Below are 69,059 nucleotides of genomic sequence, written 5' to 3'. Positions count from 1 at the left end.
GCCAGGCTGTTTGTGTTTTTGGTTTAGCAGAAGTCTCGGAGAATCTTTAGAAAGGAGACTTCCTTGAAGTGCATCGTGGTAGTCTCCTGGTATGTCCCCCAGAGAACACCTTGTTCAGCAAATAACAATCTCTTGTTGGTCCCCGGCCCAAAGAGTGTCCGGCTGGCCTTGGCCAGGCCCTTCTCCGCCATGGCCCCTGTCTGGTGGAATAGCCTCTGTAAATGAGACCAGGACCCTGCAGGACCTTAGGGAATTCAGCGGGGCCTGCAAGACTGAGCTGTTCCACCAGACCTCTGGTTGAGGTCAGCAATAAGTGCACCAAATGTTTTGGGATTGATGTTTTGATATTTTGTGGGGCTGGTTTTATTTATGAAAGCTTTTAATATGGTATGACGTTTTAAACATGCTGTGAGCCACCCTGAGCTTGGCTTTTTGCTGGGGAGGGCAGGATAGAAGTTTAATAAATAAACAAATAGCCTGGATATTGTTGGGGTGGAACCGGAGGAGGGTGGGGTTTGGGGAGGGGAGGGGCTTCAGTTCCATAGAGTCCAATTGCCAAAGTGGCCATTTTCTCCAGGGGAACTGATCTCTATCGGCTGGAGATCAGTTGTAATTGCAGGAGATCTCCAGCTTGTACCTGGAGGCTGGCAACCCTATATTACCTGGAGGTTGGCAACCCTAGGTCACTCGCCAGGGCTGATTTCTCCAGGAAGGGTCCTCATTGCTAGAGCAGAAAGCTCCGGGTCGCCTTCAGCAAGGTCAGATCCAGGGCGAACGCCCAAGGTCACCCAGCGAGTTTCCGTGGCAGAGCAGGGATTCGAAACCGGGTCTCCCACATCCTAGCCCTACTCTCTACCCACTGCCCCACGCTGCCTCTCCTCCTCAGATCCTCTCCATCTCTTTGGCTCGTGTGCATCTGGCGCATCGGCGCATGCTGCCGGTGAGGGCTCCCGGCTTACAGGCGTCTCAGAGAAGCAAGCGACGGGACAGGCTCTCTCCCCGCCTGGTTTGCGGGCAGGTTTCGTAACCGGGCCTTATGAACAGGGTGTGTGTGTGTGTCATCCAGGAAGCCAGCCTGAATGAGTGTTTGAACAGCAGAGGAAACTTGGCTGAGGGAGAGTGGCGGGGAGTGGCCTTGCTTGCAGATCTTTGCACAGTCGCTCAGGGAAGGGCTGCCCAGAATTACTCGGAGACGTTGTCAGAACCGCACGAGAGGAGGATGCTGCCTTTTTAGGTATGGAAAAGTCTTCTGGGTCTCTTTTAGGAACGGGAAAGTCTCCTGGATCTCTGGAGAGCCAGTGTGGTGTAGTGCTTAAGAGTGGTGGGTTCTAATCTGGAGAACTAGGTTCCCTGGCTGGTCAGGGGACATGAAGATAAAGAAGAAGAAGAAGAGTTAGTTTTTATACCCCGATTTTCTCTACCTTTTCAAGGAGTCTCAGACTGGCTTAAAATTGCCTTCTCTTCCCCTTCTCGCAACAGGCACCTTGTGAGGTAGGTGGGGTTGAGAGAGTTTGGAGAGAACTGTGACTAGCCCAAGGCCACTCAGCAGGCTGCATGTGTCGGAGTGGGGAAACCAACCCAGTTCTCCAGATTAGAGTCCACATTACATCATGCTGGCTGTCTTGTACCAGAAAGCTTGTAAGACGGTTCACAGGATGGAATTTGCAGCGTTAGGGGGAGCTGAAAGGAATTTCCCACTGGATGGACTGAAGAGAGATTAAATGTATGCACATGTGTGTCTTGGTGACTTTCGTCTGGTAGCTCTTCTAGCCTCTTGTTCCCATAGGCTCATGCTCTGGTCTCATAAGGGTTGACTTCCAGGACTTGCATTTCCAACATGGGTTGTGTCTAATGGTGAGGGGCTGTAGTTGAGTGGCAGAGCATCTGCTTGGCGTGCAGAAGGACCCAGGTTCAATCCCCAGCATCTCCAGTTAAAGGGACTAGGCAAGTTGGTGATGTGAAAGACCCTTGCCTGAGACCCTGGAGAGCCGCTGCCGGTCTGAGTAGACAATACTGATTTTGTTGGACCGGGGGTCTGATTCAGTATAAGGCAGCTTCATGCGTTCATGTGGTCCATTACCCTTGGGTGTAGGGTGACCACTTAAGTATAGAGCACACCAGGCGATTTCTAAGACATGATAGCCCCAGAATGCATGCAAAACAGTTGAGATGTTTGGATCTGAAGTTCACCATGATGTGGTAGGACTACCTGCCATTGCTGGTGCCCGCCATAAACTGGGTGGTGTGAAGGCACTGCTGTACATGATTGATGCCATGTCTGTGCCAGCGGCTCCCAAAATCTGGGTCAGGACTCATGCGTGGATTGCAGCTTTGGCAGGTGTGTTGTAAGTAGGGTTGCCAACTGTAGGTTGGGAAATACCTGGAAATTTTGGGGGTGGAGCCTGAGGAGGGTGGGGTTTGGGGAGAAGAGGGACCTCTGTGGGGTATAACCCCATACAGTCCACCTTCCAAAGCAGCCATTTTCTCCAGGGGAACTGATCTCTGTTGCCTGGAGGCCAGTTGTAATAGCGGGAGATCTCCAGCCACCCCCTGGAGGTTGGCAACCCTGGTTATAAGATTGAGAGGGAAGAGGTGAAACTGGGGGACCTGGGGAAGAAGAAGAAGAAGAGTTGGTTTTATTACCCTGCTTTTCTCTACCGAAAGGAGTCTCAAAGCGGCTTTCAATCACTTTCCCTCCCTACAACAGACACCTTGTGAGGAAGGTAGGGCAGAGAGAACTGTGACTAGCCCAAGGTCCCCCAGTAGGCTTCATGTGTAGGCATGGGGAATTTAACTCCGTTCTCCAGATCAGAGTCTGCTGCTCATTCGGAGGAGTGGGGAATCAAACCCATTTCTCCAGATTGGAGTCCGCCGTGCTTAACCGCTTTGCCCCGCTGGCTCTCCAGGAGGTCTTGATAGCAAGGTTGCTTTTGCTTGTGCATAATGTGCATGTTGGTGATCGAAGAAAGCTTGTTGCTCAATAATATATTTCTGTTAATACCGCTGACCTGACCTGGGTGGGGCAGGCTAGCCCGATCTCCTCAGATCTTGGCAGCGAAGTAGGGTTGGCTGTGGTTAGGACTTGGATGGGAGACCACCAAGAAAGTCCAGAGCTGCTCCATAGAGGCAGGCAATGGCAAACCACCCCTATTCTTCTCTTGGCTTGGAAGCCCTCTGGGGTCGCCATAAGCCGGCTGTGACTTGACAGCACTTCCCATCATTATGACTGCTATTGACAAATAAAATGGAGACTTTGTCGAAGGCTTTCACGGTCAGAGTTCATCGCTGGCGAAACGTCAGGAAAGAAAATACCATGACCACGGTCACACAGCCCGGATAACCTACAAGAACCGAAAATAGAGACTTGCTCATTGTGAACTGATGTAAGAGATTTATGCTTTATGTTGGAGAGGACGTGAAATGCATAGTGTGTCTTTGAAGAAGAAGAAGAGGAGTTGGTTTTTATACGCTGACTTTCTGTACCTTTTAAGGCAGGGTTGGGGAACCTTTTTTCCGCCAAGGGCCATTTGGCTATTTGTAACATTATTCGAGGGCCATTCGCCACTTCCGCCCCCAGCCCTCTTGTAGTACAGAGGGAATACGTTTCTCCATGGCCTGGGTGGGAAAGGGTTAACACAGTTTCTTGGGCAGTCCTAGCAGCTACATAGCTAACAACTCTTCTGCAAGTGGGGAAAAGGTTCCTTTTCTTGGCAAAACAAACTCACATCTGCTTTGAATAGAGGCTATTCCTGTCCGCGGAAGGGGGCGGATCGCCAGTCTTAAATCCTTCTGAGCTAGAGATCTGCCAGGACCCACAAAAGGCCAGACCAAATGACTTCGAGGGCCTTATACGGCCCCCGGGCCTGATGTTCCCCACCCGTTTTAAGGAGAATCAAACCGGCTTACAATCTCCTTCCCTTCCTCTACCCACAACAGACACCTTGTGAGTTGGTGGGGCTGAGAGAGTTTGGAGAGAATTGTGACTACCCCAAGGTTACCCAACAGTAGGGTTGCCAGCTCTGGGTTGGGAAATACCTGGAGCTTTTGGGGGCAGAGCCTGAGGAAGGTGGTGTTTGGAGAGGGGAGGGACTTCAATGCCATAGAGTCCAATTGCCAAAGTGGCCATTTTCTCCAGGTGAAGTGATCTCTGATGTGGAGATCAGTTGTAATAGCAGGAAATCTCCAGCTACCCCCTGGAGATTGGCAACCCTACCCAGCAGGCTTCAGGTGGAGGAGTGGAGAAACCAACCGGGTTCTCCAGGTTAGAGTCTGCCGCTCTTAACCCTACACCACGCTGGCTTGCAGGTGGATCCCCAACAGGAGAGCACATTTAGAGGCAGCCCCCACTTTGCAAAGCAGGAAAGTCTGTCTGGTTTCAGCCTTATAGGCTAAGGAATGACACAGCCTCTCCTGGGTATGATGAAACCTGCTGTATGTCGGGCTGGAATGAAACCTCCAGCCACTGGTTCCTCATGGGACTGTAAGCGCAAGGCAGCTGGAGGGATCCTTGCAGCATGTAAACAGATGCCAGGGGAGTTAGTCATTCCCTGAAAAAGTGGGATTGGCATTTCTTGAATATCTGCAGGTTGGGAAGTTGGAGCTGGGAAGCGGACAGGCTGTTTGCTTAACCAGTTGAGGCGCGGGGACAGTTTCAGGGTAATAACACAGGCTGTGGAGTGAGACAGTAGGACCTTGTAATGGTAGGGTGGGTTGCATCACTGGAGGTGGGGGTAATATTTAAAATACAATCACCAATGTGAGAGGGGAAAAAACCCTTAAGCATTGAGGAGAAGAGCCTATGTTTAACTGTTAATTTTGTTGATTTATTTGGCCAGGGATCCTGGAGGGCATCTTAGCCATCTTATGGGCATGGAGTAGGGGTTGCTGTGTGTGTGTGTCAATTTCCTGCATTGTGCAGGGGGTTGGACTAGATGGCCCTGGTGGTCCCTTCCAACTCTGTGAGTCTGTGAAGTGAAAGATGCCGTTGACTCTTTTTTTAAATCCAATTTTAAAAGCAATTTCCCCCCTTTGTTCCCCCATTGATTCAATTGGCAGAACCTGTGCACCAGTAAGCTGAGCTTATCCTCCCCTACTCCCCTTTGTAATTATCGGCACAGCCTAATTTCCCACCCACTAGGCCATACAACCCTGCTATTTACAGGATCCCTTATCCCTAGATGAAGAGGTGAATTGAGGGCTCTTGGCCTGGACTGTAATTTCCCCCTGTTTCCTGCATCGGGGCTTACGTGGCTTTAACTGCTGAATAACGGGCAGAAATCCAACAGGTAGAGCTGCATCGGCGGCTGCATCTCTGCTCATCTTTGGGCTGGCCGTTGTGTCATGCAGGTTGTAAATGCCTTCTGAGCATGCAATTTGTACTTCTGAGGGACTCGCTTTTCTGCAGAGACCCTGGTGGATACTGTTATATGCACCCCCCATTGGCATCCTGAGTTTCCTCCCTCATCTCAATTGTAGGAGTTGGTGCATTCTGGATGGGTAGTCTGTGACATCACATGGGGGAAGGCATCAGGTAACACCCCTCCCCCTTTGTCCCCCCCCCAACAGGTAACATGTGCATCTCTGAACCTGTGTGGTGACAGGTGGTGCTCGGTTCCTTTCATTTGTGGGTGATAGGTGATAGCTGGCTGTTGTTGTGCGTGGGCAAGCGTATCTCGCATGCGGGCAACGTGAGGGAGACTCCTGAAAGTCAACAGCAGAGTAAAAAAAAACCTGTAGGGAAGCCCGAAGTAGTTACGATTTATGTTGTGCGCCTTTGCATAGAAAAAATATTAAATGGAGCAGAGAAGAAGCAGAAGAAGAGTTGGTTTTTATATGCCGATTTTCTCTACCCTTAAGGAGTCTCAAACTGGCTTACAATCACCTTCCCTTCCCCTCCCCACAACAGACACCTGGTGAGGTAGGTGGGGCTGAGAGAGTGAGGAGAGCACTGTGACTAGCCCTAGGTCACCCAGCTGGCTTCATGTGGAGGAGCGGGGAATCCAACCTGGTTCTCCAGATTAGAGTCCACCGCTCTTAACCACTACACCATGCTGGCTCTCAATTGAAGGGAAAGCGGTTGGTATTTAGAAATTAACAGCACCTCATGGGGTTATTGCAAAGGCAAAACAGAGGGAGGCAGACTGTTGTATGATGGTTAAGCTTTTTGCCAGAAAGGTGAGATTTAAAAAAATGTATTAAATGAATAAAGTATGGTGTCGTGGTTAGAGACAGCGTGGTAGTTAAGAGCGGTGGTTTGGAGCGGTGGAGGCTAATCTGGTTAACTGGATTTGTTTCCCCTCTCCTGCCCTACACACGAAGCCAGCTGGGTGACCTTGGGCAAGTCACTCTCTCAGCCCCACCTACCTCAAAGGGTGCCTGTTGTGGGGAGGGGAAGGGAAGGTGATTGTAAGCCGGTTTGAGTCTCTCTTAAGTGGTAGAGAAAGTCGGCATATAAAAACCAACTCTTCTTCTTCTTCTAGAGTGTGGGGCTAGGGTGGAGGAGATCTGGGATCGAATGTCTGCTTTCCGTGAGCATGGGCTACCCATTCTCTCTTGGCCTAACCTACATCGAAGGGTTGTTGTGAGGTGACAGCAGAGGATGAGAAAACTGTACCCAGCCCTGAGCTCCTTTCAGGAAGGGTATGATAAAAATATACCAATAAATAAGAATCTTTCACATGGGCTGGGCCTTGAATTTGCGTAGAGCCAAAGGTCTTGTCTTCCCGTTGACTTATTCCCAGGTAGGGTTGCCAGCCTCCAGGCTGAACTTGGAATTACAAGTGATCTTCAGGCAACAGAGATCAGTTCCCCTGAAGAAAGTGGCTGCTTTGGAAAGTGGAATCAGTGGAGATATAGCCCGCTGAGATCCCTTACCAAACCCTGCCCTCCCCAGTCTCCACCCTAAAATCTCCAGGTATTTCACAGTCTGGAGTTGGCAATCCTATGAGTCCCATACAAGCTGAGGTATGGGCAAAGGACTCTTTCCATCCCACAAATAGCAACCAGCTTTGGTCAAGTCTTCACCTTTCTCTCTCTTGCATTCATCTGAAGTGATGGGATTGTATTCCCGGTAAAATAGAAGCAAGAAAAACGTTCTGACTCAATACCAGCTAAAATCCAAATTCTGTCTGTCCGTCGCCTGCCTTTCTCATTTGGACTCGAGCAGGATTACCCAGAATGAGTCAATATAATCGGCAGGATGGGGACATTAAGTGAACAGTGCAATAGGAATTCGGGTTGTAGACCCAGCCCGAAGTCTAAAAACAGAACTGAAGCAAAGCAGAAGGATTAACATGACACGTTAAATGGTGCAGAAATTACACAGAAGAATCCTAGTTTCAGCAATCTAAACACAAGAGTGTGGACGACAGTCCCTAGTAATTTATCCAAGTAACATTTGTGAATCATTTAGAACAGTGCGACTCTATTGCCTGCAGAGAAAAGCCCTCAGTGTGAACTTGGGCAGATCACGTGAGGGAGGGCAGGAATGGATGATGATGAAGAAGAGTTGGTTTTTCTATGCCGACTTTCTCTACCACTTAAGGCAGAATCAAACTGGCTCACAATCACCTTCTCTCCCCCTCCCCACAACAGACACCCTGTGAAGTAGGTGCGGCTGAGAGAGCTCTAAGAGAGCTGTGACTAGCCCAAGGTCACCCAGCTGGCTTCATGGGGAGGAGTGGGGAAACCAACCTGGTTCACCAGATTAGCATACACCACTCGTGTAGGAGTGGGGAATCAAACCTGGTTCTCCAGAATAGAGTCCACCACTCCAAACCACTGCTGTTCACCACTATACCACGCTGGCCAGTGCTGGGTTTTTGTGGTCCTTTCTTATATGTCCAGGGTAATGGCAATTGCAACTTCGGGGTCAGGAAGGAATTTTCCTCCAGGCCAGGTTGGCCCAGGCATCCCTGAGGTTTTTTGCCTTCCTCCGGGCCCAGAGCAGGGATCACTGGGGGATTGCAAAAATATATTCACTGGTGTGAATTCCCTGTGTTGTGCAGGGGGTTAGACTAGATGACCGTCAATATCCCTTCCAGCTCAATGTATCAGACTGTGGTGCTTGAAGAAGTTTGGAGATCGTGCAGTAAAAACCACACTGGGATCCTCAGCACCATTTTACCCACCCCCCCTTGCCACCTGCCCCCTCCGGTCCTATGTAGGTTGCAAAATCGGCTCAAACGCCACTCGTTCTGTTTCTTTTTTAAAAATTCCCAAATTGAGAAAGCGTCAATGAGATCAGCTGGGCAGTCTCCAGAGATGCTGCTTTTTCGTAATGCCCCGTTCGGGGACCTGGGGAAGCTGAGCGGGGAAAAGCGGGTTCTATTAAAGGCCTCTGGTGACAAGAATCCGGCCGCGTCATTTCCCCATTTTGTGGACAGCCTCTTCTTCGCGACAAAATCAGCTTTTCTCTTGCATCACACCTGGCTGGGTTTTAACTTCCTGTTGCTGAAGTCATGGCTATTGTTTTTTTTATTCTATTTTTTATTGTATAATAGATATTAAAAGATACAGAAAAAATAGAAAATATGACAAGAAAACAAAAAGGTCTACAAATTAAAAAGAACAGATACTTCAAATTGATATCAGACTGAGGTTGCTACAGTACGTTCAAACAATTCAGCTAATCTAGCATGATAAAAATAGACTGAACTATTTAACTTAAAATACTTCTGTACCATCATCTATATAATCATTAAAAATCCATGTTGCAGCTTTATGTATTATCTTTCTAAAGAGACAGCACATTAAACATAATCCTCCTTTTTCTCCTATATTTAACTCTTACAATTCTGCTATATTAATAAATTCTAACTAATATATTTACCCTGGTTTATAACATCTTATTCATAATACTCTAAACATATAAATATAGATCATGGTTACTATTAAATCCTCTTCCTCACTCTCTGGGATTTCTCTTTTTTGGAAGAGACTTATTCATAATACTCTAAACATATAAATATAGATCATGGTTATCATTAAATCCTCTTCCTCACTCTCTGGGATTTCTCTTTTTTGGAAGAGACTTATTCATAATACTCTAAACATATAAATATAGATCATGGTTATCATTAAATCCTCTTCCTCACTCTCTGGGATTTCTCTTTTTTGGAAGAGACTCTTGATAGCGTGGTGTAGTGGTTAAGAGCGGTGGTTTGGAGCAGTGGTCTCTGATCTGGAGAACCGGGTTTGATTCCCCTCTCCTCCACATGAGCTGCAGAGGCTAATCTGGTGAACTGGACTTGTTTCCCCACTCCTGCTGGGTGACCTTGGGCTAGTCACGCTCTCTCAGCCCCACCTACCTCATAAGGTGTCTGTTGTGGGGACGGGAAGGAAAGGTGATTGTAAGCCACTTTGATTCTTCCTTAAGTGGTAGAGAAAGTCGGCATATAAAAACCAACCTTCTTCTTCTTGTATCCTTTTTAAAACAGCTGCCCAAAAGTGAAAAAAGAAAAAGGAAAAAAAAAAGAAACAAAAAAAGCAAGGAAATTTTTTTCCAGGAGGGAGGGGGAAATCTATCCCATAATGGATTTGTGGTGAGCTAGCACCCTTCTGTTTAATGCAGTCGTTGCACAAACTGGCACAGTGAAAGTCAAGTTTGATGTTCCAGACCAAGAGGGATCTTGACTTCCTAAAAAGCTTGCTGGCGATGAGGGAAGAAGGGTTGGCTTGTCAGCAGTACGTGAGAAGCTGCAGCTTTCTAGCTGGTCATCTTTCTGGTGGAAGAACTTCTGTCTTGGAGGGGGGGAACCTGTTATTTATAGGGTCGCCAACCTCCAGGTACAACCTGGAGATCTCCTGCTACTGCAGTTGATCTCCAGATGACAGAGATTAGTTCCCTGGAGAAAATGGCTGCTTTGGAAGGTGGACTCCCATGTCATTGAACCCTGCTGAGGTCCCTCCCCTCCCTAAACCCTGCCCTCCCCAATCTCCACCCCCAAAATCTCCAGGAATTTCCCAACCCGGATCTGGCAACCCTAGTTATTTAACCCTCCCCATTTCTTGGGGATATGGTTATTTACAGTGCTCATCCCATGCAAATGTTAGAGATTTCAGGCTGGATTTTCAATTTTCGATTTTAATAAAATCCCTGTTGTAATTTAAAAATAAATAAATCATAAAACCGCATCATAATGTCCCATTTAGGCAAAGCTATGTGTGTGTGTGGTGGGGGGGTCAGAACTGCTCAGAGAACAGCTGAGACACTGTGCCCCCCCCCCAAAAAAAAACCCCTAGTTAGGTGAGCCATAGTGGATCCAGATGGAATTTAACTAGGATTACCAACCTCCAGGTGGGGCTGAGTGATCTTCCAGTATTACAACTGATCTCCAAATGATATAATAACATCCACAGCGAAACTATTGGACCATTGCTGGAAAGGTTCCCTGAGAGATCTAATAAAATTAAACTTGAATGTCTTCTCTCAGACAAGAATCATGATCAAACATCACGGCTGGCCACTCGATTTTTGTACCCAGGTTTGTAATTTTAGAAAAAGTAAAAAGGGCTTTTTAACATAAAGAGTGATAGAGTTTTAAAGTTCCTGGAGATGATTTATTTTTTAGTGTTGGTCAGGGAGAATTTCAAATTGTAAATTTGTTTGTAGGTTTATAGGTTATGTTTATCCTGCAGTTTGTGTTTGGTATATACCATGTTTATTGGCAGTTGCTACATGAAGTTGGTTGTATAATGATCTTATTCCTTTTGTTTATTCCCTGTACCTGTTTTTGTGCTGGTCGTGGACTGTAATAAAGGTTTAAAGTTAAAGATCTCCAAATGATAGAGATCGGTTCCCCTGGAGAAAAGGGCTGCTTTGGAGGGCGGACTCTATAGCATTTTACCCTGCTGAGGACCCTCCCCGAACCCCAAGGTCCACTTCCAAATCTCCAGGAATACCCCAACCCTGGGTTGGCAACCTTACCTCCAGTCAGTATCCCTTCTGATGAGTTGTGTGTTACCCCACCCCTGTTTTCGGCTGTTGTACCGCAAGCAACTCTCTTCGGTATTCACACTTTGGAAGCTGCTTTCTGTTAGCATTGTTCATAAATTATGGTGAACGCGCATACAATCCGTGCACAGCCTACGCTTGATTTTTCTTTATACCTGTGTGGAGCAATTCTCAGGTCGCATTCCACGGATGTGGAGCTGACCGTGCCATTGAAAGGGGTTCTTGTCTAATTCTGAGTCTCTGCTCTTTCCCATGCCTGTGACGTCGTAGGACATGAGCATCGTGGAAGTGGCGAGCCTGTTGCTAAGGACCGAGGAAACGTTCTCTGCATACCTGGCACGGATCAACAGCGTCATCCTTGCGCCCCTGTTGCAGTCAGGTGAGGATGGGGGTGATAGGAATCTTGGGATGGACTCAATGGGAGCAAGCGTGGTGTCGTGGTTTGGAGCGGGGGACTCTGATCTGGAGAACCGGGTTTGATTCCCCACTCCTTCACATGAGCGGCGGAGGCTAATCTGGGGAACTGGATTGGTTTCCCCACTCCTACACAGGAAGCCAGCTGGGTGACCTTGGGCTAGTCACAGCTCTCTCAGAGCTCTCTCGGCCCCACCTACCTCACAGGGTGTCCTTTGTGGGGAGGGGAAGGGAAGGGGATTGTAAGCTGGTTTGATTCTTCCTTGTGGTAGAGAAAGTCAGCATATAAAAACCAACTCCTCTTCTTCTCTTCCTCCTCCTCCTCCTCCTCCTCCTCCTCCTCCTCCTCCTCCTCCTCCTCCTCCTCCTCTTAGTCATCGCTTTTGAGCAGAACAAATCCCAATTTTCTGGTCCCTAGAAAATTATTTTTATTTATTTATGGTTTTGGAAAGATTTATTGGGACAGAAACTCTCTTAGTCCAGCCTCTGCTCTGATACCTTCCATGAGCGGAAAGCTTGCCTGGTCCCTCAGCGGTTGGTTCCACTGTCAAACTTTTCCATCCACTGATAAATTTATCATGACAGTCTACCAAAAATCTGCCCTCCTGTAGCTGAAGCAGTGGAACTACCGGGGACTTGATAGCGTGTTCTCTTTCTGCCCCCCCCCCCCAGGCTCCTTTGAGAATTTGGATGTCTTCTTGCGACTGAATGACCATTTCCACGTTCTCTGGGACTTGACAGAAGAGGGCTGCAGATCCCTGAAACAAACCTTCAGCGCTTCAGAATGCATCAGTGCCCAAGATTTCTACCTCATCTGGAAAGCAGACTTGTTCCTTGATCAATATGTCCAGTGAGTAAAACACCTATTGGCTTCTTTGTTTATTTAAAGCATTTATTAGCTGCCTTTCTGCTTGCAGGAACTCAAGAGCAACTGCCCTATGAGGAGTGGCTGAAACACTTAGGGCTGTTTAGCTTAGAAAGGAGACGGTTAAGGGGAAATATGAAAGAGGTCTATAAAATGATGCGTGATATGTTGAGAGTGGACAGGGAGAAGCTTTTCTCTGTCATAATACCAGAATGTGGGGTCATCTGCTGTAGCTGAATGGTGAATGATGAGAGATTCAAAACAGATAAAAGGAAGTATAGTTAAATGGTGGAACTCCCTGCCCCAGGATGTGGGGATGGCTGCCAACTTGGAAGGCTTTAAGAGGGAGGTGGACATGTTCAGTGAGGAGAGGGCTATTCATGGCTACTAGTCAAAATGGATACTAGTCATGATTCATCCCTATTCTCTCTGATATCAGAGGACCATGGCTATGATATTAGCTGCCGTGGAACATGGGCAGGATGTTGCTGCTGTAGTTGTCTTGTTTGGGGCCGTGGCTCAGTGTTAGAGCCTCTGCTTGGCATGCAGAAGGTCCCAGGTTCAATCCCCGGCATCTCCAGTTAAAGGGACTAGGCAAGAAGGTGATGTGAAAGACCTCAGCTTGAGACTCTGGAGAGCCGCTGCAGTAGACAGTACTGACTCTGATGGACCAAAGGTCTGATTCAGTATGAGGCAGCTTCATGGGGGCTTCCTAGAGGCGCCTGGTTGGCCCCTGTGTGAACAGACTGCTGGACTTGATGGGCCTTGGTCTGATCCAGCATGACTTTTCTTATGTTCTTAAGAGGACCTCTCCATGTGATCTTAACATCCAGACAACTATGTTGTTATTTTGTAGAGGTTTTTGTTTGGGGAGGGGGCAGAAGTTAAACTACTACTTGATTGGGGAGTGGGTAGAAGTAAAACATTAAAAACGAACCTCAACATTAAATGAGACCAGAATAGTTTTCATCTGTCCCAAAGTCACTGCGTGGCTTACAAAAATATATTAAATTTCTCATAGAAAAGGACCATTCCCTCCTTTAAAAAAAGACAATTTTCTCTGTTTTGGGGAGAGGTGATTGCCTTTCTCAGCTGCTGTTTTCCCTTCTGGCCTGGGCCCGGGTTTGTCCTTGCCCTGATCTCTGAAACCATGGGAGAGATGTCTTCCTACCGTCAGAGAGCATGTAGTTATGTGCATGGGTGGACCTCCTGGTCTGGACCCTGGACATTAGCCAATCTGCTTTGGGGTGGAATGGTGGCATAGAAATGTTTGAAAGAGATAAACTGGCAAAGCCTTTCTTGGCAGAATTCTGGCCGTGGGAAAGTCTTGCTTTTATTTTACATGAATACCCACGTTCCATCCATCTCAGATCCCATGGTGGTGTATGGCAAAGGGGATCCCCAGAGGATTCTGGTCCAGGCCCTGATCCAAACCCCCTTGCCTTCAGCACAGTTAGAAACATTAAGCTGGGAGGAACCTCAAGGGTCATCTAGTCCAACCCCCTGCACAATGCAGGAAATTCACAACTACCTTCCTCCCAACTCCCCAGTGACTCCTGCTCTGTGCCCAGAGGAAGGCAAATAACCTCCAAGATCCCTGGCCAATCTGGCGCAGAGGAAAATTGGTTCCTGACCCCAAAGTGGTGATCGATCGGCATTTCCCTGGGCTTGCAAGAAAGGGCCACAAGAACCAAACATTGACGCAACCCTTCCTGCCCTCCCTCTCACGATCTGCCTAAGTTCGCAGAATCAGCCTTGCTGTCAGGTGGCCATCCAGCCTCTGCTTAAAAACCTCCCAAGTTGGTAGAGTGTATGCCTTCCAGCCCACGCTTTGCTTTCCCACCTTCCTCCCACTTCGGTGTCTTCAAGATGTGCTATGGTCTCCCCGGACGGTCCCACACACAAGTTCTCCGGCCTCTTTTGTATCTGATCTAACGGGTGACATAACATTGGTCTTAATATATTTTTTCAACAGGTATTTTTCCACTTTTGCCAGCTATGCTGCAGTCCAGGGGTTTGAGCATGCTGCCACGAATAAAAGGTGAGCGACGGTTCTTAGAGGATCAGCTGCCTCAGTCATATTTCTTCTCTATAAGAAAATGGGATGGTTGGAACTGGTAGAAGGGCTATGGTGCTGCTGAAGAACAGGTTCATCTTGCTGCATCTCCCCACAGTGAGGAAGAGTGAGATTGGGGAGGGACTGTGGCTCAGTGGTAGAGCCTCTGCTTGGCATTTAGAAGGTCCCAGTGTCTCAATCCACAGCGTCTCCAGTTAAAGGGACTAGGCAAGTAGGTGATGTGAAAGACCTCTGCCTGAGATCCTGAAGAGCCGCTGCCGGTCTGAGTAGACAGTACTGACTTTGATGGACCAAGGGTCTGATTCAGTAGAAGACAGCTTCATGAGTTCATTTGGGGAGGGGCTGTGGCTCAGTAGTAGGGCATCTGCTCAGCATGCAGAAGGTCCCAGGTTCAAACCCTGGCATCTCCAGTTAAAGGGACTAGGCAGGTAAGTGATGTGAAGGACCTCTGCCTGAGACCCTGGAGAGCCGCTGCCGGTCTGAGTAGACAATACTGACTTTGATGGACCAAGGGTCTGATTCAGTATAAGGCAACGTCATGTCTTCATGTATGTTAGAGTCCAGTAGCACCTTAGAGACCAAAAAGATTTTTCCAGATATGAGCTTTCAAGAGTCAAAGCTCCCTTCGACAGAGGCAAGTAGGAATGGAGGTCTCCTGAGTCCTTATATCCCAGTTTGAAGGTGGGAGGGGTGTTGCAGAGAAAGGAAACAGGATGCAGACATGACAAGGCACATTATAATCTTCTTAATCTTGTTGGATCTTGGAAGCTAAGCAGGGTTGGTCTCGGTTAGTACTTGGATGGAAAGTCTAGGGTTGCTACTCAGAGGCAGGTAATGGCAAACCACCTCTGTCCGGCCATTTACGCATGGCTGTTTCCTTGTGGTCACCCCGCTGACTGCTTTGATTATGCTTGCATTTTCTGACCACCAGAGGCCACCTCGTTCTCCCTGTGCGTTTCGCCTGTGTTTTCTGGATGCTGGCTAAACACAGATTCAGAAAATGCGGGCAAAATGCGTGGAAATGCGCAGGGAGAGCGAGGTGACCTCTGACGGTCGGAAAATGCAAGCATAATCAGGGCGAACACCTGAAATAGTCGGCAGGAGGAAACAGCCATTCATAAATGGCCTCCGTCTCTTGCCCTGGTCCGGATGGCCCAGGCTAGACTGATCTCGCGAGATCTCGGAAGCTAAGGAGGGTCAAGTCTGGTTAGTATTTGGGCTTGGATTACAACTCGAGGGCACGTTCTGCCACCCTGTTGGAGCCCTTCCCTTGGCGTGGTGGCCATGACCTGCCTTCCGGCTTCCAGCTTGCCATAAGTGGCTATCAAGTAAACAGGAGAGTCTGGAATCTCGGCTTGTGCAGTGGATTTCGCTGAAAGAAGGGAAGTGTTGGAGGACGAGTTTCCTAAGGTGGTCTTGTGGACAAGTCCCATGGGAATTAAATCAAAAGAGTTTCCGTCTAGACATTAGGAAGAACTTTCTAACAGTTAGAGCGGTTCCTCAGTGGAACAGGCTTCCTCGGGAGGCAGTGAGCGCTCCTTCCGTGGAGGGTTTTTAAGCAGAGGCTGGATGTCCATCTGTCAGCAATGCTGGTTCTGTGACCTTGGGCAGATCATGAGAGGGAGGGCATCTTGGCCATCTTCTGGGCATGGAGTAGGGGTCACTAAGGGTGTGTGGGGGGTAGGTAGTTGTGAATGTCCTGTCTTGTGCAGGGGATTGGACTAGATGGCCCTGATGGTCCCTTCCAAGTCTATGATTCTTTGACTGGCCCACCTGTTGTGGCCACCACAAGCCCTTCCTGACCCAAGGGTGCTGGCGGTGGCTGAACACCTGTCAAGCCTGCTCTTAAGTAGAGCATGCACGTGAATCTCAGCCACAAGGCTTCTTTGGCACAGAAGCAGGGTGCGTGCAGATGGGGTACTGGGATAAGACAGCAAGTCTCTGCTTGATGTTTTGGCATGTTTCAAAAGCACTTGTGTAATGAGGCGTGGATCTTGGAAGCGGCCCTGCATAAGCTTGCAATCGAGAAGAAGAAGAGTTGGTTTTTATATGCCGACTTTCTCCGCCACTTAAGGAAGAATCAAAACCCCTTGACGATCCCTGGCTGTTCTGGCCTGGAGGAAAATTGCTTCCTGATCCCAAAGGGGCGATTGGCACTACCCTGGGCATGTAAGAAAGGGCCACGAGAGCCAAACACTGTCACAACCCTTTCTGCCCTCTCATAATCTGATCTCTGCCAGAGACCCTGGAGAGCAGCTGCCAGTCAGAGTAGACAATACTGACCTTGATGGACTGATTCAGTATAAGGCCGATTCATGTTTTCATGTGTATTGTGGATGTTGGCAGTGAGGTCTGGAAGTCACACAAGCCAGCCCTGCAGCAGTTCCTAGCCGACTTCTCCTTGGACGCCTCGGTAGCCGTGGCTCTCCACACGGTGCTCCACAAGCCCTTCCGGGATCAGCTCCAGCAATACAGCCTCATCCTCTCCAAGCTCAAGGGATCTGCTGGCCAGGTACCGGACCTCCTAACTAGGGTTGCTAAGTCTGGGTTGGGAAATTACTGGAGATTTTGGGGTGAAGCCTGGGGAGGGCGGGGTTTGGGGAGGGGAGGGACCTCAGCAGGGTGTAATGCCACGGAGTCCACCTTCCTAAGCAGCCATTTCCTCCAGGGGAACTATCTCTTTAGTCTGGAGATGAGTCGTAATGCTGGGAGATCTCCAGCCACCATCTGGAGGTTGGTAATCCTAGTAAAGTGGGTTCCATCTGGTTCCACTATGGCTCACCTAACTAGGTTTTTTAGGGGGGGGGGCACACAGTGTCTCAGCTGTTCTCTGAGCTGTTCCGATCTCCCCCCACACACACACATTGTAAGGACTCACACATAGCAGATGCATGGAAGACTGCTGGGTAGCGTCTCCACTTAAACGATTTAGGCATAAAGTGCCAAAGAAGCAATCGTACAGGATTGCAACGAAGGATCATTAAGCACCAATTGGTCAATTTCACTCAGGCGTGTATCTGTTTGCAACTGAAGAAAGTGTCTTGAAAAGGGTCAGAAACCGGACTTCCCTTTTTGCGTCTTGGAAATGTGCTGGAATTGACCATGACTGATGGTGTCTTGCAACTTTAGTGCTGTAAGGTTGGCAACCCTGTTTCCTAACCCACTGCACTTGGCTGTCCCGTTTGCCCCAAGACCAAATGCTTCTTAATCTTCATTCTATAAGCAGGGCCTGCAGGGGAAGGGAAATCCTGTCCTCTCTTGTAGTTTATTTTTGTATTGTAGAGCTGCCATCCTTAGGGTTGCCAAGTCTGGGCTGGGAAATTCTAGGAGATTTGGGGTGGGGGCTGGGAAGGCAAGATTTGAGGAGGGGAGGGACTTCAGAATGGTATAATGGTATGGGGTCCGCCCTCCAAAGCAGCCGTTTTCTCCAGGAGAACTGATCTCTGTCGTCTGGAGATCAGTTGTAATTCCAGGAGATCTCCAGGTTCCATCTGGAGGGTGGCAACCCTAGCCCACCTGGTCATCCCTCCCCCGAGCTTTTCCCTCGCCCTGACACATCTCCTTTGTTAGTGTCATGTTTCTCTCTCAACCCAAAATACCACCTGAAGGTTCCCCCCACCACCACCTCCCATAATACTAGAACTCGTGGGCACCCAATGAAATTGTTGGGAAATAGATTCAGGACAGTCACAAGGAAACACTTCTTTACTCAGTGAGTAACTCAACACTGGAATTGAGTGCCAGAGGATGCAGTGATGGCCAGAGGCATAGGGCGAAAATACATGCTCGTTCAGCCAAGATTCAGCCAGGATTGAACGCATGCATTTCACCCAACGTGCCTTCGATCCTGGCTGAAACGGAATAAAGGATGCTAAAGCAACCATGCATTTTCGCCCATGGGTAGCTTTAAAAGGAGGTTAGACAGATTCATGGAGGAGAGGTCTATCAGGGCCTACTAGTCGATTCTCCACTCCACCACATGAAGCCAGCTGGGCGACCTTGGGCTAGTCACAGTTCTCTCTAAACTGTCTCAGCCTCACCTATCCCACAAGGTGTCTGTTGCGGGGAGAGGAAGGGAAGGCGATTGTAAGCCAGTTTGAGTCTTTAAAAGGTAGAGAAAGTCAGCAACTCTTCCTCTTCCTCCACCTCTTCCTCCTCCTCTTCCGCCGCTGCTGTGGGAGGGGAGAAACCGAGGCTTGTAGGATCTCCCCTTGGATGCCTGGCAAGTACTGAAGGGCTGTACCTTTTTCCTCCTGACAGTGCCCTGAGAATGAAGCAATCGCTGATGCGACCAACAAGTTTGCAAAGCTGCAGTCCTTCGTGAGGCAAGTCTTGGATGAAGCTTGTCTGACCAAAAGCCTTTGGAAATCCCTGGGACACAAATTCACGGTGTGTGAGAGAGAGAATGCTTAGCAGCTTGTGGGTTCTGCAATTCAAGCGTTCCCCACTGTTCGGAGCATCCGAAGCGTATCACGAAGCGGTGAAAACAACTTCGTCTTCATTTTTTTCAGGACGTGCTGTGTACTCCTGAGCGGAGGTTGCTAGAAGACAGCCGAAATCTTGCCGTCTTTTCCAGCACGGGCCGGTCTGACCGCGTTCTGCTCTTCAACGACATCCTGGTGCTGATCCAGGTGAGACGTAGCAAGTGGGAAAGCAGGAACCCTGACTGTTTGGCCAATGAGTAGAAAGGTAGCCTTTCCTGACTAGCTTGGAGTAGAGTATCTCTGAGGGGGCTAGAAATCTTTTTAACAGGGCTTTAGTGCTTTTCTTCACCACATAGTGGGATCCTCTGGGTGTGTGAGGGGTGGGGAAAGAACCATGATAACAATATCAACGTATGGTTGGTAGCATAGTTGGAAGTATGTATCAGGGGTCCCCAGTCTTTCTGAGTCTGTGGACATCTTTGAAATTCTGACCTTTTATTTGAACGTGTGTCTTCCCAGGGGAGCAGTATCCAAAGTTTTGATCTGAAGCTTGTGTGGGTAGACGCCGCCGAGAGAGAAACGGGGAAGTAAGTGGACATTCTTCGTTCCCCTTGTCTGGTATTCTTCCTGCTCTCTTCTGCCGAGTGTGAAGCCTTCCTCAGTAATTCTCGTGTCCTGCGGGCAATACAGGCTTAGAGCCATCTAGCTAACGGAGTGGGAGGCAGGCTTCCTGGCTTAAGTTCTTAGCTGCGCTAACTTCCTGTTATGAAGAGACCTGCACGTCCTTATATAAGTGTTAAGGAAGCATCCAACTAATGATTGCCTTTATATTCTCCAGGGAAGTGTAGCCATTTTTTGCTTCTCTATCCCTGCAACCTTTAGTACGTAGAATCATAGAGTTGGAAGGGGCCACCGAGGTCATCTAGTCCAACACCCTGCACAATGCTGGAAATTCACAACTACCTCCACCACACCCCCAGTGACCCCTACTCCATGCCCAGAAGATGGCCAGGATGCCCTCCCTCTCATGATCTGCCTGAGGACATAGAATCAGCTTTGCTGACAGATGGCCATCTAGCCCCTGCTTAAAAACCTCCAGGGAAGGAGAGCTTACCACCTCCCGAGGAAGCCTGTTCCATTGAGGAACTGCTCTAACTGTTAGAAAATTCTTCCTAATGTCTAGACGGAAACTCTTTTGATTTAATTTCAACCCACTGGTTCTGGTCCAACCTTCTGGGGCAACAGAAAACAACTCGGCACCATCCTCTCTATGACAGCCCTTCAAGTACTTAAAGATGGTCATCATGTCCCCTCTCAGTCTTCTCCTCTTCAGGCTAAACATACCCAGCTCCTTCAACCATTCCTCTTAGGGCTTGGTCTCCAGACCCCTCACCATTTTTTGTTGTCCTCGTCTGGACACGTTCCAGCTTGTCTACATCCTTAAATTGTAGTCCCCCAAACTGAACACAATACTCTAGGTGAGGTCTTGAAACCCCATTTTACACCCAGCACCATCTTGTCCAATCAAATCTCCAACACATCCTATATTTCCTTTCAAGACTTTTCAGGCTGTAGAGTAGATTGAGGGCTTCTCTGTCTTGTGTCTGTTTCGGGGCATGACAGAGAAGCCCTGAAAAGTCTTAAAAGGAAATATAGGATGTGTTGGAGATTTAACAACTCCTTCTCCTTCTTCTCTTCTTTCTCCCTCTCCCTTTTGGGCAACTTCAAAGCTTGCCATTTGGGATTATTTGACAGTGTTGGAAGTCTTGTCGTAGACCTTTGTTGCGACTGTGCCTCGATTCATTTCCACCTGGGAACTTTTGCTCCACTGAATATTTGCACTGAACGTTGACATTTTTGCGTGTGTTGGTTTTCTGTTCCTGTGAGCTGCTTTGGAATCAAGTTTTGGCGGAAGAGGGAGATGCGGCTGTAAGTTCTGCTGTGGAAAATGCCTCCCCTCTCTCTTGTGACCTCCTTCCAAGTATTTTAGAGCATGCCAGAGACATATCTCTGGCCCCCGTGCATACTATTCAGACTTTTCTTTAATTTTTGGCAAGGGGGTTGGGTGTGGTGTTACGGGGTTCACTTGGCATCTTCAAACAGAAGATGGATTCGGTGAGCCCTTCTTTTCTGGTTTGTAAAACGGCATCATTGCATTTGCCAAGTAGATATATGCAAATAAGATTTTTTTCAGAAATAAAGTCAGTTTTTAAAATTGGAAAAATTTAAAAGCCAACACAAAACATTAAATGTCTTCAAAGGCCTGTCAGATGTTCTTGCTATTTGGTGGTGGAAAGTGCCATCAAGTTGCAGTGGACTTATGGCGACCCGTTATGGGGTTTTCAAGGCAAGAGACTTTGGAGGTGGCTGCCTCTACGTAACGACCCTGGACTTCCTTGATGGTCCCCCATCCAAGTCCTAATCATGGGCATCCTTGCTTAGCTTCCGAGATCTGATGAGAGCTGGCTAGCCTTGGATATCCAGGTCAGGACTAACTAACTGGCCATCTGTCGGGAGCACTTTGATTGTGGGTTCCTGCATGGCAGGGGGTTGGACTCGATGGCCCTTATGGTCTCTTCTAACCTTGTGTGATTTTGTGATTTTTTTGTAATTAACTTATGCAAATCCATAAGTATACATTTTAGAAACATAGAACCTTAGAGTTGGAAGGGACCACCAGGGTCATCTAGTCCACCCCCTGCACAATGCAGGAAATTAACAACTACCTCCCACCCCGACTCCCCCAGTGACCCCTGCTCCATGCCCAGAAGATGGCCAAGATGCCCTCCCTCTCATCATCTGCCTAAGGTCATAGAATCAGCACTGCTGACCATCTAGCCTCTTCTTAAAAACCTCCCGGGAAGGAGAGCTCACCACCTCCCAAGGAAGCCTGTTCCACTGACGAACCGCTCTAACTGTTAGAAAATTCTTCCTAAATGGAAACTCTTTTGATTTAATTTCAACCCGTTGGTTCTGGTCCGACCTTCTGGGGCAAGAGAAAACAACTCGGCACCATCCTCAATATGACAGCCCCTCAAGTACTTGAAGATGGTTATCATATCCCCTCTCAGTCTTCTCCTCTTCAGCCTAAACATACCCAGCTCCTTCAACCTTTCCTCATAGGACTTGGTCTCCAGACCCCTCACCATCTTTGTTGCCCTCCTCTGGACAAGGGATTCCTCTGGGCAAGGAATTTTGCGCAAGGAATGCAAGTCAAAAGAAATCCCTGCCCCCAGGGGTTTACAGCTTAAATCTAGATTGAGGGTGGTGATGATGAAGGCAAAGATAATAAAGGGGGGAAAAGCAGCAGTTAGATGCATTTCAAAGCTTTTCTAAAGATGGGTGAGCGCCTCTTCCCTTCACCCCTATGTTAGGCGGAAGCAGACTGAAGCATTTGCTCATTAATTAGCACATGGCTCAGGTTAGTTGTGGTTTGTAGTGGAAATGGCACGCATAGCTTGCGCTTGATTTGAGCATCCGTAATTAGGGTGCGGCATTCGTGTTGTGTGATAGCAGTCCTCTTCTGTTTTCAGTTTGGAAGTGGCGGGGGACTTTTGTCTAGTTGGTGGCCAACGGATCCCACGTTTGCCCTTCGCTAAAGTACATTTGCTGCTTTTGCCCGCAGGTATGCTGTCCGCATCGCTGCCCCGGAGGACGAGTTTTTCCTCCTGGCCAAAGACCCCAAAGCACGGGTAAGTGGCTGTCGGCTAGAGAGATAAAGAAATGGATATTGAAATCTTGAGTTATTCTCATTCTTTTTGTCTTTGGTCTTTTATGCACGGCTGTTTCACACGCCGTCACCCCTCCGAAGGCTTCGTGTCTTTGTTTTGATTGTGCATGCTGTTTCTGGCCAGCAGAGGTTGCCTTGTTCCCCCCCTGCAATTCCCCGCCTTTTGCCCATGTTTTTGGAGACCGGTTTTATCTCGAATTTGAAAACGCAGGCATAATGCGGGGAATTGAAGGGGGAGAGGGAGGCGACCTCTGACGGTCAGGAACGGCATGCATACTCAACAGAAAGACCCTAGGTCGTTGGAAGGGTGACTGCAAGAGAAACAGCCATGCATAAAAGACCTTTCTCTCTCGGATTGGATCTAGGATAGGAAGTCCTTGGGGATGGGCTGTGGCTCAGTGGTAGAGCATCTGCTTGGCATGCAGAAGGTCCTAGGCACAACCCTACAGTTTGACCTTCCTTTTTGGACTGTTTTCATGGCTTTCCCTTGCTCCTGCAGGCTGTTTGGCAGTGGAAGGTGAACCAGGCGGTGCGCCAGGCCCTGAACGGGAAGAGGGACTTCCCTTTGTGGAGCAGAGACAGTGAAGGGAGCGACCCTTCAAGCTGCCGCCACTTCTCGTTCACTTTCAGGGCTGAGGGGAGGCTGAAGAATGCCGTTTACGACGGAGAATGGTGTCTGGGTAGGCCCCATGGCAAGTAAGTCCGGTGCTTTCCTGGTCTTAGAATCATAGAGTTGGAAGGGACCACCAGGGTCATCTAGTCCAACCCCCTGAACAATGCAGGAAATTCACAGCTGCCTCCTCCCCACGCCCGCAGTGACCCCTACTCCATGCCCATGTCTTCTCTTTCTTTCCTGACCTGAAAATCCTTCCCAAACTCTCAGGATGGTTCGGACAGCGTTTCCAGTTTCCTATTGCCAGGGCAACCAGAAATAGAAGGCGAACTCGCGGGAGAGGAATCCATTTGTGCAAGAGTTTAGCAACCACTGTAGACACTTTTTTTGGACCTAATGGTGCAAGGAACTTACAATAATAGTTAAAAACATTTTCAGTATAAAACCAAAAATAGAACAGCAAACCCCAGTTCTCTCCCCCACTGGAAAGGTTCCCGCCATTCAAATCCCCTCAAAATCCCTGGCAAACAGGCAGGCTTTTCGGCTTCTCCTGAAGATCTGCAGGGAGGGGGCTCCTCTCTCCTCAGGTTGCCCTTTCCAGATAGCTGGAGCCACATTGCTTAGCTGGGGATGTGATGCCATAGAGTCCACCCTCCGAAGCTGTCATTTTCTCCCGGGGCACTGATCTCCGTCGCCTGGAGATGAGCTGCAAGTTAGGGTTGCCAGCACTGGGTTGGGAAATACCTGGAGATTTTGGGGGTGGAGGCTGAGGAGGGCAGGGTTTGGGGAGGGGAGGAACTTTAAATGGGCACGATGCCGTAGAGTCCACCTTCCAAAGCGGCCAGTTTCTCCAGGGGAACTGACCCCTGTATCCCGGAGAAACGTTGTAATCCCAGGAGATCTTCAGCCACCACCCAGAGGCTGGCGACCCTCGTTGTAACTCTTGGAGAATTCCAGGCCCTACCTTTGAGGTTGGCAACCCTAAGCTCAGCACAGAGAACTTCCTTGCTCTCTCTTACATTGTGGTTAGCTGCTGAATCCTGCCTGAGGAGGGGGTTCACTCAACTCCAGTGGGTCTTGCAATTGTGCCCTCTCTCCCTCCTTTTGCTGCTAACACTGCATTAAAAAAATTTCTGTCATCTTCCATGCAGCTGTTCCTTGACATGTGTTCTCACAAGCCTTTGTGAATTGCAGGGGGACCCTGACTTGGCCAGACGGCCGGAACTATGTTGGCGACTTCAAGGACGGCTTGGAACATGGGTAAGGAGGAGCTGTACTGTGGAACCATCTTCTCTTGTCCTCCTCCTCCCATCCATTGGAAATGTTCTTCCAAACAATCAATGAGTATAGCACGTAACTCGACTTGAAGTTAATGCATGGTAGCTCTTCGAAGTGCAAACGGTGCACCAAACTCCTGGTTTGGGGGGGAGGTTGGGGGGCAGCGTCCCAGGAGAAAAACTGAATAGAAAAATAAGGCCTCATCTACTTATGGAAAGTTCTGACCATGGAGTTCCTGGCAATTCCTAGAAGTACCAGCGTTGCAATTTCTTAGCACTCCCTTTTGCTACTTCCGGGGAGTTCTAGGACTTGTCAGGAACTCTATGTTTAGAATTTGCTGTAAGTAGATAAGACCTTACTTTTCTCTTTAATGTGTCTCCCCAGGATGATTGCATGCCTTCCTCCACTTCGGCCCCAGTTTCCACCCACCAATCAGTTGAGCATTTGTGGGCATAGGCTGCAATTACCTGGAGGTCTCATGGCGTAAGCAGGCAAATGGGAACCCTGAAAATTAGATCTAATGAGCTGAAGCAATAGGAAAGAGGATCTTGGTTGAAGCTGGGAAGACCATCTGAACAGTAAGAGCCGTGGACAAGATGTTTAATTCCCTAGGTGGAGGGAACAGTCCATTCTTGGACAGCCCTATGGGGACTGGCGCTATTGCTTTTGAGGTTTTTTGCATTGGACTACATGGTTTCCAACATTGCTTCCAACTCAAAATGATCAGGGGACTAGAGCAACCTCCCTATGAAGAGCAGTTAAAAAGCTTAGGGCTGTTTAGCTTGGAAAGAAGGCGCTTAAGGGGAGATATGATCGAGGTCTAGAAAATTATGCTTGGTTTGGAGAGAGTGGACAGGGAGAAGCTTTTCTCCCTCTCATAATACTAGAACACAGGGTCATCTGCTGGAGCTGGAGGGTGAGAGATTCAAAACTGATAAAAGGAAGCATTTCTTCACACCATACATAGTTAAATGGCGGAACTCCCTGCCCCAGGATGTGGTGATGGTTGCCAACTTGGAAGGCTTTAAGAGGGGAGTGGACATATTCATGGAGGAAAGGGGTATTCATGGCTACTAGTCAAAATGTATACTGGTCATGATGCATCCCTATTCTCTCCAGGATCAGAGAAGCCTGCCTATTATCTTGGGTGCTATGGACAGGATGCTGCTGCTGCAGCTGTCTTGTTTTGGGGCTTCCTGGAGACACCTGGCTGGCCACTTTGTGAACAGACAGCTGGACATGATGGACCTTGGTCTGATCCAGCAGGGCCTTTCTTATGGTTTTTTTGGCAGCCATCCTCATTTCTTGGCACGTGGCTTCAGCTGATGTCTCTCCTTTCCCTCCGCAGGTTCGGCATCTGCCTCGTCCCCCGTGTGTCTGAGGACCGTTACGACTGTTACAAGTGCCACTGGCAGGAAGGCAAGATGAGCGGTTATGGGATCTGCGAGTAAGTAATCCTGCAGAATAGCTGCTTTTGGCAAAAGTCCTCTCTCTCTCCCCTTTCCCACCCTGGGTCCACAGGTGCGTCAGCAAATCGTCGTGGGCCTGGAAGAAACCTGTTCCTCCCTCCCCCATCCATGCACTGTGTGTTGAACTGCTTAAAAGACTCATTTTGGGTCCATGGCTCAGTTTGTGGAGCACCTGCTTGGCATGCAGAAGGTCCCAGGTTCAATCCTCAGCATCTCTATTTATAAAGGACCATGAAGGAGGTGATGTGAGAGACCTCGGCATGGAGAGCTGCTGCCAGTCAGAGTAGACAGTACTGACCTTAATGGACCAAAGGTCTGATTCAGTAGAAGGCAGCTTCATGTGCTCATGTCTTATGCTGTTTGGGAGGACCTGTGGCTCAGTGGTAGAGCATCTACTTGGCATATATATATAAGGTCCCAGGGTCAATCCCTGGCATCTCCATTTAATGGGGAGGGGTTGCAGCTCAGTAATAGAGCGTCTGCTTGGCTTGCAGAAGGGCTCTGTTTCAATCCCTGGCACCTCCAATTTAAAAGGACCAAGCAGTAGGTGATAAGAAAGACCCCTGCCTGAGACCCTGGAGAGCTGCTGCTGGTCTGAGTAGACAATACTGACTTTGATGGACTGAGGGTCTGATTCCATATAAGGCAGCTTCGTGTGTTCATGTGCTTTAAGTCCATTAACTGTCATGTGGGGGAGAACTGTCATTGATGGGGTGATGTCACTTCCATGGAAAATTCAGAAGTGATGTCACACCTCTCTAGGAATTGTCGGAAACTCTATGGAAGCCCTCCTAGAGAGGGCTGAGCTCAGTGGAGATGTGCTGTCTGTGCTAGAATATATAATCTACCTTTTGAAGCTGCCATTTCCTCCATGGGAACTAATCTCTGCAGTCTGGAGATTAGCTGTAATGCCAGGAGAACTGTTTAAAACCCCCCGAAGAAGGAGACAAATATAAAGCAGAAACGAAATGGGGAACATCTCAGTGTGGCATAGTGGTTAAGAGCAGTGGATTTTAATCTGGAGAACCGGGTTCGATTCCCCACTCATCCCCATGAAGCTTGCTGGGTGACCTTGGGCCAGTCACAGCTCTCTCCTCACTCTCTCAGCCCCATCTGCCTCACAAGGTGTCTGTTGTGGGGAGGGGAAGGGAAGGTGATTGTAAGCTGGTTTGAAACTCCTATATAAGCCAACTCTTCCTCTTCTTCTTTCCCAGGTATGGCAATGAGATGGTCTACAAAGGGTACTTCAAGGACAACCTGCGCCATGGGTTTGGCATCTTGGAGAGCCCTTCTTGTACCGAGCGCCCATTTAAATACACGGGGCACTGGGAAAATGACAAAAGAAGTGGTTATGGCATTTGGGACGACGAGGAGAGGTAAGTCCAGCAGATCTGGAGGGTGCTGTGTTCAGATCGTTCTCTGGTGACGAGAGCAGTTAGAGTCCAGGGGCACCTGTGAAAACAAGTGCTGTTGAATACAGGCAGGATGCTGCTGCTGTCGTCTTGTTTGTGGGCTTCCTAGAGGCACCTGCTTGGCCACTGTGTGAACAGATTGCTGGACTTGATGGACCTTGGTCAGATCCGGCAGGGCTTTTCTTATGTTCTTATGGAGGAGAGGGCTATCCATGGCTACTAGTCAAAATGGATGCTAGTCATGATGCATACCTATTCTCTCCAGGATCAGAGGAGCAGGCCTATTATATCAGGTGCTGTGGAACACAGGCAGGAGAATGCTGCTGCAGTTGTCTTGTTTGTGGGCTTCCTAGGGGCCCCTGGTTGGCCACTGTGTGAATGGACTGCTGCACTTGATGGGCCTTGGTCTGATCCAGCAGGGCTTTTCTTATGTTATGTCCGCCTTAGAGACCAACATGGTTTTGAGGAATGGGTGGGTATGAGCTGTGGAGAGTCAGAGCTCCCTCCAGGAGATCTCTGAGTCTTTATATCCCAGTGGGAGGGGTGTTTTAAAAGGTACAAACCATATTGTAATCAGCTTGATTAGAGCAGAAGGGAAATGCTCAGGGACAGCAAATTAGCATCTGGAGTGAGATAAGAATCCTGTGTCCCCATTCAGCCCGGGGGGGGGGGGGTCCATTGTTCTGAAAATGTGAATGAACTTGTGAAATGTCTGAGTAGACAACACTGACCTTGATGGACCAATGGTCAGATTCAGAAGAAAGCAGCTTCATGTGAAGGGTCATGGCTCAATGAAAGAGCATCTGTTTGGCATGCAGAAGGTCCCAGGTTCAAACCCTGACATCTCCAGTTTAAAGGATGAGGTTGCAGGTGATGTGAAAGACCTCGACTTGAGACCCTGGAGAGTCGCTGCCAGTCTGAGTAGACAATATGTGCCTTGATAGACCAGCTCAGTAGAAGGCTTCCCATATTCGATACCCATTACGAACATCTTCAGCTGTGGTTTCGTGTAAGGATGGTTGTCGCTGCAGGTGCGGAATCATCTTCTTGTGTTTCAGGGCAGAGAGGTACATCGGGATGTGGCACGAAGACCAGAGACATGGGCCAGGCATTGTGGTCATGCAGTCTGGGGTGTGCTATCAAAGGATGTTCCACATGGATAAAATGGTGGTAAGTGTTGTGAACGAATCACTCATAATGAATTACACAGAACTGCTGGGTTTGCATTGCTCATCTACTCACTTAAATTTGGTCTATGTGCACAATTTCAATTTTTCTCCCTGTGCATGTGTGACCAAGCCCCTAATATAACAGCGTTATGTTGTCGGGTTTCAAAGTAGAAAAGTTCTGAGCTTTTGCTGTGTTCCTTTTGCGATCTGCAGGGATCTGGGATTCTTCTCCTGGAAGATGACTCTGTCTACGAGGGGAACTTCACACCAGAGTTAACTTTTGTTGGAAAGGTGAGGTTGGGGAGGGTGTCGGCCTGCATGGAAAACTTGGGTTGGACGGAGTAAATCTGGGCCGGAATGATTCTTAGAGGTCCATGTGCCCTTTGTCATACACAGCAATTCAGCAATGGCTAAATCCAAGTTAAACCAAAATTTCAAAAAAGACCAGTAAAGTTTAAAACAGAAAACAGCAATGATTGTGGGGGAAGGAGAATAACTGGGGGAAACAAGATTGCCACCTGGCCCCTGAAATTCAAAGCACTGATAAGTGAGCTGGTACAGGGAGAAGTACCACAACTAACAAGGCCACGTCTGAGAAGGAATTATTTTTTCCGCCCACCTGTGGTAACAGCTGGGCTTTGAGAAAAACAGAGTTTGGGAGATAGAAGAGGGCGCGGGCTCTGCTCCTCTCACCTGTATGTCCCTTTTGAGTAGAAGCCCCCTCTCCTGCTTTATACGTGCATACAAATGAACTCAATTAAATTTATCTTAGCACCATTTAAAGGTCTGATCAGGATGGCTAGACTTGAGTCCAGAAGCAGACACCTGCTGAAGAATAAAAAGAAGAGTTGGTTTTTATATGCCAACTTTTTCTCCCACTTAAGGGAGAATCCAACCGGCCTACAATCACCTCTCCCCCCCCCAACAACAGACACCCTGTGAGGTAGGTGGGGCTGAGAGAGCTCTGTGACTAGCCCAAGGTCACCCAGCTGGCTTCATATGTAGGAGGGGGGAATCAAATCCGGTTCTCCAGATCAGAGAACCGCTCCAAACCACTTTGACCCTTGAAAGCTCATACCCCCAGGATCTTGTTAGTCTCTAATGTGCTCCTGGACTTGAATCTAGCTCTTCTGCTGCAGAGCAGTGTGGGCTATTCTCTGAAACTCTGATCTGGATGCCGTCTCAACTGTGACTCTGGGGCTTGTTTCAGGGAAAGCTGGCCTTCCCCAATGGCTTCACCCTGGAAGGAACCTTCAGCAACAAATCCAGCCAAGGCCTGCAGACCCAAGGGATCCTGAACACCTCTGGAGAACAGCCGCATGAGCAAATGACCAAGCTGTGAGTAGAAGGGAGGGCCGAGATCCCCGGCTTTGTGTTTGCTTGGCTGCAGTTGACCTCTAGATGAGATTGGGGAGGGGGCCTGTGTTAATCTAGTTCTAGCTCAAGGTTGGAAGCCTCCAGCTTCCAGCTGTGTTCTGCACTGACCTTGGCCTCCTGGTGGTAGGACAGATATCCCAACCATTTATCCAGAGGTAGCAGCTTGCCATTGGATGACTTATTGCTGTATGGCTAAGCTTGGAGATTAGAGGGCTTTTAAAATGGCTCAGACAGATTCATGGAGGAGAGGTCAATCAGTGGCTACTAGCCCTGGTGACTAAAGGGAACCTCCACATTTCAGACCCTCCCTAGTCTGATCCAGCAGGGCTCTCCTGAGGTTCTTATCAGGGGAAGGCCTCGGCCTCTGTGCCCTGTTGTTGGACCTCCAGAGGGTCTGGTTGGCCACTGTGCGAGATGGGATGCTGGACTAGATGGACCCTCACTAGTCTGATCCAGCAGGGTTCTTATGTTCTTTTTAGGGGAAGGCATCAGCCTCTATGCCGTGTTGTTGGCCCTCCAGAGGGACTGGTTGGCCACTATGTGAGATGGGATGCTGGACTACATGGTCCCTCTCTGGTCTGATCCAGCAGGGCTCTTCTTATCTAGAGATGGTCTCAGCCTCTATGCCCTGTTGCTGGACTTCCAGAGGAACTGGTTGGCCACTGCATGATACTGGATGCTAGACTAGATGGATCTTCACTGGTCTGATCCAGCAGGGCTCTTCTGAGGTTCTTAGTGGAGGTGGGTGATAGACCAGGGAGTGTGGGAGTTTCTCATTGTTGCTTGATCTCAAATGCCGCCATCAATAACTAACTGTGCCAACCTTGCATCTGCCACTAACTCCATATATGAATGGGATCCTTGAAGTAGTATAATTCTTATATGTAGTGTCTGTCTGATATGTATGGCTTGTTCACATATCCAAGTTGCCCATTGGTTCTGCAGTCCTCAAGGGACAGACCGGACATGTGTGATCCAAGAGGGCCAACCGAAACAGTCTATTCTTTCCTTGTCCAGCCAGCTGGGTCAGAAGGAATTCCCCGTGGAGGTGAGATGGGAAGGAGTGTTCAGCCAGTTCCTGGAGTTCATCCATTTGGGATGCCGCGGAGACATGGAGGAGGCCTTCATGGGATTTCACGTCCAGACCAGCAAAGAGCTGAGGAAGTCTCAAGAGTACCTGTTTTGCCAAAGGTGAAGAGGGGATTATGGCCCCAAGCATGGGCATGAGAGGGTTTACCCAATTGTAGGGCTAGTAGATTCATGAGCAAATAGCTAATGAGGCCAGTGGTCCAGAGTAGGGCCTGTTAGTAACTAGTTCACACTTGTAGAAATGTATGTCATGCATCAGCGTGTGTGCGCGTGTGTTAAGTGTTGTCAATTCGCTTCTGACTCATGGCGACCCCATCAATTAACACCCTCCAGAATGTCCTATCATTGGCAGGCTTGCTCATGTCTTGCAAACTGAGGGCTGTGGCTTTCTTGGTTTGAGTCGATCAATTTCTTGTTGGGTCTCCCTCGTTTCCTACTGCCTCCCTCTTTTCCTAGCATTACTGTCTTTTCCAGTGACTCTGGTCTTATGATGTGACCAAAGTATGACAGCCCCAATTTAGTCATTTTAGCTTCTAGGGTCAGTTGAGGCTTGATTTGATCTAGAACCCAAGGAATTGTTTTTTTGGTGGTCCAGGGTATCCTTAACACTCTCCTCCAACACCACATTAAAAGGAATCTACTTTCTTTCTATCAGCTTTCCTATCATCTCATTGCCAGATTATTTTATTCCAACTCTTCTCTGAACTGCATCCATTCACTGAGACTGCTGCTACTGGGTCGTGATACATTAAGCATATCCACTCCCTAAATTGACTGATAAAATCAGAGTGTTTCAGTGTTTGTGTGTGTTTGTGTTAAGTGCCATCAAGCTGCTTCTGACTTATGGTGACTCTATGAATTAATGACCTCCAAAACTTCCTATGGTTAATGGCATTGTTCAGGTCTTGCAAATTGAGGGTTGTGGCTTCCTTTACAGAGTCAGTCCATCTCTTGTTGGGTCTTCCTCCTTTCCTGCTGCCCTCAACTTTTCCTAGCATGATTGTCTTTTCCAGTGACTCTGGTCTTCTCATAATGTGACCAAAGTACAACAGCCTCAGTTTGGTCATTTCAGCTTCTAGGGAGAGTTCAGGCTGCTGAAGCAGTAGGTGCCTCCATACCTAAAACACCTTCAGAGGATGACAAGGAGGAATCTGTATCTTATCAGGAGAGGCCACAAATGACAGCAATCCTCATGAATCGAAAGGGGCAATCAGACAGCCATACAAACGCACACATGTAAACCCAGAAACCCCCAGCCTGTTCTCAGTCTTTCTGTCTCTGACCTTTAGAGAGAACGAAGAGGTTCCAGCGAAGGTGGACATCCTTGGAGAACTAATTGTTCATCAGGAGCAGGGGACCCTGCAATGCTACTTGGAGCAGGTAAGTCACCCATGGGTGCTGATTCTCTGGGAGGACTCGGCGGAACCCTGGAGGTCCCTTCCAACTCTATGAATCATAGAATTGGAAGGGGTCCTACAGGCCATCCAGTCCAACTCCCTGCTCAATGTAGGATCGGCCTAGAACATCCCTGACAAGTGCTTGTCCAGCCTCTGCTTAAAGACGGCCAGTGAGGGGGAGCTCACCACCTCCCTAGGCAGTTGATCCTATGAAGCAAAGCTTGTTAGCTTTGGGCTGCTATATTATCTAGTAAAACTCCAAGCTTCTCTACCACTTCACCCGAATGTGTTCTCCAAGTACTCCAGGCTGTCTACACACTGGGAGGTGTTATGGATGTTTGTAAAAAAACAAGATAAATGTGAACTAGAAATTGGATCTCACCAGTTAAGCTCCTCTTCAGGATTTTTTACGTATGGACAATGGGAATCTTTTAGAGTGTGCTATGGTGGGCTTATTTTTTTACGCTGTGATTTTGTGAATTTGTAGAAGGGTGAAGCTGAGATCGGCTTCTCCAAGATGTTCCTGCTAAGACCACGGCTGGGCAGCCATTTAAATGAAGAGTTAGGGCCGTGCTATTCATGAGTGCAGAACTGAAATGTGTGTTTAGGGTGTGTGTGCAAAAAAATCATAACCTCTTCTGCACCAGAGATTTGTGGGGAAAGGGATTGCAAAATGGTTATGGATTGTTCAATTCTTAGTGGTCCCTGATTGGCTAGGATCGCCCTTGTAACCCACACAGGGACTGTTAACCCTGGCTCTGAAGGACCTCTTTTGCTATTGATGATGGCATGTAACGAAATCTGGCACTAGGGCGTTGTGACATCACACCCAGCATGTGATTCCTGATTGGCTGGGATCCCTTGAGTAAGAATGAAGATGTTTGCCAGCGCAACAGCAGGGGATTTGGGCTTTTTTGCCCCCCTCCCTGGCAAAAAAATAATAATAACCTGGAGAAAATTCTGTTCAACGCTGATCCTTAATATTGGATAGACCAGGTCATTGTAGGCATGAAGTGACTCCTGACCTGTAAATTGTTTAGTTAGGAGGCAGCTGAAGCTTGACAGAAGCTTGAAAGACTTTTCCCTAAGAGAAACAGGATCTTTCCCTGCTTTTAACATGCCTATAAAAACATGAAGCTCCGGGGGAGCGCTGCGGTGTGACTGTCTCTGTCATAAATAGGGTGGCCAACCTCCAAGAGGGGCCTGGAGATCGCCTTGAATAACAACTGATCTCCAGACTATTGAGATCATTTCCCTGGAGAAAATGGACGCTATGGCATTATACCCTATTGAGTTCCCTGCCCTCCCTAAAACACACCATCCCCAGGCTCCACCCCCCAAATCTCCAGGAATTTCCCAACCCAGAGTTGGCAACCCTAAAGGAATGTCCTTGTTTGCACATTCTTTTCAGAGGTTACATATTTTCACCAGATTTGGTGTTGGCTTTTTCACTGAGCGTTTATTTTTCTGTACCTCTCAGGCTTTCCAGAATTCTCTGCATCCATTAGGAAAGCTGCTGAAGATGCTGACGTTGGCATTCCAGGCCACCTACTCAACGACGGGTGCCAGCAAGCATCTTCTGACCATGGCGCAAGAGGAGGTCAAGCATTATGCCAAGAAGATATGGGAATTCTACCTGTACGTAATTGTGTATGGCTGTGCTGTCTGGGCCTTTCTTTTTGCTAGGTGCAAGGGATCTGGTTGACTTGCATCTGACCTCTTGCAAAGCTTACCTCATGCCAAACTGCTAGTAACACTTGTTGTGGTATGTTGAAGGAAACTGATAATCCCATATACTGTATGCAGCTGACACATGCTCGCGCTGTTTCTTATAGGGTCATGAATATGCACATACTCATATTGGGGTATATAGGTGGTTGGCTATATCGAGATACAAAGTAATTATGCTAACCACGTCCTATGAGGAAAGGCTGAAGGAGCTGGGTATGTTTAGCCTGGAGAGGAGAAGACTGAGAGGTGATTTGATAACCATCTTCAAGTACTTGAAGGGCTGTCATAGAGAGGAGGGTGCCGAGTTGTTTTCTGTTGCCCCAGAAGGTCGAACCAGAACCAGTGGGTTGAAATTAAAAGAGTTTCCGTCTAGACATTAGGAAGAACCTTCTGACAGTTAGAGCGGTTCCTCAGTGGAACAGGCTTCCAGGCTTCCTCAGGAGGTAGTGGGCTCTCCTTCTTTGGAGGTTTTTAAGCAGAGGCTAGATGGCCATCTGTCAGCAAGGCTGATTCTGTGAATGTAGGCAGATCATGGGAAGGAGAGCAGGAAGGGTTGTGTCAGTGTTTGGTTTTCCTGGCCTTTTCTTACATGCCCAGGGTAAGGCCAATCAATTGCCACTTTGGGGCCAGGAAGGAATTTTCCTCCAGGCCAGATTGGCCAGGGATCCTGGAGGGTTTTTTTTGTTGTCATCTTCTGGGCATGGAGTAGGGGGTCACTGTGTGTGTGTGTGTGTGTGTGTGTGGTGGGGGGAGGCAGTTGTGAATTTCCTGCATTGTGCAGGGGGTTGGACTAGATGACCCTGGTGGTCCCTGCCAACTCTACGATTCTAAGGGGGAAGCGATGGACATTCAGTGAGTTTTCAGTGTTCTTCAGACAGAGACTTGTGTTTGCTTTTTACACTCCTCAGCGGCTTGCTGCATCTTGCCTCGGAGCGCAAAGGACGGCCATACGCTGAAGACCTGGAGAACAGGTAGAACTTTGGACTTGTTGCTTGATTCTCACTGAGCTCTTTGGTCTGCCTCTCTACCATTCCTCCTGCCACCCAAAGAACTGCCAGTCCTCCGTTTACAAGACTTGCCACGTTCTTGATGTTTCTCCCTGGGAAACAGGGCTTTTCTAAACACCTGCTACAAGATATCTTAATTGTAGATCCTTTCTTCTTAGCCCTGACCTAGATGGCTCAGGCTAGTCAGATCTTGGAAGCTAAGCAAGGTCGGCCCTGGTTAGTACTTGGATGGGAGACCACCAAGGAAGTCCAGATTTCCTACGTAGAGGCCGGCAATGGCAAACCCCCCCCCAAGCGTCTCTTGCCTTGAAACCTTTATGGGATCATTAATTGCCTTGACCTGGATGGCCCAGGCTAGCCCAGTCTCATCAGATCTGGGAAGCTAAGCAGGGTCAGCCGTGGTTAGTACTTGGATGGGAGACCACCAAGGAAGTCCAGGATTGCTGTGCAAGAGGCAGGTAGTGGCAGTCCACCTCTGTATGTCTTTTGCCTAGACCTGGATGGCCCAGGCTAGCCCAATCTCGTCAGATCTCAGGAGCTAAGCAGGGTCAAGCCTGGTTAGTACTTGGACGAGAGACCACCAAGGAAGTCCCCGGTCATGACACAATGGCAGGCAATGGCAAACCACCTCTGAGCATCTCTTGCCTTGAAAACCCCAAGGGGTCACCTTAAGGTGGTTGTGACTTGCCGGTGCTTTCCTCCACCACCCACCCTCTGTGGGTCCTTTGTTTAACTTAATGATAACTCTGTAGCAGGGTGGTGTCTGGCAGTTAACGCTATCCAAGCTAGTGACTTTGGGCTAGTCACAGTTCTCTCCGAACTCTCTCAGCCCCACCCTCCTCACAAGGTGTCTGTTGTGGGGAGAGGAAGAAGAGGTGATTGTAAGCCAGTTTGATTCTCCTTAAAAGGTAGAGAAAGTCAGCATATAAAAACCAAATCTTCTTCTTCTACACCATGAGAGCCAGCGTAGTGTAGTGGTTAGGAGCAGTGGTTTTGAGCGGTGGACTCTGACTTGGAGAACCGGGTTTGATTCGCCACTCCTCCATATAAGTGGCGGAGGCTAATCTGGTGAACTGGGTTGGTTTCCCCACTCCTACACATGAAGCCTGATGGGTATCCTTGGGCTAGTCACAGTTCTTTCCGAACTCTCTCAGCCCCACCTACCTTGCAAGGTTTTTGTTGCGGGGAGGGGAAGGGAAGGCAATTGTAAGCTGCTTTGATACTAAAGGTAGAGAAAAGCGGATTATAAAAACCAACTCTTCTTCTCCTCCTCCTTCTCTTCCTCTTTAAAAGTGGGAGGGGAACCATGTCTCCTTCATCTGTTGGCTAGCAAAGGCAGCGACTGTTGGTGCCCGGCTTTTTCTATTAACAGATGTCATTTCTTTGGTTCAGCAGCCTGAATGGACCCAACGCCATCCTGCCCCTCATCCTCCCATGTTTCTACCCGGATCTTTTCATGTTGTACATGCTCTACCACGAAAAGGAGGATGACCTCTACTGCCAGGGGGTGGTCGATCTGAGTCAGGAATCGGATGTGAAGCTTCTGGAGTTCCTGGATGTCCGGAAGTGAGTGTTCCTGACAACGGAGATATTTCGTTGCATGAGTCTCTCATTCTCTCTTCTCAGGAGTATGTGCCAAGTTGTGACAGTTTTTTTGGGGAAAGCACAGGCATGCCACTGAAATGAAATGCACATGTGTCTTAAATCTAAATTTAGAAAAAAGGTAGTTACTTTATTAAAACGATGCATTGGACTTGTACCACTAGTTCTGCTAAGAATGAAGTTTTTATATTCCCCTGATAACTGGTAAATTGTGTTCAGCGTGGTGTAGTGGTTAAGAGTGGCAGACTCTAATCTGGAAAACCAGGTTTGATTCCCCACTCCTCCACATGAGCGGTGGACTCTGATCTGGAGAACTGGATTTGTTTTTCCCTGCTCCTCCACATGAATCCTGCTGGGTGACCTTGGGCCAGTCACAGTTCTCTCCAAACTCTCTCAGTTCCACCTACCTCACAAGGTATCTGTTGTGGGGAGAGGAAGGGGAGGCGATTGGAAGCCGCTTTGAGACTCCTTAAAGGTATAAAAGGTATAAAAACCAACTCTTCTTTAAACACAGGGCAAACACGTTGAGGGATTTGTGCGTATTTCCCTTCCAGAAGAGCTGGTTGGGTAGTATTGTAAAGGAACAAGTTTGCTAGCACTGGGCATTGTATCAAACAGATGTATGGGCTGGCTGTAACTACTTCACTGGCAAGATTGTACATCTGTTCAGGGGCTTCTTTGACTACTTAGAGGACCTTCCCTTCTCTTTAGGATGAAAATCAGTGTTTTGGATAATCACGTGAGTTTAGAATGTTTTTTTTTTTTTTAAAAAACAACAACACACACACGCTAAACTTTTGCTGTTTTTTCCTCTCTCTCATTGACAGACATTTTTGGCCCCTCAAAGATCTAACACTAACAAAACACCAGGTAAGAAGTTCTCCCACCTTTGACTGTTTAGGATTGGTGTGTGCATTTAGTGGAATGAGAGTCCTGGTAGAATAGCCTGTATCATTTTAGATTGCAAGTAGAGGGTGCCATTCTTTGGATGCTTCCTTATGTGTAAAAACCCTGTAAGTGTTAAAAAAAACCTAGCTGTTAAGACGTAGGGCTACAATATCTCTCTCTGATCAAAATGACCCTTCTGAGCTGGGCTAATCCCCCAAAAGGGCAAAAATACCTAACATCCTAGTTTTCTTTCCATACTGGGGATTAGAGCTGTTCAGAGGGACCCTTTTGAACAGGAAAATGGCAGAAGAGAGAACTGCCTGGTTCTGGTTCAGCCGTTCTGCTGCAGCTGCTGGTCGAGCCGCGTGGTCTATCTGAAATTCCCTAACTAGAATTCCAGGGAGTTGCATGTAATGGGGACTTTCATATCTCCCCACAAGAAAGTTAACAGTGTTTTGTTTTTTCCTGTTTGTAGAGACGATCTCTCGTCAAAGACCGTTGCTTCCTTTCTGCGACTGACTGTCTACGGAATCTAATGTAAGTTTCCGTCGGGAGCCGTTTCAGATGCTTACTTCTTGGTTTTCCCCCTTGAAGGTTGAGCATGTGCTGAAAGGGTTAGATTCCCGGCATACCCCTAAACCAAATGGGCTCGATGTTTGTGTTTTTTCTCCAGAGGATGCTGGGATGCAGCAGCATGTGATCTGAGAATGGTACCCATCGTTCCACTATTAATGAGAGCCAGCATGGTATAGTGGTTAAGAGTGGTGGACTCTAATCTGGAGAACCGGGCTTGATTCCCCACTCCTCCACATGAGTGGCGGACACTAATCTGGAGAACCGGGTTGGTTTCCCCACTCCTCCACCTGAAGCTAGCTGGGTAACCTTGGCCTAGTCACAGCTCTCTAAGCCCCATCTACCTCACAAGGTGTCTGTTGTGGGGAGAGGAAGGGAAGGAGATTGTAAGCCATTTGAGACTCGTTAAAGGTAGAGAAAGTTGGCATAGAAAAACCAACTCTTTTTCTTCTGTTATACCTCTTCCCCCCCCACCCCCAAGCACGTTCACTTGTATCAGGGGATATATTTTTTTGACCAGCTCTTCAGTTTCACTAGAAAAGTGAACATCCCCATAACTTATATTTTCTTCCTTCTAAACAGACCCTGTAAGTCTAGATACTGAATCTTTTCTTCCTTCTGTAACACTGATGCCCATCAGGACGGATTTTGCTGAATTTATTTTACAACCAGAAACTGTACTCAAGTTTTTAAATGTTCTCAATAAAGAGACGATCGATTTATTAGGATTCTTTTTTTTTTTTTACAGTGAAGGTCATGTCATCATCATATGTCTGTCTCTGCCCATAACCCCCATCTTATGGACTAATACTTCAATGCAAATATCAAACATAATGGGAATAACGAATAACCTTGCCTCAGTCTGCAAAATAACGAAATTGAGATCAGATATAACTTATAAAGGAGACTTGTGTCTTTGGTTTGGTGGTAGGTTTGCCAGCTCCAGCTTGGGAAATTCCTGGAAATTCCTCAGTGGGGTATAATGCCATAGAGGCCGCCTTTCAAAGCTGCCAGTTTGTACAGGGGAATTGATCTCTGGCTCCTGGAGAGCAGGCAAAATCCCAGGAGATCACTTGGAGATCGGCAACCCTAGCTGGAAGGTGGGGGGAAAATCCTATTTTCCTCAAAATTTGCATTGCTTCCTAGCTTGGGCGTGTAGCTCCAATTCTGACCTCTCCTTTGCAGCACGACTGTTGACCCCCGGGAAAAACTGGACATCCTTCAAAAGACCTATGATGAGATTGCACAAACGATTTCTCGGCTGCTGGGGGAGGAATTTAACCCTTCGATGGATGATCTGTTGCCACTCCTGATGTATGTCGTGACTCGAGCAAGGTAGGCGGCTCTCTTCCCTCACCTTTGAGAAGTATGGTGCAATGGTTAGGAGCAGCGGACTCTAATCTGGAGAACCGGGTTCGATTCCCCGCTCCTCCACATGAAGCCTGCTGGGTGACCTTGGGCCAGTCACAGTTCTCTCTGAACTCTCTCAGCCCCACCTACCTCATAAGGGAAGAGGAAGGAAAGGCAATTGTAAGCTGCTTACAGTGCAGTGGGGATTAAGAAACCCTCAAAATCCTAGAAGCGACGTCTGCTTCTTTCACAGTAGAATGTCACCTACATTTCCCAAGACCGTCACCTGTTTCACGAGACTTTGCGGGGGCTATTTTGGGGTTGCTAGGCAACCTCAGCCAAGGCTGCTGGCTAATATCAGCCTAGGAAAGGAGGGAGGGCGACGGGCCAAATGAAAAGGTAAACTCGGAGGAGAGGAACAAAAAAAGAGAAGGAAGATATCAAGACAGGGGAGGGAAATGGAAAACCACGAGGGGAAAGAAGGACCCGATTCTGCCAGGGGAGGGAAACAGAAAAGGATATGGAAGTGGATGGGAGAGGAGATGCCGGGGAGGAATAGCTGAAGATAAAGGCGGAGAGAAAAGGTAGGTAGTTGGTAGGGGAGGCTGTGGGTGCTGACAGGGGAACGGTGAAAAGCAAGAAGAAAGGGAGATCCTCCCCACAGGGAATCCTTGTGAATCTCTCGTTTGTGCTGTAGAAGCTGCTATCTGCAAAATTTGTGCTTCCCGTTTTTGATGGGGTCCAGCTGACCCTCGCTGACTCAGTTAAGAGACTAGGGCTGTTACAGCACTAGGTATTCCCAGCGATGTATCAAGAGTTTGGAAATGTTATAAAAAATATCGCTTTAAAAGGGTTTTTGGATGCCACAGCTAAAAAATGGTTGGAAGACGTCTTCACAGCTAAAGGGGCCAAACAAAGCGCGAACAGTATTTTTTTTATAACAGTTTCAAACTCTTAATACATCGCTGGGAATACCTATTGCGGTAACAGCCTAGGGGTTTATACTGGATCCAGCGTTACTGGTGGAGAAGCAAGTTGACGTGGCTTCAAAGCAAGGCACGCCTCCAGTTTCATTGAACCCAGAAGATGGTTCCTGACTTCAGTTCGGCTGATCTGGCCATGTGGACCTCTAGGCCAGGCCTTCTGGGTAGGTCTGCCCTGGAAGTTGACTTGGAAACTCTGGCTGGTAAAGAAGGCTGCAGCTCAGTTATTGTCGGGCGCTAGGCAGAACATGCATGCCACATCCATTCTATAGACACTTCACTGGCTACCAGTCAGTTACAGGGGTTCATCCAGGGTTCTAGCTATCACCTGCAAAGCTCTTAATGGCCTTGGACCAACATTCCCCACTCCACCACATGAGCGGGGGACTCTGATCTGGAGAACCAGGTTTGATTCCCCACTCCTCCACGTGAAGCCTGCTGGGTGATCTGGGACCAGACACAGTTCTCTCCGAACTCTTATCAGCTCCACTTGCCTCACAAGGTGTCTGTTGTGGGGAGGGGAAGGTGATTGTAAGCTGCTTTGAGACGCCATATAGGTAGAGACAAGGCTCCTCCTGCTGCTGCTGCTTGCATTGTTTTCCAGTTTCTGTAATCCTGGTCCTACTGCATTGCTTATTGGATGTGTTTGCTGTCTGATGGAATTCTTTTTTGTACTTTATAATTTGCCTCGAGTCTCAGCAAGAATAATATAAACAAACAAAAAAACCCCCACAAAAATTAATCAGTGGCAGCCATTCTATGACAAATATACCTTTTCTTAACAAAGGTTTTGTTTCACAATAAGCAGAGAAAAGGCAGAATCTATAATTAGTATGTGCATTTGGAAGCTTCAGTTCAATTAACATAAAACCTATAGCTATTGCTTTATGTATCCTACTATTACACGTAGTGTTAGACCATTTAATTGCCGTAATAGTGATATTTACAGTTATAGTGTTAGAATCTAATCATCTTTTACGCTAACAATGCATTTTAGTAAAGAGGTGGAGAGCAGTCATGTTTAGATATCTTTAATGTTAAAGTTGAATTTAGAGATGGGGGCAAGTATGTATAGTTAGACAGGCACTTGGACGCAGACCTGCTGATATTTCTGTAATTTCCCCTTTTTTCCTTTCCCCCTTTTTCTTTTCTGTATCTCTTTATATAAAAATAAAATATAATTAAAAAAACATTAATCAGTACATCAGAAGTTCCTCTTACAGTCATTTCTGACATGTGAGTTTTTAATCTTTATAGGATACAACGTTTAGGAGCAGAGCTACATCTGATCAGAGATCTGATGGATCCAGCAACCTCAGGAGGAATGTATGACTTCCTGCTCACAGCACTGGAGGTAAGGATGGTGGGGGGCGGGGCAGAGGAGACACTTTAAGGCTGTTACAAGAACCTTGCTGAATCAGACCAAGAGTCCACCCCAATCTAGCACCCAACATAGACCAGCCTGGTACTTCTTGTTAATCCCATCATAAGATCATTAGAAGAGCCCTGGTGGATCATAGTGGTCCATCTAGTCCAGCATCCCGACTCACACAGTGGCCAGAGACTGAGGAACTTGTCCCATATCTTAGAGGGCTAAAAGCAGATCACAAGACGTTTTGTCCATATGCTTTAAGTGGTGTGCACGCTCTTCCAACTTTTAGGGCCTGATTTGTAGCATCCTGGCGAGGAAGTTTTGCTTCCACGTGGCTAGGGGATCTATCCCAAGCAGAAGTCCTTCTTCCATCACTGACACTCTTTCTTTTCCCCCTCTTCTCCAGTCCTGCTATGCACTGATTCAGAAAGAAATCCAGTACCACCAGAGCTGGCATGCGTCACAGGATTCTTGAAAGGGGCACACCGGAGTCGTCCTTGCGCGTTTGGACTGGCCACTGGGTTGCAGATTCCGTTCAGATGGACGGAGCGAAAAGGAACTCATGAGAATTGCTGCTATGTTGTATTGTTGTTTCCTATGGGAATGGGAGTTCGGGTGTGTGTCTGTGTTGTTTTTTGTGGGGGACAACACTTTTTTGAGTGTCAGTGAAGATATGAGTGTACAAGGAGGGGGTCTTGATTTCTTTATGGGACTAACTCCAAGTTCTGAGCCTCAGATATGTGCAAAAGAGGGCATTCCTTTATGCCCAGAGCTTAACATGGGGGGTGGTGGCTAATCCTACATTCTATGGGAACTAACAGTAAATCTCCTTTAAATGCTCCCCAAACCAGAAGTTTGTCATCTTCCACTTTGTTACAGTCAATGGAATTTTAAACCCAATTTGAGTCGGCTTGACCGCTGTTTCCCACCTTGCTCCTGGAAGCGGCCATTTTCTCCCTTAGAGGTTCCCTCCTTTCCCTCATGTTACATAAGGGAAATATTGTCTTCTGACTCCTAAACAGCATGGTAGAGTGTATGTCGGAAGTCGTTTGAACAGTCGCCGTGCTTATAGTCGAACTGGTTGCTGAGACTTTCTGCCAGACTTGCGCAGAAGGAAAGTTATGGTCTTGCTGGCAATCTAAGTTTGTGGCACGCTCACAGTGCGATGCTCGTGCTACCATTAATGCCATCCCAATCCAGTTGGCTTTCTGTTGGGCTGCTTGGGTTGACGTTGGCACCAAATGGATGAGCCTACCCCACCATCCTTGTCAGGAAGAAACCCATCTACCAGCAGGACAGTTGTTGATTTTAAATGTCCTTTCTTCGACCACGACACATTCCGTTTTATGTCTAATGTTACTTGCAAGTTTTGACCTTCATCCCGTCCACTTTAAATATAAGGAGCAGACCATGTCATCAGTTGATCTCCCTCGGGAGGTGGTGACCTATGAATCCAAAGTGAAGCAGAATTGGAAAGCGTTACTATAGTGGAGAGGGGACATGCCACGCGCATGGGCTGCGTTTCAGGCAGGATGGTTTGGGATTGTGTTTTTGTTCTGTTTGCTCGTGGTGTGTCAACACCACCCCGTTGTGGTTTTTGCTGAGATGCGGACCGCAACAGGAGTCAAACTCTAAGGGGGGATCACTTGGAAACCTCTTGAGCTGAGCCAGGGATGGGTTGGGGATGTTGGGTACAGTTTTTTTTTTATTGTTCCAAAAGTAAATTTTGTAGCTCTTCTGGACTGTTTTGGCCCAGATTCTTTGGATTGCTCCATTTCTGCTGAACTGACTAGTCTTCGTAGCTGCTTTTTTAAAATTACGAGTGAACCCGGAATTGTATCAAAGCATTCTTATGACATCTGATGAGGTGATCAATTGAGAAGGGAACTGACTGATTTAATATAGAATGCTTGGCCATGTTTTTATTGGGGAGTTTTGGAAAGAAACTTGACTTGGGACTCAAACCCAAGCTGGGTACTAAGCCAAGCTTCTCAGCCCTGCTATTTCTGATGTCACGAACCATTGCAGCTTTAACACAATTGGAAGTGTGAAAACGCTAATTTTATCAAAATCGAATAGAAGCTCAAGTATGTAATTTTTTTAAGACTTTCAATTTTTAATGAACCAAGACTACATAAAATTCTACATCACTGCCTCATTTGTAGTATCAAATGCACTGGGTAAAATATTTAATATGTTAATATTGAGATTATTATAATTGACTTTCTATTGAAATAAATCTCGCTATATTGTTTTGGAAGTGGCTTAGCGATCCATCTATTGGTTGTGTGATGTGACCCACTGCTGTTTAGTTCATATAGACTGCCTGGATCCTGCAGATCTCTTCTGCCAGCGGTAGCACTTCCTGCCAGGTTTGATTTCTCACTCCTCCACATGAGCGGCAGACTCCAATCTGGAGAACTGGGTTCAATTCTCCGCTCCTCCACATGAAGCCTGCTGGGTGACTTTGGGCTAGTCACAGTTCCCTCAGAACTCTCCACCCAACCTACCTCACAAGGTGGAGAGGGGAAGGCGATTGTAATCCGCTCTGAGTCTCTTTAAAGGTAGAAAATTGGGATATAAAAACCAACTCTTTTTATTATTGGCTGAGTAGGGGGGGGGGGGCAGAAAGACACATTCACAACCATCCTTCGCACATACTGCGAAACATCTTTAGCACAAGCTCCAAATTGCTTACATTTTAAATAATGAGAAAAAGCCACAGGCACTTAAATAAGCATTTCTTTTAATGTGCAGTTTTCAGAAAGGTTTGGGGTCGACTCAGCGGAAGTCGAGGCTGGAGTAAAATTCAGTTCTGTGCTTAAATGCCCCCCCCCCCCCAACTAGGGTTTTGCGTGGAAGTCTAAAGGGCTCTAGTGAAGGACGACAAATCCTACCCTGACAGTCCCCGTTTAGAAGCCTCAGAAGTTTTAGACCTCTTTGCCACCACCTGCAAGGACAATGCCCCCCAACCCCCTTCCCCCGTTTCCAGCCCTTCCTCATGTACAGTGCCATGACTAATTGTGCTCAGTAAAAGGAATAATGGGGCAGGCATGTCAGAACCTTCCCTCCCCGCCCCAAAGACTGCATGCCTGCTTCTATGAGAGCTAAACCTAAGTTGGCCCTACATTTCCCCCTTGCTCTTCTTTGTTCCTTACTTTAGGAGAGACACGCGTTTCCCATAATGCAATCAAATTTTTGGCTCGTACAACGTCAGCCTTTGCCTGAAGATTCTCTCATCACTGGGCCATGCTGAGCTAACCGACAACCTCTGCCTCCCCCCAAAAGTCTCTTCCGTGCTCCTAGTTCTCTTAGGCCGACAGATTTCATGATAATACCAGTTAAGGGCACAGAAGCAGTTCAGAAATGTGTAGGAGAGAAGTGAGAGAATCCAGAACAATCGGGGGAAGTATCCTAGCCATCTGCACTGAATTGCTTAGGCTGCCATTTAACAAGTCCAGAAAGGGATTATTTTCTTTCCTGAAGACCATATAGGCAATTGTGCTACAAGCTGAGGCACTGAAACACGTGAAAATCTCGTTCCTTTTTACATAAGGCCCAGTTCTTAACCTTCCTTTTAGGCAATAACTGCATATGTAAAAGAAACTCCAGAAAAGGTTCTAGGTAGTGTCTGCAGGTGACAACTGGCACAGCTTTCCCTTGAGGGCAGGGGAGGCATCCAAATTTCAGCCACCCTCCCTGGGGTCCCTGAGCTTCCATCGGCCCAAGGCCCTGCAAATGTAGTGCCAAGCCTGAATGGAGGGGGGGGGTACATCAGACACACTCCTTCATTGCATGGGGAGATACTATGAACAGCTAACTATTTTACCCATCAGCTATCTTTTTATCATGAGTCAACTTCCCTCAAACAGCCCTTTCGGCTGGTGGCCTGAGATGTCCCCCTTCAAAGCATCACCCCCCCCCCCCCAAGACTTCCCCCTTCGAAGCATCACCCCACTCTCTACTTATTTTCTTTTTTAAAAAAACCATTTACATTTGTGTTCGGCGTGAAGAGGGGAAACAACAATTTATTAAGTGTGTGAAATGTGTCTTCAGGTACCTCAAAAAGGTCTACAGGAAAACTCTAAACAGGGACTCCAGCATCAGATTCCCTCGACCAAAACTGGAGAGGGACTGAGGCAAAGAATCCATTCCACATTTAGCTAATTCTCAGCAAGCAAATGGATCGCATCATCCCCATGCTTCCCCAGCTAAGACCGGTTTCTTTGCCCTGGGAATTCGCTGTGCTTTAAGGCTTCTAAACGGGGAGGCAGACATCATCGGCATGCACCCCAGCTTGCAAAAACAGCCATTTCTGCAACTGGTCGAAATAAAAGGGGGGGGGGGCTACAGGAGCGCGGTGTCTATGGCTGCCTTCAGGCGGTGTAGGAGCGCCTGAGGAGGCGGGGTCAGGGACTCGGGGATCAGTTTCTTGAAATCCTCGTTGGCGTTCAGAGAAGTTAAGACCTTCGCAGTCCGTTTCAAATCGAAGACGGCGTGGAGCATCCCCAGGCCGGAGATGGCGGCGCGGTAGGAATGCTTGGAGGCGTCTTCCTCGGAATGGTGGTTCTCGAGGACGAAAATCCGGTTCTCGGCGATGATCTTCAGGAAGTTGTAGAACTCCTTGTAGTCGATGCCTGTGTAAGACTTCATCAGTACCTGTGGATGTGACAGAAAAGGTCAGAGGTCAAGAGCACCAGTTCCAAAACTGAATGTGATGGGAAAGATTCAACTCCAGGCTTCTTTCTTTCTCTCGCTTTTCCTCCAAAGAGCCCCGAGCAGCCTAGGTAGTGTGCCCCTCTGGAGAGCCAGCGTGGTGAAGTGATTAGGAGAAGCGGACTCTAATCTGCAGAACTGGGTTCGATTCCCCACTCCTCATGAAGCCTGCTGGGTCATCTTGGGCTAGTCACAGTTCTCTCCTCACCTGCCTCACAGGGTGTCTGTTGTGGGGAGGGGAAGGGAATGAGATTGTAAGCCGGTTTGAGACTCCTTAAAAGGTAGAGAAAATAGGCATATAAAAACCAACTCTTCTTTTTATCCTTATATAGCTGTGTAAAAAAATGACACTGAAAGACTGTGCTTGGCCCAAGGTCACCCAGGAAGTATTATGACTCATGGGAACCTGAGCCCAGGTCTCTCCAGTCTGCCCAACTCCCCAAGCACGAGACCACGCTGGTTGCCCACTGCCTCCAGATTCTATACATGAACACATGAAGCTGCCTTATACTATATCGGACCATTGGTCCATCAAGGCAAGTATCATCTACTCAGACTGGCAGCGACTCTCCAAGGTCTCATGTAGAGGTCTATCATATCACCTACAATCTGATCCTTTAAAATGGAGCTGTCAGGGATTGAACCCGGGCCTTCTGCATGCCCAGCAGATGCTCTTCCACTGAGCCATGACCCTTCACATGAAGCTGCCTTCTACTGAATGTGACCATTGGTCCATCAAGGTCAGTATTGTCTAAGACTGGCAGCAGCTCCCCAGGGTCTCAGATGGAGGTCCTACCCATCATCTCCTACCTGGTCCTTTCAGCTGGAGATGCTGGGGATTGAACCTGGGACCGTCTGCAGGCAAAGCAGAGGCTCTGCCACTGAGCCACGGCCCCTCCCTAAGCATCCCTGTGTCTAATTCGCATCTAAATCCTTTCTGTGGAACTGAGAGGCACCCTGAGGGTAAGGAGGACATTGCTCACGTTAGCTCACGTTTCCCCAAAGGGACTGCTGAAGAGGAATGCACTTTCTTGACCCTCACGGGCCCTATAGGGCAAAGCACCTTCTGCATGGTGCAGAGTCAGCAGCTACAGGCTGGTCACAATGGTCCCCTCCCATCCACAGTAACGTATATCCTTCCCTCCTGCTGTGGCCATTACTATTGGCCAACATCAGTTGATGCGCTGGGAAGCATCTGTCTGGAAAAAACAAACAACAATACCAGACTGTCTGAGGAGTGTCAGACTGGCTGGAAACAACAGAAGCTGCTGCAACTGTGTAAACAGTTTGCCATTCACTCTGCCACGTAGTACATATTGAGGCTGTTTTATCACCTTGCAAGACAGAAAGGGAATGGGTTTCTACTCTCCCTTCAACAGTGCATCATGTGGAACCGTGAAGGCTCACACAACCACTGTAGCAGGCAGCATTTGCAATCCTGAGCTCGCTCGGTCAGACTTCAGAAGCGTTCTCTCACTGCCAGTCGAGCAAAGTGTCCCCTACGTCTGACCAAGCGTGCTGTGGGACACCGAAAAAGCTTCTACCGCAATTTAAGATGCTTTAAGATGCCACGAAGTTTGGTTATTCTGCCTAAAGAAGACCAGCGAAGCTCCCCTCCTTGCACGGCCGGTCGCTCTACCTGACACTGGAGGTGCCAGTCTTCCATGGTTTCTCTCCACTCTCTGATCTCCCGCTGGACGGCAGCCAGTTCGTCTTGGAGGAAGCTCCACATGATGGCTACGTTGCACCCATTCACCCAGTTGTGGTTGATGGAGATGGTGTCTTCCTGAAAGAAGCAGCGGTAGGCCCACATGGAATCATAGAGTTGTAAGGTACCACCAGGGTCATCTAGTCCAACCCCCTGCACAATGCAGGAAATTCAAAACTACCTCCCCCCCCGCACACCCCCAGTGACCCCTACTCCATGCCCAGTAGATGGCCAAGATGCCCTCCCTCTCATCATCTGCTTAAGGTCATTGAATCAGCCTTGCTGACAGATGGCCATCTAGCCTCTTCTTAAAAACCTCCAGGGAAGGAGAGCTTACCACCTCCCGAGGAAGCCTGTTCCACTGAGGAACCGCTCTAACTGTTAGAAAATTCTTCCTAACGTCTAGACGGAAACTCTTTTGATTTAAGGGACATGTTCGTTCCTTTTACCCAAGCCAGACTGGGGGGAAGGAGGAGAGACAATGGTGGTCTCTGGCTGATCTATACAGCTGGATTCCCAGGGTTGGATCCAATGGATCTGTTCCACTAGCAGCAACCGTGCCCTCTGGCAAGGTGGTTCTAGTTCAGTACTAAAATCCTCTTGCTGATCTGAATAGTTACTTTAATGGCTAGCATACATAAGGATGAAAAGGAATTCCTGAAACCCTAAACATGTCTTGCCTGTACGTCAACATCCCAACAGCTCGGCCGCTATAATGCCACGGAATGTTAAAAAACACTATGTATTTTTTTTAATGCAGGAAACATGGTAATCAAAAATGAAGTTACATCTGCTTCTGAAAAATCAGAAGCAAGCTTGCCAGACGCCCAACAGCCCAGATGGCATACTGCCTGGCTCCTACTTATCTGAACATATCAGGATGTTTTATACCAAGTCAGAGAGTCAGACCATTCAGCAAAAATAATGTGCACTGTAACCAGCAGTTCTTCTCCAGGGAGAGGTCCTGCTTCAGCCCTGCATGAGATTAAGATTATCCTGCATGGATAATGGAGATGCTGTAGTTAAACGTGGGACCTTCTGCATGCAAAGCACGTGCTCTGCCAGGGAATCATGACCCTTTCCCATCCACTTCTTTGTATCCAACTCAAAGACTACTCCATAAATTCATGCACTGGGGCAGCAGCATCCCATGGAACCCCAAGGATGACATTCGTCCTCTGAACCCTCTTACCAGATTGTAAACCTGATGGTGCCACCCGCTGGGAATGAAGACGATCTCCCCGGCTTCCTGTATGATCTCGACGGGAGCGGCGCTTTGGGCATAGCGAGGGTAAAGGCTGCTCTTCTTCAGCTCGGGGGAGGTGATGTCAAAGGGCAGGTGGCCATGGCGGTCTCGGAGGTTCTCCTCCTGCCCCGGGGGAAAGATCAGCCATTTCTTTTTCCCGCAGATGTTAGCTGACCAGCTGTAGGAGCGGAAGACATCTGCGTGAAAGGGAGTCCTGTGGGGGAGAATCAAAAGATCAGGAACAAGCTCTGGTGTAAGAAAAGGCTGCTTTGGAAAAAAGACTGGGGGGCTGCCCTTCGGTGTTCTCAGAGGTTCCCTAACATTTAAAGGTGGCTCTAGTTCAGGACTAAAAACCTCTTGCTTATCTAATTATTATTTAACCAGATCCAAATAATTACTTTAATGGCTAGCATACATAAGGACGTCAAGATTGGTGGACTAGAACCTACTGGTGATCCCTGGCCCTAAGATCGTGCGGCTGTCCTCGACAAGAGCCAGGGCCTTTTTGGCCCTTGCCCTGGCATGGGGGAATGCTCTACCACTGAGCCACGGCCCCTCCCCTACTGCCCCTACCTTACACACACACACCCCGGCGCCTGTTCATTTGGAATTAAGTCCCTTGCCCCGCATCTTGCTTTGACACAAGCAATCAATCCAAAGAAAACACAGGGATTAATCCCATCAGCTTTACCATGAGCCCTTCGGTCCCATATAGACAAAGCGATAGTCGTCCACTTTGATGGCATCCCAGTATTCATTCAGCCAGTCAGAAGAGAAGTAGATTGGGGTGGTGTAAACATCTTGTTCTGGGTAAGCCCTTGAAGAGACGGTTTTGGAAAAGGCATCATGAGACTCTGAGAAGACCCGCCTAACATTTGGACCACAGCAGGCAAGGGACAGGGGTTAGGGCCTGACAGTTGGCACTCCAAACATACCATTTGTTGAGTTCATGCATCGCCTGCTTTTCAGGAGTTTCCCTAATCTTGGGCTTTAAGGTTGGCTTAGGTATTACTTTGTGCTGCTTCTCCCACTCTCTGGAGCCCACCTGATCCTTGAGGAGCTAAAGAATCCCAGCCAAATGCTGTACAGTAGAATTCCTTATAACATGCACTATACGGCAGAAGAAGCTGTTATAATGACTTTTCATGTTAAACACACTATTTTACCAAGAGTTGATGTAACTAAATTTACGTTTTACTGAGCACATTTTTAATTACTTATATTTCTTTTTGTGCAAGCTGGTCTTTGACCGTAATAAACAAATGATGATGATGATAATTCCAGAAATCTTGGAAGACGGATCAGGTGAAGTCCATGAGCATCTGGCTTACTCCTTATATGGCTCACACAGACGGAGGCGTATAACTGGGGTTGCAAGGCAGCCATTGGCAGTAACATTGGAACCAGTCCTCACATTACGGATAATCGGCATTACAGAACCTGATCATGACGGGAATTTGTAATTCGAGAGTGGGCACAGGTGTTCTACAGCTGTATTTGCTAACTTGCAGTTAATCCTGTATATGGCCTGTACCCAAGAAATGTCACATTTGAACACAGCACATTTATCAGTAAGAGGGAAGAGAATTTATTCAGTCGTGGTGCTGCTCAGGTGTTTGTTTGTTTACTGCACACTCGGGCCTTGCCTGTACTAGATGTTCAGCACCTATTTTAAGCACTGCCAGTTCTCCAGTTCTCAGAAGAGCTGGAACATGGAAGAAGGCATGGACTTGTTCGGTTCAGCAGTGGAACCAAACACCCGGGGAAAGGTCCTCTGGTACTCTTGAAGCAGATAAGAGCATAAGAACATGAGAAAAGCCCTGCTGGATCAGACCAAAGTCCATCAAGTCCAGCAGTCTGTTCACACAGTGGCCAAACAGGTGGCTCTAGGAAGCCTTGAAGGACTGTCATATAGAGGATGGTGCCAAGTTGTTTTCTGTTGCCCCAGAAAGTCAGACCATAACCAACGGGTTGAAATTAAGTTTCTGTCTAAACATTAGGAAGAACACTTGAACAGAGCGGTTCCTCAGTGGAACAGGCTTCCTTAGGAGGTGGTGAGTTCTCCGTCCCTGGAGGGTTTTAAGCAGAGGCCAGATGGCCATCTGTCAGCAATGCTGATTCTATGACCTTGGGCAGATCATGAGAGGGAGGGCATCATGGCCATCTTCTGGACAGAGAGCAGGGGTCACTGGGGGTGTGGGGGTGGAAGTAGATGTGAATTTTCTGCATTGTGCAGGGGATTGGATTAGATGACCCTGGTGGTCCCTTCCAACTCCATGATTCTAAGCCCACAAGCAAGACGACTGCAGCAGCACTGTCCTGCCTGTGTTCCACAGTACCTAATATAATAGGCCTGCTCTTCTGATATTGGAGAGAACATAAGAAAAGTCATGCTGGATCAGACCAAGGCCCATCAAGTACAGCAGTCTGTTCACACAGTGGCCAACCAGGGGCCTCTAGGAAGCCCACAAACAAGACGACTGCAGCAGCATTCTCCTGCCTGTGTTCCACAGCATGCTCCTCTGATCCTGGAGAGAATAGGTATGCATCATGACTAGTATCCATTTAGATGAGCAGCCATGGATAGCCCTCTCTTCCATGAACATGTCCACTCCCCTCTTAAAGTCTTCCAAGTTGGCAGCCATCACCACATCCTGGGGCAGGGAGTTCCACAATTTAACTACACTAGATCCTCTAGCTTTGAGTTTCTTGCATTGAGTGGATGGTTAAACCGGATGGCCTCTAAAACTCTACGATGCTGATCAAGAAACTGTTTAACGAATGACCCCCCAAAAAAATCCTGTTTCAACTTGCAATGCAACAGGAACACAGGCCAGTATAAATCCTTCCCACTATATTTATTGCAAGGGTCAGGGGAGCTAACAATGTCCCGTATCTTCTTGCTTCAACACACTTCTCTACCCTGGTTTCACTGTTGCAGAATCCCAAATGTCAGCTATCATGCAGCTACGCAAACATGTGCGAACGAAGTCTAATACAGGAAGTTGTCAGAGAAGAAAAAAAGTCTTCTCATGCAGGTAACTCTTGCATAAATCAAATACATACAGACATGGGAGAAAGGGAGGGAACCTGCATTCAGCGTAGGAATGAACAGCTAATACCGGGCAAACACACTGGATCAAATGCAAGCCAAACCAGCACCTGTATGCATTTGGGATCTCCGACCATGCAGTCGCAACCTTAGGCGTGGCTATAGATGGCTGCTAAGTACAGCTGCTTCTGAAAGCTAAGTCATTTGGCAGGGGGAACATCAGAAGTGCAATTCGGCAGCATTCCAAGCTTCGTAAGAGCATGCGGAGGAGTTCTAAGGCTTACCTGTGCAGGTGCCAGTCCTTGAGATAAAGGCACCCTCGGGGTGAGCGGTAATTTTTTTTAATGTGTTCTTTCCAATAACTTATATACTCCTTGAGTTTGAGGTGTTCCTTTGGGTTAGAATTGTATTCCTTGACATCACAGTTGGCAACGGGTACTACAGCCTCCCCTGAAACATAAACTCTTTGAGCCCGTTGGGGAGAATAATGGAAGCCATATTGGGGTTATCAATAAAAGAGCATCAGGGCCTCTAGCTGGTCAACAGGGTCAGTCACCTCTGAGACACTGCTAAATGTTCTGCATGGAACAAAGCAAATGAAAGGAACTTCCTTCAACTGTTTCCTGATTAACTGAAAGCTGGGGAACGAAGACTAAGGGAGAATTAACCAGCAGAATAAGCCTAGACCAGAACAGTTCTTTTCAACAGGATTTCCTTTCTGAAGCAACTGTCAGATCGTGAGTGTTAGTGGTATTATTGGTGGTGGAGGAAAGCATCGTCAAGTCACAACCGGCTTATGGTGATCTGGTAGGGTTTTCAAGGCAAGAGACGTTCGGAGATGGTTTGCCATTGCCGGCCTCCGTGTAGGCTAAGAGAATTCTGAGAGAACTCTCCAGGCCAGATTGGCCAGGGATCCTGGAATTTTTTGGCCATCTTCAGGGCCTGGGGCAGGGGTCACTGGGGGTGTGGAGGAGGTAGTTGTGAATCTCCTGCACTGTGCAAAGGGTTGGATTACATGACCCTGGAGGTCCCTTCCAACTCTATGTTTCTATGATTCTATGAACTGCCACACACCCAGCAGGCTTATAGAATCATAGAGTTGAAAGGGACCACCAGGGTCATCTAGTCCAACCCCCTGCACAATGCAGGAAATTCACAACTACCTCCCCCCCCCCACAAACACACAAGGTTGGAAGAGACCACAAGGGCCATCCAGTCCAACCCCCTGCCTTGCAGGATCCCACAATCAAAGCACTCCTGACAGATGGCCATCCAACCTCTGCTTAAAGACCTCCATAGACGGGGACTCCACCACCCTCCGAGGCAGCGCATTCCACCGTCATGTGGAGGAGTGGGGAATCAAACCCGGTTCTCCAGATTAGAGTCCACAGCTCTTAACCACTATACCACACTGGCTCTCTATGAGTTATTATCACAGTGCAACAAAGCCCTTGGCTTGCTTCTGACACTTACATGCCTACAGAATAAAAAAATGGTGTGGTGAGCTTTTCGTAATTTTAGAGGAGCTTCTTTTATGCCTGCTCATTATCAAAATGAAGAGAAATACAGATCGACATAGACCATCTATAACCTTTTGTCATAAGTATCTTTTCCACTCACATCTGAAATCATTTATCCCAGAACTGGTGTAGTGACCAGCTAAAAGCTTGAAGAATGAATGAGGAAGCCACTGGTTCGAATTCAACCTCTGCTAGGAGCTGAGTCTGTGGTCTAGGCAAGCTCTAACCTCTTAACCTTAGCCCTGTCCCCCCCCCCCCCAACTCTATTACAGCTATAACAATGCTGGCCTCTCTTGTAGGGTTGTTGTAAGTATAAGAAGTTAAAGTCTTTCCTGAGCATTCCCAAAGTGCTATACAAAAACTAAGCATTCTTTTTTTTTGTACTTTTTTTTTTTAATTTTCTCATAATTTTAAAAAACACACAAATACAAAAGGGGAATCTACCAAGTCATTTGGCCTAGGTGGAACATTTCAAATCTAGAGCACAGTCCTTTCATAAGTAACTATGCTTAGAAGAAGAGGAAGAAGAGTTGGTTTTTATATGCTGGCTTTCTCTACCTTTTAAGGAGAATCAAATCGGCCAACAATCATCTTCCCTTCCCCTCCCCACAGCAGACACCCTGTGAAGTAGGTGTGGGGCTGAGAGAGCTCTAAGAGAACTGTGACTAGCCCAAGGTCACCCAGCTGGCTTAATGTGTATGAGTGGGAAAACCAACCCGGTTCACCAGGTTAGCGTCCGCCGCTCATGTGGAGGAGTGGGGAATCAAACCCAGTTCTCCAGATTAAAGTCCACTGTTCCAAACCACCACTCTTAACCACTACACTATGCTGGCAACAGGATGGCAACAGCCAGTGATTCTAATGAAGGCAGGGTATCTTCTTCTCAGAGGGAAAGCTAAGCATTCTAATAACCTGCCCCAGCACTTTATAGTATGAAGTGCGACCCTGACTCCAGGGACATCAACAGCTGGTAACAAAGCAGCTCTTCGGAAGACTCTTGACTTTGTACTCATTACTGAAGTACAACACAGACGTAACTGTGAAGAAAACATGTATATAATTTGTGGTTTGTGCTGATCAACACCAACCACCCTGTCCTACTCTCCCCTTTGTTGCAGGCTTTCCAATACACAAAAGCACGCTCAATAGATGCTTGCTGAACCTTCCTTCCTGAAAACCCCAAAAGACCGGGGTCTGCAAAAGAAAACGTTCAGGCCATCAAGAATGAATCCGTCAATCACGGGCCCGGTACAATCTTTTCATTCACTGATTTAGTCTTGGAATGGTGCTAGCTGGCATTTCGCAGCTGTCTTGCAGTCAGAGCTAAAAAAGAGAGAGCAATCGATTGCTAATTGAGGTGGGTGGCCACAAATGATATTGTGTATAAAAGCCAAAGACATATCAAAACTCTTTACTTTGATAAGACACCGACCAGTCAAATCTCGCAGTCGCAATTCAAAACCAACTTACCGAAAGTCCGCAGCAAGTAGTCAAAGTTTGGCTTCCCGTCCGGAGTCACCCATTTCCGCCTGCTCCCCCAGCCCTCGGTGAATTTCGCCGAGAAAACACAGGGGTCGTTGGGAATCAAGTAGTCCTTGAAAAAGTCCGCATAAGTGAAGATTTCCGGCTTTTCGATGTAGTCGACGTGGTCGTGGGGTTGACTGCTTGCGCCCCGAGGTGCGCTGCTATAATCACGAAAAAACTTAGTAGCGCAGGCAAACGTGTCCCTGTCCATTCAGGCGACGGCGAGAGCCTGACACCCCACTTAACAGGTGACAGACAGACAAGGTTACACTGGGCTAAAAGAAAGCTGGACCATAAGGCCAGTCGATTTGAAAAAGTCGACGGAGGGAAGGAAGCAAGAAGGAATCAGGGAAGGCAGAATGTATCATATAAAAGAGTCCAGTTCCAAATCTTGCTAGAAAATCTTCCCATTTGGCTTGTACTGTATATGGCTACTTATGCTGTCGACAGCTTTTGTTTTTTAAGAACAGTTTCCTCCTGGCGCCGAAGCACACACAACTGTGCTATTTCGCTTCCATGAGTCCGTTTGGCATCTTGTGGAGAGCAGGTATGTACAGCCTCGGGGTTGATGTCTAGAAACAAAAACAGCAACATAAAGGCTGAGTATCCCTTATCCGGACTGCTTGGGACTGGAAGTGGTCCGTATTTCGGATCTTTCCGTATATTGCAATATTTTGGAATTTTTGCATATACATGAGATACCTTGGGGATGGGACCCAAGTTAATTTATGTTTTATATACACTTTATACAGATAACCTAAATGTAATTTTAAACAATATTTTTAATAATTTTATGTACATTGAGCCACCAGAAAGCAAAGATGTAACTATCTCACCAGAATACAGCCTGCTAACCTAAATCACTTCTCACCCGCAATGATAAACTACTTAACAGTAGCATGGACTCCAGTACCAAGGCCTGTAACAAACCAAGGTGCTAACTTTGCCCTCATATAGATCCTAGCAACACCATCACTGGGCCCAGCAACATCAGCCATACTATCTTAGGTCAGCAATGCTGATTCTATTACCTTAGGCAGCTCATGAGAAAGAGGGTAACTTGGCCATCTTCTGGGCATGGAGTAGGGGTCACTGGGGGTGTGGGGGGGAGGTAGTTGTGAATTTCCTGCATTGTGCAGGGGGTTGGACTAGATGACCCTGGTGGTTCCTTCTAACTCTATGATTCTATGTTCATACACCTGTTCATCTTGTAACATGATTTATGCCATCACGTGCCAGCATTGCCCTTCCACCCTCTACTCTGGACAAACAGGCCAGTCCCTGCGACAAAGGGCATAAGTCTGACATCAGAACCCACAATATTCAGAAACCAGCGGGGGAACATTGTAACCTTCCAGGACATTCAGTTGCTGATTTAAGAGTAGCAGTTCTCTTACAAAGGGATTTCAAAGGGAGATTAGAAAGAGAGAGAGACTGCTGAATTACAACTAATAATGAAGCTCAAAACAATGCATTCTCCTGGACTGAATAGAGATCTGGGATTCCTGTCTCATTAGCAATGCTAATATCTACACGCCTACTACCCCTCTGCATATCACACCTAATCCAATCACGCCTGCTAATGTCATTTACTTGCTTTTGACTTTTACATTGCCATTGTGTGCCTAATTCACTCTTCTCTACTTAAGGAAAGATGGACTCGCATTCGAGTTGTATCTGAAGAAGTGAGCTGTGGCTCATGAAAGCTCATCCCCTGCCAGAAATTTTGTTAGTCTTTAAGGTGCTATGGACTTGCTCTTTTCTGCAGTATACCTGTATCAGCTGTTAAACAAGAGCAACAACAAACAAACAAACAAAGGCAGGCTTTCAGTCTCCACCGACGATGCAGTGTACACTGTATTTTATTTTTTTAGGTGAGAGGAAACATTGAAAGCAGGCAGCACAGATTAAACATGAAGCTGCCTTCTACTGAATCAGATCCTTGGTCCATCAGAGTCAGTATTGTCTGCACAGACCAGCAGTAGCTCTCCAGAGTCTCAGGCTGAGGTCTTTCACATCACCTACCTGCCTAGTCCCTTTAACTGGAGATGCCGGGGATTGAACCTGGGATCTTCCGCATGCCAAGCAGATGCTCTACAAACTGAGCCACAGCCCCTCCCAGATCTGCTTGCATGCTGGATCGAAGAGTCCGGTTTTTGAATCAGTCTGGATATGGGACGTCCAGAAAAAGGATACTTTACCTGTACTCATTTTAAAAACTGCCTCCCACGTTTGTCCACAATGATCTCTGATTCTTGAGCCCCTATTCTGATGTCACACCCCCCCCAAGGTGATTCTTACTGCTATGAATGTCAACATCATTAGGCCATAAAGCACAAGCTAAGCATCTGTGATGCAGCTCTTTGAAGGGGAAAGGTATGAAAAATTAATGCACGAGAAGACATGGAGCCACTCAGCCTGCACTGGCCGAAAGCAGGGAAGGGGTGGGGTCAGCACCTCCCTAGATGAGAAAAATGAAGCACCCGACCCAGATACTTGCCCCTCCCACAGCACCTGCCTGTGCTACACACTTCAGAGCCTGCAGCCTCAAACCATCAATCACACGAGAATAAGCTTGTGCGCCCTATTAAGCACTGAGAAGACATGTTTTGAAATCTAGCAGGGTGGAAAAGAGCAGACCTTCAGAAGGTATGCTTGCAAAACTGGCTCTCCCCAAATCTTGATTTTCCATAACCTTTCTTTAAGCAGACACCCTTAGGCTCGTTCAATTAGCACTCTGCCATCTGGGGCGTAGCGATTAGCTGAAAGTCTCTTACTTACATTTCGGCGTTAAACCCTGCTCCAGCATTTCTCCTTGCTAGAGCTATTATACACATCCCACACTCCAAGCTAATATTTAGCGCTCAAGCCACCTTGAATTGAAAACATTTTAAAATACAACTAAACAGAGAAAAGGTGGAAGAGCTATGCCAACAGCAGCTAGAGGAGGGACATGTGCTTTTTAAATATTAAACCGATGTGTGGGGGGATGGGAAAGGCCAAGCCTCCAATGCCAATACCACAATTCACACTGGGGGGGGCTCGTTAATGGCTGCTTTTTTTAAGGTTGAAAAATACACCAGGAGATCCAATCCTGAGTGTAACAGGGTGATCTCAGGTAAATCTCTGTCTCTTTCACACCCTCCCCATTAACTGTAATAGGTGGGTAGGTATGTACTTTCCTACAAGACTAACAGTGCAATCCTAAATATTTACTCTGGTCTAAGCCCATTAATTTCAACTGGCTTAGACTGGAGTAAGTCTGCATAGGATTCCACTGAAAGGTCTGTCAGAATAAATATAGCTAGACTCAGGCTGTTTGCTTTCAGTTCCCTCCACACCCTCCCTTTTAAAGCATTCCTTCTTCACAGGTTTCACCCAAATGAAAATTCACAAATTTGCCCAAATTCACAAGAACGTTATCGTTAAAAAACAAACAAAACAGTAAAAAACAAACTATACAGAGAGGTTGATCTTCATCTCCCTTTCAATTCCCAATCTTTCTTCTGAGCTTCTCCCCCCCCCACCCCCACCCATATGCACTGCAGCTCCCCTTACAATCTCAGCCCCCTTCCAAATTTTGCAGGCTTCTCAAAACATGGGGGTGTGGAACCTCTTTGCCCCTCCTTCCTTTTGCTTTTTTCCACCCCTCCCCATCTTTCTGGGACTTGTCCTGCCCCTTTTTAAGCCTCCCCAACACCCCCTTTAATGTTAGATAATAACTTAAGGTTGCCAACTCCAGGGCTGGGAAATTCCTGGAGATCTGGGGGTGGAGCCTAGGGAGGGAATAGAACCTAGGTAGGCTTGCCAGAAATGAGGGCAGACTATAAGTGTGAATTAATAAAATAATAATTATTACATAAATACAGGTTGAGGATCCCTTGTCCGCAAATCTGATATCCCAAATCCAAAACTTTATGAGCGCCCACAATGGCACGTGTGCAGGCCTGTCATGCCAACAACAGGTTGCCCCACATGCACACAATTATTGCCTCACATGCACACAATTATTAAAAATATTGTATAAATTTACCTTCAGGCTATGTGTATAAAGTGTATATAAAAAGAAGAGTTGGTTGTTATATGGCGACTTTCTCTACCACTTAAGGAAGAATCAAATCAGCTTAAAATCACCTTCCCTTCCCCTCCTCACAACAGACACCCTGTGAGGTAGGTGGGGCTGAGAGAGTGTGACTAGCCCAAGGTCACCCAGCAGGCTTCATGTGGAGGAGAGGGGAAACCAACCCGGTTCACCAGATTAGCGTCCGCCGCTCATGTGGAGGAGCGGGGAATCAAACCTGGTTCTCCAGATCAGAGTCATCTACTCCAAACCACTGCACCACGCTGCCTCTCCATAAATGGATTTTGATTTTAGACTTGGGTCCCATCCCTAACTCTGTATATGCAAATATTCCAAAACCTGAAATGATTCCCAATCTGAAACCCTTCTGGTCCCAAGCATTTTGGATAAGGGATACCCAACCTGCCATATATAATATATATATATATATATATATATATATATATATATATATAATATATATAATACTATAGCCCGCCTTCCAAAACAGCCACTTTCTCTAGGGGAACGAATCTCTGAAGTGAACTGTAATTCCAAGGCACCCCCTGGAGGTGGTCGACCCCAGATTATAACCCTAACCCCCCTCCCCAGTTTCTAACTGCCATATCCCACTGGAACGACTCCCCCAGTTAAAAGTCCCCCCTCCATATTGGCCCATGTAGCATCCTTTTCTCTGCCCCCTTTTCTCGCTCTGCCCCCTATCTCGCCCCCAACGTATTCCCTCCCCCCCATTCCAACCCCCTCCTCACTTTTACCCCTCCCCACAGAGAGACCCCCTCCCCCACCCGTCAGTCCTCTCCCCCACCCCGCAAGCGCGCATGCGCAAACTCACCTCCGCCTCCTCCAAGACCCGCTCGGTGTCTCCGCAGCGCCTAATCCCTCACAGGGCGCGCCTCAATAGCGGCGCATGCGCCGTCGTCTCGCCAAGCGCGAGCGCCCTCGGCCCGGGCGGTTCGGAGGGCGGCGGATAACGGGGAGGAGCCGGAGGTGGGGAAGAGCCAATGGGAGCGCGCGACTGGGACCGCAGCAAAGGTGAAGGGGGAGGAGCTGGAGGTGGGGAAGAGCCAATGGGAGCGCGCGATTGGGACGGCGGCGGAGGAGAAGGGGAGGAGCTGGAGGTGGGGAAGAGCCAATGGGAGCGCGCGATTGGGAAGGCGGAGGAGAAGGGGAGGAGCTGGAGGTGGGGAAGAGCCAATGGGAGCGCGCGCCGGTTCTGCGCAAGCGCAGTGAGCGTCTGGGCTGGCGCGAGCGAGGAAGAGAGCGGCGGTTGGGGCGGCAGCGGCGGAGTTTTATTTCTTGTTTTGTTTTCTCCCCTCAGACCTTTTCCCGCCTTCCTTTCCCGCCCCCCTCCGGCGGCAGGTGAGCCGGTGCCGGCCCCTCTCCCGCCCCGCTGGGGGGGTCCTCCCTTCTCGGCTTCATCCTCCTGGTTTGTGAGGAGAGGTAGTGGTGGGTTGCCAACCTCCAGCTGGGGCCTGGAGATCTCCCGGAATGATTATCTGGGCTGTTGTCAGTTAATACACCCCCCCGCGCCCCCGGTGTCTCTATTTTAGTCTTCTTTTATTTCGATATTTGATCTCGGGGGTGGCTGTGATCTTTTTAAGCGCTGTGTTGTTTTATTGGTTCCGTTTTTAACAGCCAAAATTATATTGTATAACATTTGTCGTTGTGAGCCACCCTGTGCCCTGCTATGCAGGGGTGGGTGGGGGCATAAATATAAATAAGAACTGAACTCCTAGAAAACAGATAAGTTGCCCTGAGGAAGTGGCGCCTTAGAATCACAGCATAGAATCATAGGGCTGGAAGGGACCTCCAGGGTCATCTAGTCCAACCTCCTGCACAGTGCAGGAAATCCACACTTACCTTCCCCCCCCCCACACACACACTCCTAGAAGCTTGATGTCCAGACAGTTCTAAGGGAAGGCATAATGTAGATTCTGGGTGGGTGGAGCCCCCTCCCCAGATTTCCCCCTCCCCAGACACTGATTTCCCCCCCAATCTCCAGGAATTTCCCAGGCTGGAGTTGGCAACCCTAAGAGGTGCTCATCACATGGTCATTGGAGCGTAAGGTTGCCAGGTCCCTTTTCGCCACTGGCGAAAAGTTTTTTGTGTGGAGCCTGAGGAGGGAAGGGTTTGGGGAGGGGAGGGACGGCATTGCCATAGAGTCCAGTGGCCAATTTCAAGTGGACTTTGTTTTAATAACTTACCTGGTTAAGGAAGCTTTTGAGTGACTTACTTGTTGAGATATATAAACATGCATAAAAATACACACGTCTGTTGATGGTATTTGTTGTTGGTGGGCATATTACCACATACTGTAAAAATATAGCCATAATATAGTTGGCATTGTTTACAGCTGTATTCCTGTATTGAATTTCTCATCTGTTGATATATATACAGAGGTGTCTTTTGTTCTCTTCACCACTTGGAGGATGGCAACCCTATTGGAGGGGGAAGTGTGCAGCCCAAGATCTCCACCTCCCCCCCCCCCCCCCATTGGTCATGCCTGCATTGAGGTTCTTTGCTCTGTGACTGAAGTTAAGCTGTGGCAATCATTTTCTGGCTGGCTCCACCTCCTGCGGCAGCCATTTTGTCACTGTGCCCACCATGCCATGTCAGAATTCCAAATGTGCCCACAGGCTCAAAAAGGTTGGGGACCCTTGACAGACTGTGGAACCTGCCTTGACTCTCATTGAGAAAGGCGGACTAAAAATAAAGTAATAGTAATTTTGGAGGAGCTCTGTCCTCTCAGTTTCCTCCCTCGCCTGCTCAAAGGTTGCACATAGTATCTATTCTTGCTCCTGTGAATGGTCAGCTGTGCTTATCTTGTATACACTTGAGTGTTGGTAGACATGTGACTGGCTAACTTCTTGCGTTTTGTAGCCTTTTGGCCTTGTTTCTACATGTTCGTTTTTGTACATCCGTGTGCATCACCTGAGGGCAGAATTTGCACATGCTGTTGTTACAGCTGCTTGCAGTGAGTGCTGAAGTTTGTTTCCTGTGTGTTTGACTTGGAATGTTTCTGGAGGAGGGAGTCAGTTTGGTCTGTTGCAGCACAATCAAGGAAGTGTCATGCAGTTAAACACTTAACAAACGTTCTGGGGCAGGTGCGTGTTGTGGGCCGTCTAAAGCTTATCTGACAAGGGTGACACAACCAACCTTAGAGGTCCAGCACGTGGACTGTGATGTGAGCTTTCTTAAGCAAGTACTGTGATATATCTGATGAAGCAACGTTGATGCATCTGAGGATTGTCTTCTGAAAGGTTGTACAAAAAACAAGAGAGAGAGCATGCACAATTCATAGGGCAAAAGGAGGAAATTTTCTAGGAAGTGTTTCCAACAATTTCTCCATTTATTACAGAAATTCCCTGATGCATTTTGAGGCAAGGGTCTGTCAGGGATGATTTTGGGTGAAGGGCTGTGAGCCTGGCCTAGTGGTAGAACTTCTGCTTTGCTTTCAGAAGTTCCCAGATTCGATCCCTGGTGTCTCCAGTTAAAAGGATCCAATAGTAGGTGATGTGAAAGACTTCTTCCTAAGATGTTGGAGAACCATTGCAGTTTAGAGAAGACAATACTGCCCTTGCAAGATCAATGGTCTGACACATATTTGCCTGTTTTACCAAGATATAGGGTTTTTTTTGGGGGGGGGGGGCTTGCTTTTGTCTTGGACAAAGCGGAAAAGAAGGAACCTTAGTGAGATATCCCAGCTGCTTCTCTACTCCCCATTGTCCCCACTACAAGCAGCTTTTCTCTGTTCTGAATGGACTATTGGACTACATGTGAATCTAATTGTGTGTCGAAAGAAGACAATGGTCTTTTATGCATGGGAGTTTTACCTGAGGTTCGTTGCTCACTGGATCCACACTTTCTTCTTTAGAAGCTATGCACCAGCAGTCTCCAAGCTCAAAACAAGAAGTCCACCCCTTGAAATGCTGCTTTGTGACTGGCTGTAGTTCTTTCTTTGAGAGAGAAGTCTCCCCCCCCCCCGAAATCCAAGTGCCCAGCCAAAATGCATTTTAAAAAGACAAAAACAAAACGGAGCATCCTAAAAAGAATTGGGGGGGGGGCGACACCAAAGCCTTGTTTTAAAAGTCCATTCTTATGTCTAGAAAGAACTCCCAGGAAGCATTTGAATCCTCACCTGTTTACACACTGCTTTGTAATTGGCTGTGAGAGAAACCAAGTTTGCGTGCCCCGCACTTTGCCTTACGCATGGGGCTTTCACCCAGGCTGAGCTCAGGGGAGGTGGAAGAATCAGGTTAAGAGAGGAACGGGAAGTCCCAAGATTTGTGAGGGCTGGCAGCGAGGTCATTTCTAATGGATGGAAAACTCATGCATAACTCCAAGGAACAACCGAGACAGGCCGGGGGCAAACGTAAGTGAAAGTACCCATGCATAAATGACCAATAGTAAGGATACGTTCTGAGATATTGTTGATGGAAGTGCCTGCATACAGACTGGAGTCCAGGGAAGGAAAACATGAGTGGCTGTAGACAGACAGCATCTTTTAACGATTGCCAGACAACAGACCTTTCCCTTGTGTGTCCTGGGGCATGCGCAAGCAGAATGGAATGGCTGAGCTCTAGCCCCTTCTTCTTGGAAGGGTGATAGAGCTGGTATGGCAAGTGGCTAAAGCAGGGGTCCCCACCATGTTACTCATGAGTGTCAGGGTGCCCGCCAGTGTGGTGTGGTTAAGAACGGTGGTTTGTAGCAATGAACTCTGATCTGGAGAACCAGGTTTGATTCCCCACTCCACCACATGAGCAGTGGAGGCTAATCTGGTGAACTGGATTTGTTTCCCCACTCCTCCACATGAAGCCAGCTGGGTGACCTTGGCCTAGTCACAGTTCTCTTAGAGTTCTCTCAGCCCCACCTACCTCACAGGGTGTCTGTTGTGGGGAGGGGAAGGGAAGGTGATTGTAAGCCGGTTTGAGTCTCCCCTAAGTGGTAGAGAAAGTCGGCATATAAAAACCAACTCTTCTTCTTCCTGGCGTCCACCAAGTGTTTTTGGAAAGTAGGCAGGGCCAGGTGGGGCTCTTCTCTAGCAAGGCTTCTTATTGGCGAAGGCTTTCATGGTCAGAGTTCATTGGTTCTTGTCCTTCAGTGTTACTCCTCTGAAGATGCCTGCCACAGCTGCGGGCAAAACGTCAGGAAAGAAAATACCAAGACCATGGTTACACAGCCCGGACAACCTACAAGAATCTTCTGATTGGCCTTTGGATGTTTGATCGGTTGTTCAGATTTTTTAAAGCATTGCTATGGGAGCAGCTACCAACACAACACAAGGATCTACACTGTGTGACTGAAGATAAGCTATGGTGGCCATTTTGTGTCTGGGTCTGCCTTCCGTGGCAGCCATTCTTACAAAACTCAAAACGTGGACTTAAACACACACAGTTTCAAATAATACATTCTTAACTTGGCTCTTGACACAGCTACATGATTCATGCATGACACTTGGAAGGTATTTGAAAAATACACTCCTGGATGAATGCAGGTAGAACATCTCACCGTCTACTCCTGCCTTTCATTACCACCCTCCCTGTTTTATGTTGTCTGCTGAGTATGGCTTCATTGGTTTTTCTTTGATGTACAAATTGAAGTTTTGTGTGGGACTTCCTTTCTTGCCAGAGACCCATAAGATCAGATTTCATAATATATTAAAGATACTGTAGCAGTAAGCCAAGTGTTTGTGGTACTGGGGTATTAACAAATAATTTTTTGTATACTGTGAAGATGGATGACTAATCAGATGGTAAATGTGTAGCTCACAGGTGAATCATGCAGTTCCTGAAGTACATAAAGTTTGCCATTTTCCCATAATTTCTAATTTCCTTGGGTTGTAGACAGCTTGGCAAGTATCTAACTTGCAAAAGTTTTTTTAATTATATTTTTAGATTTATCTTTTTTTGTGCCATACACTGTGGATTCCCCCTCCCCTTTTGGGTACCCAGTGTATTGACCTTTTCAGAAATTATTGGGACGGTTTGTGTTTTCCTCTAAAATCAGGAAGCTTCAATTAGTGTCTTTATAAAACTTCAGCGATGGCAGCTATGAGGTTGCCTGAAGATCCTGACTCCACAAACAGAGAAGGTAAACTGGGCAGTATCATTAAGTAAATGCAATAAATCTTCCAGAAAATCTGAAAAGGGTAAAAAATTATAACAGTACACCATCATGCTTTTTATAGGGAGCAAAGTAATTGTGTATGTTCATGGGAACTGTGAGGTCGATTTATGTAAGCGTGTACCTCACTTGATTTCTCTAAGCCTGAGTACAGGCAGCAGAATCTATGATGGGTGGAAGGGGCCATGGCTCAGTGGCAGAGTATCTGCTTGGAATGCAGAAGGTCCCAGGTTCAATCCCCAGCATCTCCAGCTGAAGGGATCAGACAAATAGGTGATGTGAAAGACCTCTTCCTGGGACCCTGGAGAGCCGCTGCCGGTCTGAGTAGACAATACTGACTTTGATGGACCAAGGATCTGATTCAGTATAAAGCAGCTTTATGTGTTCATGTGATTCTTTCGTCTGAAACTATATGGAAGTTCTAACTGTAAAGGCACATTTATGTATGTGAGCCAACTCTTTATTTTTTGTAATTAAGTAATGGACACACATATGTCAACCATTAAGCATATGTGGGTTTACTGAACAATTGGTTCTTGTAGGTTATCCGGGCTGTGTAACCGTGGTCTTGGAATTTTCTTTCCTGACGTTTCGCCAGCAACTGTGGCAGGCATCTTCAGAGTAGTAACAATGAAGGACAGTGTCTCTCAGTGTCAAGGGTGTAGGAAGAGTAATATATAGTCAGAAAGGGGTTGGGTTTGAGCTGAGTATTGTCCTGCAAAAGTATTGTCCTGTAAGTATCAAGATAATGTGCTAATGAGGGTATGGTATGTTAATATGGAACCATTGTATCCTGAAGTGATCTGTTAATGTGTGTAATCCAAAACTAATCTGTATGGCTATTGTTGAATGTTGTCTTTGTCTGGAGGTTTTTCAGGGCAGGAAGCCAAGCCTTATTCATTCTTAAACTCTCCTCTTTTCTGTTAAAGTTGTGCTGATGTTTATGAATTTCAATGGCTTCTCTGTGCAATCTGACAAAATAGTTGGTAGAATTGTCCAGTCTTTCAGTGTCTTGGAATAAGACCCTGTGTCCTGTTTGTGTCAGTCCATGTTCAGCCACTGCTGATTTCTCAGGTTGGCCAAGTCTGCAGTATCTTTCATGTTCTTTTATCCTTGTTTGTATGCTGCGTTTTGTGGTCCCGATGTAAACTTCTCCACAGCTGCAAGGTATACGATATACTCCTGCAGAGGTGAGGGGGTCTCTTTTGTCTTTTGCTGATCGTAGCATTTGTTGTATTTTCTTGGTGGGTTTAAACACTGTTTGTAGGTTATGTTTTTTCAAAAGTTTCTCCATCCTATCAGTGACTCCTTTAATAAATGGCAAGAATACCTTTCCTATGGGAGACTGTTTTTCTTGAGTTTTCTGATTTTTGTTTGGTTCAATGGCCCTTCTGATTTCATTCTTGGAGTAGCCGTTTGCTAGCAGTGCGTGATTTAGATGGTTAGTTTCTTCCTTGAGAAACTGTGGTTCACAGATCCGTCTTGCACGGTCCATTAATGTTTTGATTATTCCTCTTTTCTGTCGGGGGTGGTGGTTGGAGTTTTTGTGTAAGTAGCGATCTGTGTGAGTTGGTTTCCGGTAGACCTTGTGACCTAACTGAAGGTTTGATTTACGGATGACAAGGGTATCAAGAAATGGGAGTTTACCCTCAATTTCCTTTTCCATGGTAAACTGAATGTTTGGATGGATATTATTAAGATGGTTTAGAAAGTCCATTAATTTTTCTTCACCATGGCTCCAAATGGTAAATGTATCATCTACGAACCTGAACCAGACTGTAGGTTTGTAAGGTGCTGATTCTAATGCTGTCTTTTCAAAATATTCCATGTAAAAGTTTGCTATTACTGGACTGAGTGGACTTCCCATAGCTACTCCATCAATCTGTTCATAAAATTCTTGATCCCATAGGAAATAACTTGTTGTCAAACAATGGTGAAATAAGGCTGTTATATCTTCTGGAAAAATCTGGTTAATCAATGAGATTGTGTCTTTAACTGGAACCTTGGTAAAGAGGGATACAACATCAAAACTGATTAATATATCCTTTGGATTGAGTCTTAACGGACTGATTTTGTTGATGAAGTGAGTTGAATCTTTGATGTAAGAAGTGGTTTTTCCAATGTGGTCCTGTAGGAGGGTGGTCAAATATTTAGCTAATTCATATGTTGGGGAACCAATGGCACTCACGATGGGTCGGAGTGGAACGGAATCCTTATGAATTTTAGGTAGTCCATATAATCGTGGTGGTTGTGCTTCAGTCTTGCATAGTTTTCTGTCCCTCTTTACCAAGGTTCCAGTTAAAGACACAATCTCATTGATTAACCAGATTTTTCCAGAAGATATAACAGCCTTATTTCACCATTGTTTGACAACAAGTTATTTCCTATGGGATCAAGAATTTTATGAACAGATTGATGGAGTAGCTATGGGAAGTCCACTCAGTCCAGTAATAGCAAACTTTTACATGGAATATTTTGAAAAGACAGCATTAGAATCAGCACTTTACAAACCTACAGTCTGGTTCAGGTTCGTAGATGATACATTTACCATTTGGAGCCATGGTGAAGAAAAATTAATGGACTTTCTAAACCATCTTAATAATATCCATCCAAACATTCAGTTTACCATGGAAAAGGAAATTGAGGGTAAACTCCCATTTCTTGATACCCTTGTCATCCGTAAATCAAACCTTCAGTTAGGTCACAAGGTCTACCGGAAACCAACTCACACAGATCGCTACTTACACAAAAACTCCAACCACCACCCCCGACAGAAAAGAGGAATAATCAAAACATTAATGGACCGTGCAAGACGGATCTGTGAACCACAGTTTCTCAAGGAAGAAACTAACCATCTAAATCACGCACTGCTAGCAAACGGCTACTCCAAGAATGAAATCAGAAGGGCCATTGAACCAAACAAAAATCAGAAAACTCAAGAAAAACAGTCTCCCATAGGAAAGGTATTCTTGCCATTTATTAAAGGAGTCACTGATAGGATGGAGAAACTTTTGAAAAAACATAACCTACAAACAGTGTTTAAACCCACCAAGAAAATACAACAAATGCTACGATCAGCAAAAGACAAAAGAGACCCCCTCACCTCTGCAGGAGTATATCGTATACCTTGCAGCTGTGGAGAAGTTTACATCGGGACCACAAAACGCAGCATACAAACAAGGATAAAAGAACATGAAAGATACTGCAGACTTGGCCAACCTGAGAAATCAGCAGTGGCTGAACATGGACTGACACAAACAGGACACAGGGTCTTATTCCAAGACACTGAAAGACTGGACAATTCTACCAACTATT

At 47.4% G+C, this 69,059-nt stretch overlaps 2 protein-coding genes across 2 annotated transcripts; one reads left to right on the top strand and one right to left on the bottom strand.

Moving 5' to 3' along the window:
- Positions 1 to 11,227: 11,227 nt before the first annotated feature.
- Positions 11,228 to 38,037, top strand: ALS2CL (ALS2 C-terminal like). The gene is made up of 22 exons (XM_056857959.1): positions 11,228 to 11,333; positions 12,041 to 12,218; positions 14,209 to 14,274; positions 16,657 to 16,822; positions 18,571 to 18,699; positions 18,822 to 18,941; positions 19,254 to 19,321; positions 22,360 to 22,426; positions 22,964 to 23,160; positions 24,272 to 24,337; positions 25,704 to 25,802; positions 27,039 to 27,200; positions 28,295 to 28,406; positions 28,619 to 28,696; positions 29,616 to 29,743; positions 30,800 to 30,973; positions 32,161 to 32,251; positions 33,749 to 33,906; positions 34,908 to 34,970; positions 36,399 to 36,572; positions 37,436 to 37,478; positions 37,972 to 38,037. The coding sequence occupies exons 1-22, from the start codon at positions 11,228 to 11,230 to the stop codon at positions 38,035 to 38,037; spliced, it is 2,511 nt and encodes an 836-aa protein (XP_056713937.1).
- Positions 38,038 to 46,121: 8,084 nt separating this feature from the next.
- On the bottom strand, positions 46,122 to 55,775 carry JMJD4 (jumonji domain containing 4). The gene is made up of 6 exons (XM_056857960.1): positions 55,487 to 55,775; positions 52,781 to 52,946; positions 50,136 to 50,261; positions 49,391 to 49,658; positions 48,130 to 48,276; positions 46,122 to 46,433 (listed from the first exon to the last, which is right to left on the bottom strand). The coding sequence occupies exons 1-6, from the start codon at positions 55,749 to 55,751 to the stop codon at positions 46,122 to 46,124; spliced, it is 1,284 nt and encodes a 427-aa protein (XP_056713938.1). The 5' UTR covers positions 55,752 to 55,775.
- Positions 55,776 to 69,059: the final 13,284 nt, after the last annotated feature.

Source organism: Euleptes europaea, chromosome 11, assembly GCF_029931775.1.
Source record: "Euleptes europaea isolate rEulEur1 chromosome 11, rEulEur1.hap1, whole genome shotgun sequence".
Lineage (NCBI taxonomy): Eukaryota > Metazoa > Chordata > Lepidosauria > Squamata > Sphaerodactylidae > Euleptes > Euleptes europaea.
The sequence above is the reverse complement of the archived record's forward strand: the minus strand, read 5'-3'. Positions and strand labels throughout refer to the sequence as shown.

Bases quoted from the DNA above. Each gene is read 5' to 3' on its own strand.
- ALS2CL (XM_056857959.1), top strand. From the start codon at position 11,228: ATGAGCATCGTGGAAGTGGCGAGCCTGTTGCTAAGGACCGAGGAAACG. The intron at 24,338-25,703 runs GTAAGGAGGAGC...TTCCCTCCGCAG, and splicing joins AAGGACGGCTTGGAACATGG to GTTCGGCATCTGCCTCGTCC. The intron at 27,201-28,294 runs GTAAGTCCAGCA...CTTGTGTTTCAG, and splicing joins ATTTGGGACGACGAGGAGAG to GGCAGAGAGGTACATCGGGA.
- JMJD4 (XM_056857960.1), bottom strand. From the start codon at position 55,751: ATGGACAGGGACACGTTTGCCTGCGCTACTAAGTTTTTTCGTGATTAT. The intron at 50,262-52,780 runs GTAAGCCTTAGA...CGTCTCTTCAAG, and splicing joins AAGGACTGGCACCTGCACAG to GGCTTACCCAGAACAAGATG. The intron at 49,659-50,135 runs GTAAAGCTGATG...TCTCCCCCACAG, and splicing joins ATGGGACCGAAGGGCTCATG to GACTCCCTTTCACGCAGATG.